The 72,089-nt window shown below is 39.8% G+C and overlaps 1 protein-coding gene and 1 pseudogene across 1 annotated transcript; one reads left to right on the top strand and one right to left on the bottom strand.

The window, feature by feature from the left end:
• Positions 1–16,601: 16,601 nt before the first annotated feature.
• Positions 16,602–37,488, top strand: LOC125362454 (mas-related G-protein coupled receptor member A-like). The gene is made up of 2 exons (XM_048361299.1): positions 16,602–16,849; positions 36,465–37,488. Exons 1-2 carry the CDS (start codon positions 16,602–16,604, stop codon positions 37,486–37,488), a joined length of 1,272 nt encoding a protein of 423 aa, XP_048217256.1.
• Positions 37,489–43,121: 5,633 nt separating this feature from the next.
• On the bottom strand, positions 43,122–44,428 carry LOC125362238 (annotated as a pseudogene).
• Between the last annotated feature and the right edge of the window lie 27,661 nt (positions 44,429–72,089).

Genomic DNA, 72,089 nt, shown 5'->3' with positions numbered 1-72,089 from the left:
AGTACATGTGCATCATGTTTCTGCACCATGAGACATGCCTCTCCACTCTGTTACATCTTGCCCACAATTAGTAAATCCATGAGACCAAATAAATCTTTTCTCTCAAGTGGTTTTCTTCAGATATCTTGTTCACATGCACACACACACTCACACACACACACATTCACACACACACACAGTCACAAAGTTAACATACTATGTTGTTTTTGTTTGGTTTCCACCTGAGTGGAATATTAGCTCTCCCTTCTCCATTTTAAGTCCACGTGTTTCCATAAGAATGAAATGAGTTTTCTTATATGCAGTGTTTACTTGGGCCTTGTGATTTTGGGTTTTTGTTTGTTTCTTTTTTTTCTGAGATTGGTACTAGGGCTTGAGCTCAGGATCTTGTGCTTTTGATCAGCTAATTGCTGGTATTCTGCTACTTGGGACATGTATCCATTCCTACTCTTTGTATATTTATTGAAGAATTTACTTATTTAACTCATTTCTATTAATGACAGTTAATGGTATGCAAATACATGCATAGATTACTTTATTGAGCTTTGTATCTCCTTGGATTTTCATGCATGAAAAAAACTAATATTATGTCATTTGCAGGGAATGGATAGTAGAATATGTCCTGTTAACTTTGGTCATCCAAGTTCAGAAGAACAAACAGCATATATTTTCAATCACATGGAGAAAGTACACTTAAAATACACCAGGACATGATAAAATTCACAGGGCTCTCAGCATTCACACAAACTAAAACCAAAGGATACTCTTAGAAGAGGGACCCAAAGGCAAAATGCCCATGTGCCTCTCATCACATAAAAAAACATTTATCAAAATGAATTCCAGAAAATGGAATCAAGGGAGTTTTTTCATTGTTGCTGTTTTTGTTTTCTTTGATTTTTCTCTCATTGTTAATTTATCTTTCTCTGGAAGATTAAAAGTTCACAGTGAAGGAGGGAAAATGGTTTAACAAATGTATCTGTAGTACTCACTAGACACTATGTTGAAAATGAACTATATAACTTTGGGTGGGGACTAGAGGAAAAAATTGGGAGAGATCACGAGAAGAAGTGACATTGTCTTAAAAGAAATGTACTGTTTTCCTCACTTTTGTAACTATAATCTCTCAATATATCACCTTTATAACAACAAAATATTTGTTAAAAACAAAATACTGAGAAGTAGAAATAGTCCCATTTGTCCAACCTTTCTTTGATTTGTAGCCTTTCTGGGTCTTTGTTCAGGAAGTTCCGTCCTTCGCCAAGGAGCCCAAGTGTTTCTCCTACTTCTTCCTTTAGTGTTTTCAGAGTGTCTGTTTTGATTTCAAGGTCTTTAATCCATTTGGAATTTATTTTGGTGCAGGGTGATATATAAGGATCTAGTTTTACTTTGTTGCATGTGTTGAGCCAGTTTTTCCAGCACCATTTGTTAAAGAGGCTATCTTTCTTCCAAACTATTGTTTTAGCCCCTTTATCAAAGATTAAGTAGGCATAGTTCTGTGGGTTCCTTCCTGGGTCTTCAATTCTGTTCCATTGGTCTTCAGGCCTGTTCCGGTGCCAATACCAAGCTGTTTTTATTACTATAGCTTTATAATACAGCTTGAAGTTGGGTATTGTAATTCCTCCAGCACTGTTCTTTCTGCTTAGGATTGTTTTTGCTATTCTAGGTCTTTTATTATTCCATATGAATTTCTGGATTGCTTCCTCTATTTCATAAAAAAATGGTGTTGATATATTAATGGGTATTGCATTGAATTTGTAGATAGCCTTTGGCAATATTGCCATTTTGATTATATTAATCCTCCCAATCCAGGAGCATGGGAGGTTTTTCCATTTCCTTAGTTCTGACTTAATTTCATTTTTCAAGGTTTTAAAGTTCTCCTCAAAGAGGTCTTTCACTTCTTTGGTTAAGGTTATTCCTAGGTATTTTATGTTTTGGGGGGCTATTGCAAAGGGCATTGCTTTCCTGATATCAGCCTCGGTCTTTGGGTCGTATAATCTGTTTTGTTTCTTGGAGTTAGTGGTTTTATTTTTCAGTGCAGCATGTCTGATTTTTTTTTCTGTCCTTTCTTTTTTTCCTTCTTTATTGTCAAAGTGAAGTACAGAAGGGTTACAGTTTCATATGTAAGGCAATGAATACATTACTTATCCAACTTTTTATCTCCTCCCTATTTTGCTCCCACCTTGGCCCTCCGGAATTCCCTCTCCACCCAAGAGTTGTACAGTTGGTTTACACTGTATGGTTTTATAAGTATGGCTGTTGCATTGGTTTGTCTTTTTATCTTTTTCTCTCCATTTTGGTATTCCCTTTTGCTTCCCTAGTTTCAATACACGTATATACAATACCCAGGGTATTAAAAACAGTTACAGTGATATCAGGGGTAAAACCACAAGAAAGGAATATGAGGGGGGAAAAGGTACGGTTTCATGTGATGTATTGCTCCTCCATGACTCCTCCCTCAACATTGGTTGATGCCTCAGTTTTGACTCACAAGGATTCTCATGTATTCCTTCACCATGATTGGTCTGTTAATAGCTGTGCCGTTCTCATCACTTCTTCCCTTATTGGCTCCTTTAGGAAGTAGCTGCAGCAGACCTTCATGCTACTTCTTTTTCAGAGGACTCTACAAGACACTGAACATGTGGGAGAGAGTGGATACAGCATTGCTCAGGAAGAAATGGCAGTGATGGAAAGCAGAACGGAACAGTGATAAAGATCACCCTTCCTGTGGAGAAACAGATCTTTAGAGCCAAGGCTGCCCTGTCCACTTGACATCCATCTGCTCTTCTCTCAACCTTATATCTCTGAAATATGTCAGGGGTACTCATATCGTCGTCTAATCAATTTTTGGAACTTTATTCTCAGTACTAGGAATCAAACCTATGGCTTCACATCTAAGAGGCCAGTTCTCAACCACTGACGTGCTATCACCAGCCAGTCTTACTAAATTTTTGGTTTATTTCAAGTTAATTCCCAGTACCAACCCTTTATTTATATATCATTTTTAGGCTGCTTTTCAAGATATTTTAAGGACTCGTATAGTCTGAAAGAGTGCCTCTATGCTTCTTGACATTGACAACAAATTGCTCAGGTTTCTCTTCCTCTGAATCGCTCTTCATGAATTATTTTTCTTAATTTTCTGAAGAAAATTTCAGACGGAGAAAATAATCTCTGTCCAGCAAGACTGATGTTGAAGTAGGAAGTCTGTCATGACTATACCTCCTGGAGGAGATGCTTGGATTTCTTCAATTTTATATGCACTTGATTTTATGAAGTGTAACTTTGTTTATAACCACTGACATTTTAGTTCATGCATTAATTCATATAACCACTATCCCAATCAAATATGGAACTTTGCCTTCATTCAAGAAATGCCTTGAGGCTATTCTTTGGAATTACCCACATCATCTTCATGCCCACATCCCTGTTACCACCGACCTACTCATCTCCATTATTTTGTCACAACACAAATGCCATTTTAAAAGAATCATAAAGTACCTAATCTCTAGAGTTCAAAATCCATCCAACTTCTTAGAATTTATCAATGGATTTCTTTTTCTTTATTTCTCAAGTACTCATTATTATTCCATTTGTCAACAAAATGTTTTGATTTAATATTCAGAAGTAGAAAACATTTGTGTGTAGAAAACATTTGTCCTATCCAAAGAAAGCTACACATTTATATATGAGTTTAAAATTTATTATGATTGAAGGGCATGATAATTATAGACAATTTTCTGATTCATTGTCATGTTTTGACATGAATTCAATTGACAATTATTAAATCAAGCAGTTCATATATGTTCCACCTCCCTTATGTGTTATATATGTGGTGAGACATGTGAGATTTCCTATTACTTGGTGTGAGATGTATTATTGTTGATTGCACTAACACTTTTACCTGAGATTCTAGAACAATACACCATCCTGCCTTTCCTGCTCCCTTAAGAGCTGCTCATTTTCAAGGTTGTTGTACTATAGTAACACGTAGCTAGAGTTTATTACATACTAATTTCTCATGTGCATGTCTGTACAGTGAATGTATCTGTTTATGCCTTCACATTGTCTTTCTGTTTCTATTTACTTGAGTTGGAATTTCAGCCAGTCCATTGAGAATTAGCTCAAAGGAGCCATAGTCTTCTTCTTCACATTGAAACTTCTATACCTATTATACAGTAAGTAAATGCTAGGTTAACAGGAATACAAAACTGAAATACCAAAGACTGGTTCGTTCAAACACAGAAGGTGATTTACTCACTTCTCCGAAGCTATCAATCTCAGATGAAGATGTTGGCAGTCATCGTTCTTTTGATGTCTGTCTCCTTGGATTTATGATGGCATCTTTCCCTGTTTCTAACCCTTATATTTTCTCCCTAAACTGTGCTTTTTATACAAATACAAGACATACTACATTAGGGCCTATGTTAATAATCTCTAACTAAGATAATCACTTCTTACTCAAGTATGTTTCCAAATATCACTATTTCCTGAGGTTCTGAAGGTTTTAGTCCACAATTTTGAAGAGAATACAGGTTAGTCTGTCACAAGGTCATTACAAAGTATCTACAAAAAAAGCATTGAATAAATTTTCTGGATACTTAAAATACATTATCATTCAAATGATTTCTTTTTATTTATTAATTACACAAATTTTTTGACATGGTGTTGTGCAAAACAGGTGCAGTTACATAAGAGGGCAGTGTGTCCATTTTTTGTGATATCTTACACCCTGTTTTTCTTTCCCTTCCCTAGATCAGGTAGACATATATTCATTTTACACAGTGTACCAAAAACATATACAGTAGGCACGTGGCCTACGGCAAAGGAAATTCACCTAGGACTTTAAATGTAACGTCAAAAATAGAGTTTGCTTATCCTTGTCTTATATGAACATACATTCATTACTTTTGAGCTATTGTAATCCACTGAGAGGTCTATTTTTGGCCTTTATATGTTGAGCAGTTGTTTGGTTTTAGTTACATAATGTAGGGTCGCTGACCCAAACCTGTGGGAAATACCATTTGACAAAAAGTTTTTGCTTTCGCAGACGTGGTCTCTACTGTCTCCTCCTCCCCCCACCTTAAGAGTCGTATATCAAGGAGATCATGCCCCTTTGTTTTTTGTGTTCTAGGCTTGTCTTGTTCAACATTATTTGTTCAAGTTCTGACCATTTCCCTGTGAATACCAATATTTCACCATTTCTAATTGCTACGTAATATTCCATTGTGTATAAGTAGCACATTTTTTGTATCCATTCATCTGTGGAGGGGCATCTGGGTTGTTTCCATATTTTGACTATTGTGAATTGTGCATCGATAAACATGGAAGTGCAGATGTCTTTTTGATATCCTGAGACCTGTTGTTCAGGATAGATGCCTAGGAGTGGTATGGCTGGGTCATAGGGTAGGTCTATGTTGAGCTTTTTGAGGAACCTCCATACTGTTCTCCAAAGTAGTTGTACTAATTTGCACTCCCACCAACAATAGAGAAGGGTTCCTCTTTCCCTGCACCCCCTCCAGCATTTGTTGTTGCCTGAGTTCAGAGTATAGGCCGTTATAACTGGAGTGAGATGGTATCTCAGGGTTGTTTTTATTTGCATTTCCTTTACTGCCAGGGATGTTGAACATTTCCTCATATGTTTCTTTGCCATTTTTATATCTTCTCCTGTGATGTCTCTCTTTAGCTCCTTTTTCCATTTCCTAATTGGTTTACTGGGCTTGGAGGGGCTTAGTTTTTTGAGTTCTCTGTAGATGACAGATATTAGGCCTTTGTGTGTTGCTGTGCTGGTGAAGATCCTTTCCCATATGGTTGTCTGTCTTTCTAGTTTAGTGTCTATGTCCTTAGCTGTGCAGAAACTTTTTGTTTTGTAGTAGTCCCATTTGTTGGGTCTCTCCCCTATCTGTTTTGCCCCTGGGACTCTATTCAGGAAGTTCCTTCCTGTGCCTATAAGTTCTAGTGTCTTTCCTACTCTGTCCTTCAGTAGGTTCAAGGATTCAGGTCTGACCTGGAGGTCCTTGATCCATTTTGAGTTGATCTTGGTGCATTGTGATAGGATAGGGTCTAGTTTGAGTTTTCTACATATGGATGCCCAGTTTTCCCAGCACCAGTAGTTGAAGACGCTCTGTTTTTTCCATTGTATGTCTTTTGCTCCTTTGTCAAATGTCAGCTGACTGTAAGAGTGCGGTTTTATTTCTGGGTCTTCAATTCTATTCCACTGGTCTTCAGGTCTGTTTTTATACCAACACCAGGCTGCTTTTGTTATGATGGCTCTATAATAGAGCTTGAAGACTGGTATTGTGATACCTCCTGCACTGTTCTTTTTCCCTAGAATTGCTTTGGCTATTCTAGGTCTTTTGCTGTTCCATATGAATTCATGGGTTGCTTTCTCTATTTCAGTGAAGAATGTAGCTGGGATCTTGGTGGGGATTGCATTGAATTTGTATAACAATTTGGGCAATATGACCATTTTCACTATATTGATTCTGCCTACCCATGAGCATGGGAGGTCTTTCCATCTCCTTATGTCTTCTTTGATTTCCCTTTTTAGATTTTTATAGTTCTCATTAAATAGGTCCTTCACATCTTTGGTTAGGTTGACACTTAGGTAATTTATTCTTTTTTTAGCTATTGTAAATGGTATTATTTCCATAATTTCCTTTTCTGCTTGTATATTGCTGGTGTACAGAAAAGCTGCCGACTTTCGTAGATTGATTTTGTATCCTGGACTTTGCCAATTGGTTTATTACGTGTAGGAGTTTGGGGACTGAGTTTTTTGGGTCCTTCAGGTATAAGATCATGTCATCTGCGAATAGGGATAGCTTGATTTCTTCTTCACCAATGTGGATCCCTTTGATGTCCTCCTCTTGCTTTATTGCTATGGCTAGGGATTCCAGCACTATGTTGAAAAGAAGTGGGGAGAGTGGCCATCCTTGTCTTGTTCCTGAGTTCAGAGGGAATGATTTTAGTTTCTCCCCATTTAATACCATATTAGCAGTTGGTCTGTTGTATATGGCTTTAATTGTTTTAAGGAATGTTCCATCTATTCCTGTTCTCTCCAGAGCTTTTAATAAGTATCTATGTTGTATTTTGTCAAAGGCTTTTTGGGCATCGACGAAGATAACAATGTGATTCTTGATTTTGGTTCTGTTGATGTGGTGAACAACATTAATTGATTTATGAGTATTGAACCATCCTTGTGTCTGTGGGATGAAGCCTACTTCATCAAACTTGATCAGTTTCTGGATCCTGTTAGCTAATATTTTATTGAGGAGCTTTGCGTCTGTGTTTTTTAGTGATATTGGGCTGTAGTTCTCTTTTTTGTTGGGTCTTTGCCTGGTTTGGGGATGAGTATAATATTAGCTTCATTGAATGAGTCTGGCATTTCTCCCTCTGTTTCTATTTCATGGAAGAGTTTGAGGAGTATTGGTATTAGCTCCTCACTAAAGGTTTTATAGAATTCATTGGTGAATCCATCTGGGCCTGGACTTTTCTTTGTTGGGAGGTTCTTGATTACACCCTCTATCTCGCTGTAAGTTATTGGTTTATTTATTTGATTTATTTCTTCTTGATTCAGTTTGGGAAGTTTATACTTCTCTAAGAATTGATCCATTTCTGTAAAATTATTGTTTTTTTTAATTGAGTAGAGGTTCTGGAAATCGTTCCTATGATTGTTTGAATATCGTGTGTATTTGTTGTAATTTTTCTGGTGGAGTCCCTGATTTTACATATATGAGTCTCTTCTCTTCTTTTTTTTGTAAGTCTTGCGAGGAGTCTGTCAATTTTATTTATTTTCTCAAAGAACCAGCTTTTAGTCTTACTTATTTGTTGAATGGTCTTTCTATTTTCAATCAGATTCATCTCTTCTTTAATCTTTGTGATCTCTCTCCTCCTAGTCATTTTAGATTCAATCATTTCTTGTTTCGCCAGATATTTTACTTTCATCGTGAGGTTATTCACCTGCTCTATTTCCATTCTTTTAATGTGAGTGCTGAGGGCAATGATCATGCCCCTCAGTACTGCCTTAGTTGTATCCCATAGGTTTCTTTGCGATGTATTTTCATTGTCGTTGTGGCTTATGAATTTGTTAATTTCATCCTTAATTTGGTCTGTGGCCCAAGTGTTAGATAACAGTGAGGGGTTTAGCCTCCAAGTATTTGTATTGCCTCTGTGGTATTCTTTTTTATTGAGGATTACCTTGATTCCACTCTGTTCAGATATAATACATGGGATGACATCAATACTTTTATATTTGCTGAGGTGCTTTGTGTAGGCTATGACATGATTGATTTTGGAGTATGTTCCATGGGCTGCTGAGAAGTATGTGTATTGGGTCTCTATAGGGTGAAAGACTCTGTACACATCTATCAGATCCATTTGGGATATGGTGTTACTTAGGTCCTCAGCTCCCTTGCTAATCCTCTGGGTTTTGGATCTGTCGCTTGGAGAGAGTGGAGCATTAAAGTCTCCACTATGATTGTATTTGGGTCTATCCTGTTCTGTATTTCTGGATGAATTTATTTGACATATTTAGGGCCTCTTTTGTTCGGTGAGTATAAATTCATCACCATGATATCTTGATTCGGGATTTTTTTCCCTTGTATTAAAAATATAGTGCCCTTCTTTATCTTTTTGAACTGATTTTACTGAGAAGTCCAGCTTGTCTGAGATCAGGATGGCTACTCCTGCCATTTTGGTAGATGCGTTTGCTTGGAAGATCTTGCTCCATCCTTTCATTGGGAGCCTGTTTTTGTCCCTTGCTGTAAGATGGGTCTCTTGTAGACAAGAGATGGCAACTTTTTGTTTGCAGATCCACTCTGTCAGTCTGCTCCTCTTTAACAGAGAGTTTATATCACTTATCTTCAAAGAGCTCATGTATAAGAGTGTTTTTTCCCCTTCCATTTTCCTGTTAGGCAGTTTTCCTCTCCTTTTTTTTTTCTTTTCTTTATTGAGCTGCTCTTTCTGTTGGTCTCTGGCTATTGTAGTTTCTTTCTGTTTCTGTCTGGGGGTCCTGTAGGTTTTCTGTTGGGTGGGGTTCCCCTCTTAGAATTCTCTGTAAGGTTGGCTTTTTATTCACATACTCCTCTTGATCCTCTTTGCTATGGAAAAATCTGGTTTTTCCCTCAAAGGTGAATTCTATTTTTGCTGGATATCTAATCCTGGGTTGGCAATTGTTGGCCTGGAGGACTTGGATTGTGTTCTTCTAGGCTCTACATGTGTTGTAGGTTTGTATGGAGCGGTCAGCTGTGATCCTGATCCTTTTTCCATTGTAATATAGCTCTTTCTTCATTTTGGCTGCATTCAAAATTTGCTCTTTATTCTTGAGATCTGAAGTCTTGATTATTATGTTCCTGGGTGAGGATTTTCTAGGTTCTGGTGTGCCAGGCATCCTATAGGCTCGGTTACTTGGGTGAGGTCCCTTGTGAGATTGGGGAAGTTTCTGCAATAACTCTTGAAAACATTTTGTAGCCCTCTGCTCTGGTATTTGGCTCCTTCATCTATTCCAATTATGCGTAGATTATATCTCTTGTCTTTGTTCACTATGTCCTGGATTAGTCTGCCCTGGAGTTTAACCGTTTCTTTGAGTCTGGTAATTTTCTGGTCCTTTTCGGCTGCATTGTCATCCAAAAGAGAGATTTGGGTTTCAATATGATCAATTCTTTGTGATGTGGTTTCAAGTGTGGAGTTTATGGATGTCAGGGAGCTATTTATGGTTGCCAGATCAGCTCTGATCATGGAAATTTCTTCCTTTAAAGAGTTGTATTTTAATTCTATTTTTTCATGCATTTTGCTTCTCAGGATGTTAATGTCTTCTTTAATGGAGGAGTGCACTGTATCCATTTTTGCTTCCATTTCTTTCTTGACTTCCTGAAGGTCCTTCTAGACTTCCATTCTAAACTCCTGGAATAGTTTTCTGAATCCGTTCCTGAGGCTTTCCATCATTTCTGCTATCTTAACCTCAGTTGTTTTTTTATTCTCCATCTCCTCTTCAGTCGTACTACTTTTTGGAGCTGGCGAGTTGGCTTGACCTTTCATGAAATTTGTAAATTTTTTTTGTGATTTGCACATCTCGGTATCTGCACCTGTAGGTGGCAACCTTGGCTTGGCTTTGTACTGGGTCCTGCTGGTCTGTCAGTGGAGACTTGTTTGTGTCCTGGCTCTGGGTTTGAGTTTGGCTGTTGAACCTTACTGCCCAATGGGTGAGCATGACCATCTCGGTTGTTGCTGGGGTGTTCACCCTCACTGCACTTGGGGGTGGGTAGGTTCTGTGTCTTTCTCTGCAGGACTGTGCCCTGGCTCTGTGTTGTGCTGACCCTAGTGTGCCCCTGATGGGGGTTTGCGGGGCGCTGATTCAGCGTGGCTTGGAGAGTTTTCTCTTCTTTGATTCTTTTTCCACTCGGCATTATGGTCAGAGGAGCTCACTTCTCAGATTGAGAATTGCCACTGAGAGGTTGCTCACCCACCTGTTGTTCCTGTTGGAGCAGGTGTTGCTGTTGAGGGGTGGTCCACCCACCTGTGCGGCGTGCACCTATCTGAGCAGGTGTTGTAGTTTGCCTACTTGTGCACTCCCGTGGGGGGTTGAGCAGGAGATCCTCCTGCTGGAGGGCTAGCACACTGGCCCACGCTGGCCCTCGGGGGGGCACGTGCATGTGCACTCTAGTGCTTCCTTTGGGGACGAGCTGCCCCGAGTTGTTGGAGGGTGCTTGTGCCCTCTCGTGAGTTTGCTGTGGGGGGCGGTATGTGTAGACCAAAGCAGGTTCAAGTGTCCAGGTGCAGTTTGGTGCCCACAGACTCTCTGGGACTCCACTGTGAGGGTGGCATGTGTTTGGGCCCAGGTGTCTCTGCTGGGCTGGTATTGCACAACAGCAAGCCTGTGACTGTTGTTCAAAAAGTCCACGTGGACCAGGGCACCTTAGGTGGTATTCCAAGGCCTACCAGTCCCCAGGCCCCTGCTTGGGGGTGGGCGGGGCTGGTGCATCCAGGTTCAGGCTCCCCAGCTGGGGCTTTGGGGGTCACCTGTCTAAGGTGTTTCCTGGTCACTTTGTGGGGCGCTGCTCCACCTCTTCTAGCTCCTGTGCCCTCCCAGAGGCTGTAGGGTCCTAGAGCTGCCAAATATGGGGCTCATTTGTTCCCTAGGGGTAGGGAGGGGGAGGGAGGGAGTTCTAGTTTCTTTGTAGGGTTTGGGTCTCTGCTAGAGCTGGTCTTCCATTGAGGGGGAGGGCAATGGGGAACTTACTGGTCCTGGATTGTGTGTGTGTCTGGCGCTACTGTGTGGCGATCGGTCATTTGGTGGTGGCGGTCCCGGCTCTCCCCATCTGGCTCTCCCCATCTGTGATGCCTGGTTCCCCTGCTCTTGTTGTCTGTTCCCAGCTGTTCGGTCCCTTGCTGCCATCTGTCTCTGTCGGTCTGCACTCCGTCTGGGGTCCATGGATCTCCTGCTGACTGGACTCTGCTCTTCTGGTGTGATTTTTTTGGCTGTTGCTTCTCTGGTCACTGATGGTCTGTTGTCCCGTTTATGGGCACCGGGTCCCCTTCCCCAGCCTGGACCTGTTCGGGCCGTGGTCGGTGGTGGGGGAGGGGTACCCCGGAGATTTTCCGGCTCTGTGCAGGTTATAGGCTCTTCTTCTTTTGTTCTTTTTCTTTTTTCTTTTTTCTTTTTTTTCAGGCAGGAGAGAAAGTTTATTACTGAACTGCTGGCCTGTGGCCAAGATGATCCATGGCCGGAGAGAAGGGAGAGAGAAGGGCGACCCGCACCCAGCCCTGCCTTATATCTAGGGCAGGGGTAAGGGGTGTGGCCAGGTGGATTAGGATGTGACCTCAGGGAAAGGGGAGGTAACTGCCTCCAGGTCTGAAGGTTACCCAGGTAACTGGGTGGAGGCTTAATGAGGTGGGGGCATCAACATGGAGCCCTCAGGGAGAGGACCTAACATTCCAGCCTTTTAATAGTTACGAAAAAGGGTGAAGACTCTCTCTGGCTGCTTCCTGCTGGCAAGGGGCATCGGCATTAGAGGTAAAAGGAAGAAATGTGGCCTCTCCTGGAGAAGGTGAGCAGCAGGGTCCCTTGGTGGTAGATGCCAGTCCTTGAATGAAGCCTGGAAGAAGTCTCATGAGGCAGGGGCTGGACAAAAAAAATATTAAGGCAAAAGGAAGGGCTTAGGGCACAAAATTAAAAATTGGGTGACGTGGCTAGTTTTTATACTCAGGTATGGACATTAGATGGACAAGCTACTATCTCTTGATCCCCCGGCTCTGATTAATTTTGAAAGGGTGAGACAAAGTGACTCCATTTTGGATGCGATCATTTTCCTCTTACTCCAGTCCATGATACGTGTTCCCAGAACTGGCTGAGTCCCAGTGGTCTAGGTGCTTGTTGCTGGGATGGCTTGCCCTCGTTGGCATTCACAGGATTTGAACTCAGGGCCTGGGCACTGTCCCTGAGCACTTCTGCTCGAGGCTAGTACTCTACCACTTGAGCTCCACTTCCAGCATTTGTCTGGTAAGAGATAAGTCTCTTCAGCCATGCTTCCAGCCTGGCTCTTTGCTGGTTAGTTGGGTGATGGAGTTTGAGAGATTTTCTGCCCGGCCTGGCTTCGAACTGCAATCCAAGGCGTCTTTGCCACAAAAGCCCTTTTTTATTTCCAATTAAAACAACAAGGAGACCAAGGGGACTAGAGCTTACCTGTACCTTGTCAAGAACTGACCAAATACTTGCCAGAATTCTGCAATGACAAAACTCAGTAGATGTGATGAGTTTTAGCACAGATATATAGCTAGATAGACATACTAACAAATGATGTTTACACATACATACACACATGGAACACACATACAATCTGTGCACATAGATTTTACAGCATGCAAAAATGAATTTCAGCAGTAGACTCTTTGAGAATTCCAAGAGTAAATGACATTTTTTGTCCAATATTTTAGAACCACGTGGTCGGTTAGAACAACAATTTTGCTAGCAAACAACAATTTTCAGATTATAAAATGGAGAAACCATATTTTGATAAACTCTAGTGGGATGCCATGTTGAGGGGGGTGGCAGGAGGACACAAACACACTAATAGAGAACACATGGCATGGCATAATGGTGCCTGAGCTGATGCCTGTTAAACCCAATATCCACCACGTGGTCAATGCTAGAGAAAAGAACTTTTAGATATCTTTGCTGACAAAGCACATTGGTGGTCAAGCCTCAGTTTTGGAGGTCTGTGAAAAGAGGCAGCTTTGTGAGCAAGGCACACAAGGATGGCACAACTTGGGAATTTTATACAGTAAGCAAGTAAGCAGGAAGATGAGAGAGAGAGGGAGAAAAAGGAAGAGAAAGAGAGGAAAAGAGAGAGACAGCCTGAATATAAGTGACTTCTGACCATTTACCATTGCAGTGGCAAAAACTGTATCTGTGTGAGTATTTCGAGCAGGCCTCATTGCACTGTCAAGAGGCGTGCTAGCAGTTTCCTGGCTTGGGTGTGACTGTGATGCAAAACCCAAAAGGCACGTGAGGGAGGCGCCTGGTGAGTGGATGAGAGCTTACTTGGCAGAAGCGGCAGAAGCAGCGGACAGAGCCGGCAGAGAACCCAAGCAGCAGCAGTTTCACTCACCAGGGTAGACAAGTGGTGTGGAGGTGGAGGTGGATGTGGAGGCCAGCAATGGTATTAGTGAAAAGTGCCACGTGGCGACTCGCAGCAGTTTGGTTCGCGGATAAAGGGCTGTCAGGACTGGGATACTCCCAGAAAAAGAAGAAAAATAGATGGGAATTCTGCCTGTCCTGACTCTTAAGCCCCGTCCGAATCATGGCACCATATATGTTAGGTTTTTAAAGGAGGTAGCCGGTAAAGGAGAACGCCATGCGGTGTTCAGGCAAGAGAGAAAGTTTCTTACTGAACTGCTGGCCTGTGGCCAAGATGATCCATGGCAGGAGAGAAGGGAGAGAGCCCTTTTGTTCTTTTTCATTTCCTGTGTTTCTCTGTTGCTTCTGGATGTTGGGTTTGCTGGACTCTTGATGGGGTGTTGGGTGCTGGAGTTTCCAGGTCACTATTCGGTTGTAGCAAGTTGGGGTGCATCTCTATTGTGACGGTGCCATCTTCCTCTCTCCTCAAACAATATATTTTAAATGACCAACATACTGTGTGCTGGTGGCTCACACCTGTCATCCTAGCCATTCGAGAAGCTGGCGCTGAAGATCTCAGCTCCAAGTCAGACCAGGCAGACAAATTTAAGAAATTGTTACCTCAAATTAATCAATAAAAAAATCTGGAGGAGGAGGTGTATGGCTCAAGCAGTAGTACATGAGACTTGAGTAAAAAGTTAAATGAGAGCTTGAGGCCCTGGGGTCAAGCCCCCTAACTGGCACAAAAAGAGGCTATTTTGTCTAAGCCATAATTTTTTTAGAAAATGAAATCATAAGAACTAACACTTGGAAATGTAATATTTATAGCAGACAAAAATGGGCTGGGAATATGGCCTAGTGGCAAAAGTGCTTGTCTTGTATACATGAAGCCCTGGGTTATATTCCCTAGCACCACATACAAAGAAAATGGTCAGAAGTGGTACTGTGGCTCAAGTGGCAGAGTGCTAGCCTTGAGGAAAAAGAAGCCAGGGACAGAGCTCAGGCCCTAAGTCTGAGCCCAGGAATGGCAAAAAACAAACAAACAAACAAACAAAAAACTGAAAACTTAAGTAGAAGAATAAAGAAATATATGCTTTGGGAACAAAACAATGCTCCAATGAACCATTGTTAATATGAATAAAGAGCAGAACTATAATAATGCAGTAGTATAACAGATACTACTCTAAGCTCATATACATAAATAAGAAATCAGAAAGAAAATTTGGGGGTGCGGCTCAGATCACAGAGAGACAGCCAATGAACAACAGCATGAGATAACAAGTTTGAGTGTTGGTCTCAGATGAAAGAAAAAGAAAACACAATAAAATAAAAAGAATTCCAAGTAGAAGCATCTTAACAGTAGGAGTCAAAGAATATGTATGAAGAAATACTGACAAATAGACAATAGGAAAGAAAAAGGGAAGCCAGGCCATTGTGAATCTTGAGTAGCAATATGATACTCTTTATTTTTCAATTATAAATCTTCAAAGCAAACTTTACTGCTTCCCAGGCTCACAGATGGAAACCTAACGGTCCAGAAAAGCAATAGCTTACAGGAAGGTAGAAGACAAAAGGGAGAGGCTCTGATTGAGCTTTTGTCCAGAAATACCTTAGCTTCTTTTCAGAAAGCTACATCCTGCTTTCCAGAGGAGCTGAACATGTTTATATTCCCATACAGGTTTCCTTCCTTGAGTTTATATGAGCTATAAGAAGAAGCACTCATTGTTTCTCATTGCAGGTCAGGTGGCAGATGAAACTCGCAAACCAAAAACACTTACAGAGAAGGGGATCAATTGAGGTGGGGATAGACACACATTGAGAGATAGCAGGAAAATATCACTTCTGTTCAGAGTATCTCTTGAGAAAAGTGGCTCACTGGATTATGCTACCACGTTTGTCAGTTTAGTCTCATAACAAGAAATTACAAGGCTGTGCTTCATGTAGAAAGAAATACTTAAGCATCAAGGTTCAACAGGAGTGAGACCTCAATTGGGCAGAGTGGTGTCCTTGGGAGATTTTCAACCCAGGAAGTTCTTCACTTCAATCACTCTCTTTTAAATCTACTTAATCAAACCAACTTTGAAAATTAACTCCAGTGTGGGTACTGGTGCCACATACCTGTGGCCATATCACACTTGAACACAAACCCACACAGGAAAGGACAATTAACCATCATAAACACTGGAAATTTGCTCTGAATTAAGTGGTTAAACACTACCTTTTAGATTAAAGCCCAAGGAAACTGCTCAGACCATGAGCCCAAGACCCAGAACTTAGACAAAAAAAATTCAACTCTAAAAACATACTTATAGGCTTGATATTTATACCAGGCATAAGGCTTTTACTTCTATTGTGCATAATCTGTGGATATATAAAGCCAGTCTACTGTTATGTCCCTGATCTACATTTCAAACTTATAACATCATGACAAACCACTTGAATTCCTTAATAGCTTGGTGCTTGTGAGACAGAAACATATACAATATGAGATTAAATGCAAGTTTCTGGGCAGTTGTATGTAAACAAGGTATTGGGAAGGAAGGGAAAAAAAGAAGGAAAGGAGAAAGGGAGGGAGAGAGAGAGGGAGGGAGGGAGGGAGGGAGGGAGGGAGGGAGGGAGGGAGGAAGGGAAAATAATCAAAGTTAAATGAGAATAAGTAAGAATAAGAAGTAGCAACACATGGAGAATGGAATATTGGGAGCCTATCAACCTATGAACATTACTCTATCATTTGGAAGAAAACTATACTAATGAATGCCTTTCTACTGTGATGACCACTGAAACAGAAAGTGCAAGCAGGCCAGGGTGTACTTTGGATGGCAAAGGCCCAATGACACACTTTAATATTTAGTTATAAGGACCTAAATGCAAGATAAAATGGCTTGGTATTTCTACCTAAGGTTGGAGTTGGCAATTAAAGGACAGAACAGAAATCACTTAAAAGTGGGTTGAATGAAATGGGAGAACGGAAGCAGATATGGATGTGGGAATAGAGTAGATGCCAAGAATCATCTTAGTGAAGGATCGTGACTCAGATGCTCCGGACTCTGATTTGGTCGCAGTTCAGGTACACTGGTTGGCTGCAATCTTCATAAACCTCACTTCATCACAAGCTTCCCACCTGCTCTGGTCATCTCTTCAATTTCAGAACAAAGAAGTGGACTCTGTTATTGCGCAGCCTGAGATAGGCTCTACCTCTCCACTACAAGTCACATCCGCAGCTCTGAACAGGAAAATGGAAGAAAGGTAAGAACTTATTTCAGTTCCATACTTCATCCAAGATGAAATGCTTTATTCAGAGGGTTATTGGGAACGCGAGAAACAGAAGGTTCCTTCTGAGAAGGGAATGTTGGTGGCCCCAACTCTGGAAATGTAAAATGATGTTAACCAGATTTCTCTGTTTGATTAATCAAAGACAATTATTTGCCCTTTTATTTCACAGTCAGATCTGTTACACTGAAAAAATAGTGATTCTTACTGTTCAATAAAAGGAAATATGTATGTAAATATTGTTTCTCAGATCTGACACCATATAACACATGTTTCCTTAGTTCTCAAAATACATTACATTGAAATTTTCATGCATCAAATGACAAAGGAAATTGATGGTTCAATTTGTAATGGTTGAGGAGGCCTTCAGAAGGAGGGTAGGATTAAGGGCAATGGCATGGGAAATCCACTAAGAGAAGAAAAAGGAAGAAAAGGGTAATGCAGCATTGCTGCAGTAGGTCTTGGGTATGAGGGAAGGACGTGTTGGCAGAGAGATAGTGCAGGACCATTACATAAGGACCTTAACTACAATTTTGTAAGGTATCGTCTGGATGCACTGTGGCATATTAAACAAGGACTTTGTTGTTCCCATTCCCCAATCACAAAAGATTCCATTAACATCATATGGTGTATATGACTTCAGACAGCTCAACACAGCCTAGGGAAGAGAAAGTTTGGAACAAAGAGCATACTCTTTACGTTTATTGCATGAACTCAAAGTGGTTGTGTCACTCTACATCAAAATTAAGAGACAAAGGATAAAAAGACGACTCCAAAACCATTTAGTGTAAACCAACTGAACAACTCATGGGGGGCAGAGGGAGAGGGGGAGGGGGAGGAGGGAAATGAGGAGGAGGTAACAAATTGTATAAGAAAAGTACCCACTGCCCTACATATGAAACTGTAACCCCTCTGTACATCACTTTGACAATAAATAATTATTCAGAAAAAAAGAAAAAAAATCACAAAAATAAATAAATAAAATGAAGGTACAATGGAAAATGAGATCAATCTTTTATCTAAATATCTAAAAATTTTGACATGCACAAGATAGGAATGGCTATTGGGGGACTCCAGCAGACTTGAGAATCCCTGAGATGCTCTCAGGTTGTATATTCATATGAAAACGTTTTGGGAACTTTTGAGCAAGAAGAAATGGGGCAGACAAGAGGCACATGAAGATGTGCTCGACATCAGTGGCCATAAAAGATATGCAAATCAAAGCAACATTGGCCTATGGAAAAAATGTTCAATGTGAAACATTGGGATATACATGATTTCTTCCTTATAGAACTTCATGTTTGATGAGGAAAATAAATAAACTTAATATTAAATAGAGATTCCAATGGTGAGTTGCCTTGTGTAGGATCAGTAAAACTTCTCTTTTCCCAGTTCAATTTATTAAAAACCACAAAAGCTGCCAGAGATGATGAAGATTCATTTCCTGAATGCCTATAGTTCCACTTGAATGCTTCCAGCTTGGATACTTTTTCAAGACAGGAAAGGCCACTTGGACTCAGCTAATGATTCCTAATTTTATTTAAGCCACTATTTTGACCACCACGTTGGTTACAGCTTGGGAATTTTCTCCTTTATTTTTTTATCACCCACTTGCTATAGGTATGATCAAAGACCTGGTAAAAGGGCAGACCTGAGGCAGCTTGACTGGTTTCACATCCATTCTTTGAGAGAAGCAGGACTCATTACAAATACTCATTCAATTCCAGTTCTATCTATGGTAAAGTGAAGAAACCCATTTTTATTTATTTTTATTTTTTAATATATTTTTATTGTCAAAGTGAAGTACAGAGGAGTTACAGTTCCATACGAAAAGGAGTGAGTACATTTCTTATCCAACTTGTTACCTCTTCCCTCAGTTTTCCTCACTTCGTGCCACCCCATTTTCCAGCCCCCCACCTCTGTGAGAAGTACCTTTTGTTTACACCATATAGTTTGTAAGTATTGCTGTTGCATTGGTTTGTCGTTTTATCCTTTGTCTCTCAATTTGGGCAAAGGAAACAAATTTTAACCCTTAGACTCTTGAATAGAATGAGAGTCAATGCCTGCTGAGATCCAATATCTTTCAATCTACTGGAATTTTCCACCCCAGTTTCAACGGATTCTTTTCCTTCACTTGAATTCTGAATAAGCATATCTCTTGACTTTTGACAACCTGCATGTTTCCTACATCCCTTCACTGAGTCCTCTCCTCTCAGAGAACACTCCATTAAAGACCTGGGAGAGGGTGTGAGGTAGGTTTGTTTATAATGCACATTCAGAGCACTCCACTTACTGCTCTTCTAATAGATATTCCCATACTTCATATAATTCTTCTAGACACTTAACAAATCTATGTGGTGTCCCTCAAAGATCTCTCAGGAATCAACACACATAAATACTTCTGAATATACCCTGAATTAGTACAAAATTATTTAGGATGAACAAAATTTTTCCATCATATTTTATGGGTCTGTTCCAGTGGTTTTTATTCTATTTATATTTTGTGTTTTTTTAAATTCATAAACGGTGATGGAAAACCAATGCATCACTCATTCACTCAGTGAATAAATTGTAAGTGTAGGGACCTCACACGAAGCTGGCATGGTGATCATTGTGTCTCTCTAAATCCCTACATATGGAATAAAATTACTGACGTGGAGAAGTGAGAGATGTGGAGCACTAAATCTTTGAGTTGGGTGTTTGGATGTTACTATATTTCTGTGATGGTTGAACTTTTATGTATAGGAAAGAAATCTCAGATTGTATTGATGAAAAGTACTAGATTTGCTTCTGTAGTCCAGAAATCTGAAACACTTGACTTATTACTCAGTCTCTGAGAAACTCTATTGTCTTCCACTTTAAAATGAAAATAATGATTACCACTCTATAGGGTAAAGCTGAGTAATCGAGGTTAGGTAATTGTTTCTGAAGCTTCGTTTTTGCTTTCAGAGACTCCACTTGGGAAGGTCTGAGTATGGAGCCAACCACACCAACCTTGATTCCAGAAATTATAGAAACATGTAATGATAACCACAAGGAAATTTGTAGCATGGAAATGACAATGCTCCAATGGGTGGAAATCATCATTGATGTGGTTGGACTGTTTTGTTTTCTTAGAGGTTCAAATTTTATCTCTTTTATTTAGGTCTTAACATTATTTAAGCTAATTTTTATGTGGTGTGAAGGTTAAACTTTCTTGCTTTGAATTACATTGTGATTGTATCCTTTCCTCATATAATTTGTTGGAAATACTGAGGGAACTGTGTACAAGATGAGGAAACTTGGGATCCTCGTTGATGATTATTTGAATATATATGTATATATTTAATTGCATATACTATATGTACATATAGCTTTGGAAAGAATGGTTCCGAGTGTCCAGATCTAGGATCCTTTAAGGCTCCTGAAATCATTTGTTTCAGACCTGCCAAGACATCCACAGGCATTTAATAAATCTGTGTTTTCATAGTAACAAAATTCTCCATTTCCAGAATCATCATAGCAATGTAACTTTTCATAACAAGCAAAGAACATTCATATCATGACAGCTAAACACACAGAAATAATTGACAAGACAGACAAGGATGCATCTCCTTGAGTGCCTATGGCTCATCTGCCTGTCATATCACTTCACAACTAAACACACCCACATGCATCTTTGAGGAATAAGGGTCATAAAACTGTGTCTATAAAGAAGTCTTCTGGATGTATTATTAATTTTTATATTCATTTTAGCTAAACCATAAATTAGACAGAATTTTGAAGTACTATGTGATGTTTGGATATAAAAATACATTGTGTAATATTTAAATTATGATCAAGATATCATGCTCAGGGTTATTACTTCTATAGAATGAAAAGATTTAAAATACTTTAACTTTGTGAAATGTAAAGTGAATTATTATCTCGTGACACACTAATAGGAAATCATGCACTAGTACTAGTACTAGGCATAAACAAGAGAGGAAGAAGTCAAATCACCTCTATTTGTAGATGATGTGTGATCTTATAATTTACAAAAACCTAAAATATCCACACTAAAAGAAAAAAACACCCTTAGGTCTGATCAGCAATCTCAGTTAAATAGCAAGATACAAAATAAGCATATGAGTATTAGTTGTTTTTCTGCATGCCAATGTTGAGCAGAACAAGAAAGAAACCAGGAAACGATTTCTATCATTGAATTCATAAAGCAGGCACTCTTACCACTCAGCCATAGCTCAAGCCCTGCTTTGTGTTCAGGTTACATTTTGAGATAGAGCCTTACCGCCTACTCAGGTAAGCTTCTGCAAAAGATTCACCTATAATAAATAGACATACATCATCACTAATACCATCAGTTTCTTCAGATGTTTTCCCTCTTCCTCTTTTCCTCTTACACACACACACACACACACACACACACACACACACACACATTACCTTTCTCATCTCTCTGCCTCCTTTTCAGTTGCCTTCATATATATCAACATAAAATAATTCTGTTTTTCTTTCTTTATGGTTTAGTCCACTTACATACTAGCACACCAACACTGTGCAACACAGAGATACCATACTAAGTATTTCATGTTTGGATCAGATGCCACCCCTGAATATCCCTTTGACTGAAAGATACAACGTCTACTGTCCTCTCCAATACATGCATCTTATCCTGATCATAACAGGTCACATATCTGTCAGTGGAAACTTGGTTTATCTCCACACTATGCTATTATGCACTTCCTAAAAGTCTCATCAACAGTATATAAGTGTTATAATTTTTCTACATCCTTTCCAACATTTAATTTTTGTTTGGTTGTGTTTACATCGTATTCACCCTAACTACTGGGCCACCATAGTCCAGTATAGTTTTGATGTACAATTTTCTGATGATTCATGGTGGTAAAAAGTTTTTTTCATGAGCATTTCCAGTATTTAACTGAATTCCATGATTGTTAGTATATTTTATTTTTAAGATTAAGGAATTTTTACTTTTTTTATTTTTGTTTTGGGGGTTTGTTTGGTTTTCAGTTTTTGGGAGGTGTTTTGCCAGTAGGGATTGAACTCAGTGCCTGGGCACTGTCCATGATGCTCTTTTGGTCAATTCTAGCACTGTAGGACTTGAGACAAAGCACATTTCCAGCTTTCCTTGTTTATGTGATACTGAGGAATTGAACCCACGGCTTCATGCATGCTAGGCACTCTACCACTAAGCCACATTCCCAGACTGATATGTTTATATATATATATATATATATATATATATATATTTATTTTTATTTTTTTTTTTTGGCCAGTCCTGGGCCTTGAACTGAGGGCCTGAGCACTGTCCCTGGCTTCTTCCCGCTCAAGGCTAGCACTCTGCCACTTGAGCCACAGCGCCGTTTCTGGCCGTTTTCTGTATATGTGGTGCTGGGGAATCGAACCTAGGGCCTCGTGTATCCGAGGCAGGCACTCTTGCCACTAGGCTATATCCCCAGCCCTTTATATTTTTAATCACATATGTAAATGTAATTTATTTTCCTACTTCATGTATTGACTTCTTACTTTTACTACCTGTACCCTTTGATGCAACAATCCTTGACAGTTTCAACTAGATTGTGTTTCCTGTAGTTTTGTTACAGAACCCATAGCCATTGCCGATGTAATAAAGCTTTACTCTCCTTTTTGTTGTTTTGTTTCCTCAGAGATTCAAATTGTACATCTCTTATTTAAATCTTTACAATATTTTAACTTTAATGTGATTTAATTGTTGAAAATTACTTTGTGATATTATCATTTCCTCAATAAAATGTATTAGAGAAATTGTATTTTAAATTGAGGAATTTAGACCTCTTGTTGAAATCACTGAGATAGATAGACAGATAGACAGATGGATAGATAGATAGTTTAATTTCTATTCTGAGTATAAAGTTGTTAGTGATACTAAAGCTTTCTATTATATATATATATAGGAATCAGAAGTGTGAGTTTTCCATTTTGTTGTTATCCAAAATAATTTTTGTACGTTGGCATCTCTATAGTTTTCACATGCCTTTAAAGAAATACTTTCTACACATTTAAACAAAAGTCACTGTCATGATGAGAGGTGTGCCACTACATCTGTAGATTGCCATGCATAGTAAGAAAGTCTTGATATTAATTCTTCCTATCTATTTAGTAGGTGTCTTTTTTCTTTGAAACGTGTCTGGTAGTTTGCACTATAGTCAGATTTACTCTCAGTCATTTCATGATTGTAGGCAATATGGTTAATGGGATTATTTACTAAATTTACCTGGGTTTGAACAAAGGAAATTTTGCTTATCAGGTTGATTGCTAGACTGGCATTCTTCCACATGTGACAGGTTACCTGCCTGGATTTTATGCTTTTGCGGGGGTTTTTTGTATATATGTTTGTTTGTTTGTTTGTTTGTTGAGCTGTTGTCTCCAACCACTTTCTGCCTTGACAGGCTTTGAACTATGATCATCTACATCTCAGCCTCCTTGGCAGCTAGAATACAGATGTGAGACACTGGGACATGCCAGAAATATTTTCTTATCTACATTCAGAGAGCTTGTTGTAAATGTTTACAAATGGAACTAATGCCCTTGTGTTGACTTTGTATTCTGAAGCACTGCCAAATTTAAAATCACTTCCAATAGCTCTGTGTATATCTCTGTGCTCAATATTAAGGGTTTCCTGTGTAAGTCCTTTTTTTTAACCTAAAAACAATGATAATTTTATTTTCTTCCCTTATATTTGGATTTGTCAATTCTCTGTAACCAGAAGCAAAAGATATATTCATAGAAAATAGGTTTTGCTAGTGAAAAGTGACGACACTGGCCAGGATAGACTGCAGAAGATGAAGCAAAGACTAAGTGCTGGCGTGAAGGATATGGCTAACTCAGCAGACAAGTACTGGCCATTGTTGCTGATGTCCAGCAGGCTGCTCAGGGTAAGAGGAGAGGAGAGCAAGGCAGCATGGATGACATTATGAAGTACTAAGAGATAAGTCTCCATCCAAGAGTTTATGGTTAAGTGGAGGAACTCATTACATAACACAGATGGAGAAGTTCCATGGGTATGTTTTCTGAAAGGATAGTTGGTATGCTTCCAGGTTCTGAATTGATGATGTTACGCTTTCTAACTCATAATGTGGTAGCTCTTGGTGAATTTCCTGTGTGAATCAGAAATAGGAATCATTATTACTAGTGAATTAAAATGTTGGATTGTTTCACAAGCAGTATATTGATGGCATTGTTCAATGATATAATTACTGATCTTAGGATGATTGCATCTGTCAATTACTGAAAGAACAATGCAATTCTAATAGTAGATTCACCTATTATTTCTTACCTATCAGTATTTCTTTGCTATCAGATACTTGGAAAAGCAACTGTAAGTCACATTTACATGCAGGATTGTTATGTCTTCTCAAAGGACTGCACCCCATATCATGAGGTAATAACATTAGACCTTATGCTTGTTACAACAAGCTCTATTGCTTCACTACACCTCAACAATTTCTTATTTTATTTTGTGAGGTTCTCCTGGTTTTTCCCAGGCAGCATAGGATGTGAGTCTCCTACACAGGTTCTCTGAATAATGGGATGAAAGGGCATGCCTTCATGCACAGGCGTTTTCATGACAAAAAAAAAGGTGTTTTTTTGTTTGTTTGTTGTCATTGTAAAGGTGATGTATAGAGGGATTACAGTTACATAAGTCAGGTAAAGAGTGCATTTTTTAACAGTGTCACTGTTCACTTGCTTCCTCCCAGCTTTCCTCTCTTTCTTGTATAGCTTATTTTCAACATAGTGTCTATTGAATATCACTGCTAGCTTTGTTCACCCTTTCTCCTGCCATTACTGTGTGCCCTCCTTAGCCTCCTCCAAACAGATAAACTTACATACAAGACATACAGAATACAAGAATAGAAACAAGGTAGAGCAAAACAAAACTCTTGTTTCCATTTCTAGGTGTACACTTCAATAAATATCATTTTACATGATCATATGTACATAGCTACTGAACTTTTGGGATCATCTCCTAAGGATATGCTCTTGTGATCTCAGTGTGTGAATGTCTAGAATCCTGTATAATTTATCATGTCCAAGGGTATTTTTTGTCTTGTACCATCCAATGTGTTTACTTGTAGATTTATAGGCACATTCATGTTTTTAAAAAATGAGGAAATCCATGCAACCTATGTTTCTTTATGTTTAGCTTACTTGTAACGCTTAATTGTTCCAAGTCTTTCCATTTCCTTGTGGATGGTACAATATCATTCTGTCTGGTGGAAGAGTAGAATTCCATTGTGTGTATATGCCATATTTTCTTCCTCTATTCTTTCTTCCATTGAGGGGCATCAGGGTTTATTCTTTATCTTGGCAATGGTAAATAGTGATGCAGTGAAAATGGTTACACTGGTAGCCTTAGTGTGGCCTTGCTTGTGGTCTGTTGGATGAATGCCCAGCAGTGGGAATGCTGGGACATAGGGAAGCTCTCTGTTTAGTCTTGTTTTGTTTTGTTTCCATTTTTTTTTTTTTTTGCCAGTCCTGAGGCTTAAATTCGGGGCCTGAGTACTGTCCCTGGCTTCTTTTTGCTCAAGACTAGCACTCTACCACTTGAGCCAAACTGCTACTTCCAGCTTTTTCTGTTTATGTGGTGCTGAGGAATAAAACAGGGCTTCATGCCTGCAAGGCAAGCACTCTACTGCTAAGCCCCATTCCCAGCCCTCTGTTTAGTCTTTTAAGGAACCTTCATACTGCTTTCCAGAGTGGTTGAACACGTTACTTTCCCATAAAGGTGTTCTTTCTTCTTGCTTATATAGTGCATCACAAGAAGCACACACTGTCTTGCATTGCTGGTCAGGTTGCAAGATGAACCTGGAAAACCAAAATCAATTGCAGGGAGGGAGATTAATTGAGGTGGGGATAGACACCTGTTAAGGGACCAAAGGAGCATAACACTACATAGTCTGTTCAGAATATCTCATAAGAATCATGGCTCACTGGCTTCTGCTGTCTTATTTGTCAGCTCGGTCTCAGAACAGGAAATCACAAGGCTGTGCTTTACCTAGAAGGGAGATACTTAAGCCTCAAAGTTCAATTGGAGTGAGACCGCTATGGGGCAGAGTAGTATCCTATGGAGATTATCAACCCAGGAAGTTTTCACTTCAACTTCCTTTGTATATTGTAAAAGTGATATACAGAGGGGTTACATTTACATAAGTAAGGAAATTAGTACATTTTTTACTGAACACTGTTACCCCTTCCTCAATTTCTCCTGCTGTGCCTACCTCCAAACTCTTCTCTCCTAAATTGTAAAGTTCCTTTCCAACATAGTGTCTTATAACTAACACTCTTGCATTGGTTCACCCTTTGCCCTTTATCTCACCATTTCTGTGATTCCTCTTTCCTTCCCCAAATCAGATAAACTATATGCAAGACTAAGGGTACTAAATAAAAAACAGTGACAACAGTATAAACCATAGAAACAGGAAAAGAGAAAAAGGAAATAACTGTAAACAGTACACTATTTAAAAAACCCTTGTAATATACTCATTACCTTATTATGTATCTGTAACTCATCTGTACATCACCTTTACAATAGAATTAAATAAAAAAACTTCTTTTTTCTTTATCTTAGAATTCATTTCTAATAGCATCATTTTCTAGGGTCACATGTCCATAGCTCTTGAGCTATTGTGATCCTCAGCTAGAACTATCCTAGACATATTCTAGGGAAACCTAGGAACCTCTGTTTCTTTTGGTCTGGCTTACTTAATATGATTTTTTACCAAGTCTTTCTGTTTCCCTATGAATGAGGCTATGTTATTCCTTCTAAAGGAAGTGAAGAATTCCATTGTGCATATATGCAACATTTTCTTGACCCACTCATGTACCTAGGGGCATCTGGACTGATATGATATCTTAGCTATGGTAAATAATGCTGCAATGAACTTAGCTTTGCTTTAGTGTGGCCTAGTTTGTGGTCATTTGTGTAAATACCCAGGAGAGGATTGTTGGGTTTTAGGGGAGCTGTATGTGTCAACCCCTCTTAAATATACTTAATAATAATAATAAAAATAACACTAATGTGGGTACATACCTATAGTCTTATTTATTCAGAGAATAACATCTAGAACCAGAGTTCAATATTAACCCAATAAGGAAAAGCAAGGTGATTCTTATCCCCAATTAACTACCAAAAAATCTTGGAGTAGAGTTCTGGATAGTGGTAGAAGCCTTGATGTCAAAAGCTAAGGAACAGTGCTCAGGCCATGAGTTCAACTCCAAAAACTACACAAAAGAAAAAAATAAACTCAGTACTCACTACTTTACATATGTATCTGTAACCTGTCTGTACATAACCTTTACAATAACAGTAATTTTTAAAAAAACATATCTATAGGCTTGATATTTGTACTATGCGTCTAACTTTTACATCTATTGTGCATAATCCATGGATAAACAAAAACCAGTCTAGTACAGTATCCTTGATCTACATTCTAACCATATACTGTCATGATACATAGGTTAAATTTCTAATAGCTTGGTGCATGTGGGACAGAAACATAAGATATCCTGAAATATGGAATGGGAGAAAAAATGCAGTCTCTGGGTAGTTGTATGTAAATGGAAGGAAGTGGAAAGAAAAGAAGAAAGAAAGGGAGTGAGGGAGGGAGGCAAGGAGGGAAAGAAGGAGGGAAGGAGAAGAATTTATTAGAATTTTTAATTTTCTCTTTATATTCAAGAGGGAATCATAACCCATACTGTACGTAAAGCATTATTGCACATACTTAAGTTATTTGTGAGAGAATGAGTCCATATTTCAATCGATCATTGAGCTTTTTGGAATATGATGTCGTTGAAGGCATATTCCCTCTGACAATAAAAAGTCCTATTTGTTTATGTAAAGATTCCTGGAGATATTTGTCATTGACATGTTTACAAGTTGGTTTTTGATTCAGGTGATAAAATGCATGTCCTTTAGTTTTGTAAACTACTGTTAATATAAGTTCTTGCTTGGAACAATTTGAAGTGTAGAAATGGGACCAGTCTCAGTTGGACATTCATTGTAACCCTAGTATTTATTTCAAGGTAAAGGGGTGTTGGAAACCATGAATGAATAAGGCATACAACTACTTGATTTTAAAAGACATTACAAATTTCAGAACTTTGCACCAATTTTTAGTTATGTCTCCATCTCAATTTAATTGCCAGCATGTTGGGGAACAGAATTAAAACAATTAATTGGATGGATTTACCCCATCAACAGTATTACCTAGCATACTTAAGAGTATAAGTCAAGGGCTGGGAATATGGCCTAGTGGCAAGAGAGCTTGCCTCCTATACATGAAGCCCTGGGTTCAATTCCCCAGTACCACATATATGGAAAACGGCCAGATTGGCGCAGTGGCTCAAGTGGCAGAGTGCTAGCCTTGAGCAAAAAGAAGCCAGGGATAGTACTCAGGCCCTGAGTCCAAGGCCCAGGACTGGCAAAAAAAAAAAGAGTGTAAGTCAAATACATAGCAATGCTTCAATAAACCAACTAAAAAAGTAATAAATAAATCATAAATGAAGCCACTGAGTCTTCTCCACCCATGTCAACCCTGGTAAGTTCAGTTTGTCTTTGTCAGTACAGAATTTAGTGCTTCCTTAAATCCTCTCCCTCTCTGACATATTCAGGGAAGCCTTGGGTACTTGAAGAAGCTAGAAGCTCAAAGTGGGGGAAAAGAAGGCTTGTAAAGAGAGGAATGGAAAGAATTTAATGAAGAAAAATTCTAGAAAAAATCAAATTGAAATTCTGCATATGGAAAGCTCAGTAACACAAATAAAAACATACCTGAAAGGCTGTACTAACAGATTGGGCATAGTTAAAATGGAGAATCTGGACAAAAAAACAAGGTATGAATATTACAATATTCAGTTATAGAGAGACAAAAAAGCAAACAGAAAGGAAATATGCAAGATCACTAGCATACCTTTATAAGGTTAATCCAATGAACTATGGAATTAGATGAAGGAGATAGGCTGGAAGATGAAAATATTTTAAAAAGCACATTTAATAAAGAACAGACTATTCACAAAATCTTGACAAAGAGAGGATTATCCAGGTATAGCTAGCTAATAGGCAACCAAGAAAACAAGAGCAGTAAAGGAGCTCTCTACTGAATAACAATTTAAAAACTACAGGCAAGAGCTTATTTAAAACAATGAGACAAGTAAAAAGTCCTGTTTTTAAAAAACCAGTAGAGAATTGCATATTTCTACAAGAACCCTAAAAGTGAAAAGTGCATGGGATAATGAGTTGCAAGACAGGAAAGAAAGTAAATGATGGACTGAGGAGAGAAGAATACAAACTATACACAAACACCATATTTCTGTGTCCTGGGACACAACATTAAAAGTCAAGTAAGTGTGAGTAAGTTGATACATAAAAAGGGTGTACCAGTTAAATATAGGACAGGTAGTGACCAGAGAATATAAAAACATATATATTGAACCTTGAATCTATATAAGAAATGAAGAAATAACAAAGCTACATTGTAACTGTACCAAGTCTGGAAGAGTGAAATATCTGCCCTTTTCCTGTGTCTCCTAAATAACAAAGATCACCAAAACCCAAGTGGATACAAGTAAACACCATAGTTCCCCACAAGGGAGTCCTGGAAGGGCAAGCTGACTAAAGGACAGGCAAGCATACCTGTGGCATTCCCATATGGGACTCTAGCAGAGGAAGCTGACCAAAATACCACATGCATATAAAATATTTGAATTATACTTACAGGTACCCTCTACTTTTTCCTTTCCCAAACAGTCCCAATTTTTATTCATGTCATTTATTTCTGGTGGGTCTATATCCCTTATAGGAGACCAAATGTGTTATATTGTTTAATTTTTCAGGATAGTAAATTTCACTTAATATGAAAAATTCCATTTTACTCCAATTCCTTACACAAAATAATTTTATTATCTTTTATGACTTTATGGGTAAAAATTTCTTTGTCTGTTTCTTGCTTGATGGGTACATGGGCTGATTCCATGCTTTTGCTGTCATGAATAGTGTTACTATAAACATAGATGTGTAGGCATTTTGATTGCAAATTCACATATTCCTTCAGAAAAATGCCAGGAAGCTCCAAGAGAGAGAGAGAGAGAGAGAGAGAGAGAGAGAGAGAGAGAGAGAGAGAGAGAGAGAGAGAGAGAGAGAGAAAGAGAGAGAGAGAGAGAGAGACAGAGACAGAGTCAGAGACAGAGTCAGAGACAGAGACAGAGACAGAGAGGACTCGTATAGTATTGTATTTGAGGGGTTTGTTAGCAGCACCCATACTGGTTTTCATAGTGGCTAAACTAAACTACACTCCTACTGATAGTGTGCATTAGTTCCTCTTTCATCTCTTGCTCCCCAGAATTTTAACTGGGTTGAGATGGAATCTCGATTCCATTTTGGTCTTCATTTTCCACTTCTTAGCTAGATCAGTAATGCAATAGAAAGAAATAAAAAGGACATAAATAAGAGAGAAGGAGGTCAAATGGACTCTACATGATGTAAGATCATACAATTTACAAAATCCTGAAGTCTCCAACCAAAAAAAGTTAGATCAGATAAGCAATCTCAGTTACATCGAAGGATATAAAGTCAACATACAAGTTACTCATTTTTCTGCATGCTAATAATGAGAAATAAAAGAAAGAAATGAGGAAAAGATTTCAATCACTGAATTTATGAAGCAGGCACTCTTACCACTGAGACATGGCACAAGTCTGCTTTGTTTTTCTGGATGCTTTTTGACATAGAGCCTTACTTCCTGCTCTAAGCATCTGGGCAAGATCCACTTATGATAATAGACTTACATCATAGCTAAGATAACAAGTACCATCAGCTTTTTCAGATATTTTACCCTCTTCCTCTTTTTCTCTTAAACACACACACACACACACACACACACACACACACACACACCACTTTATCTCACCTCTCTCCCTCCTTTTCAGTTACCTTCATATATATCAACATAAAATTACTCTGATTTTTTGTTGGGCTACTCCACCTATACACTAGCATATCTGCACTGTGCAACACGGAGATGCCATAATAAGAACTACACATTTAGATTAGATCAGACCCTATCCCTGAATACCCACCTCATCTCTGCCAGATGTGTTTGGCTTCAGTCTTTAAGAGAGACCAACCATCTCTATAACAATACGTGCTCATGAGCATGTACCACCAGAAAAGTCCTATTTTGAGTGAGCATATGTTTATATTTTACCTTTTGTGGGATACAGGTCTTTAGCCTCCTGGGTTGAAGTCCCCAAGAGCAAGACTTTAGTCTCTATTAATCAACTGACCCCTTTTGAGAGCTACATATCTAATCCACTCTTGATCATTGTCTATAAAGTGGCTGCCATTGATGATTAAATTCCTGTCTCATTTTGAAATACATTGGTCAGGTAAGGCCAACTATTTGAATTACTTCAGTTGATATCAAACCTATCTCAGCCTTTGACTTCCGAGGAGATTGGAGACCGAAAGCATTCTCAGGCTATACCTGTAGATGGAGATGTTGCTTTCCAAATGAAATGGGGATTTGTGCATTCAATTTACATAGTAAAGCTCATCCTAGGGGCATAGTCAAACATACATAAAAGGCTGGGATGGTTTCTGCTCACCTAGTTTGCCTTTCAGAAGCTGAAACACAGGCTGTCATTAAATTTGTACCATTTCCCCCACTGTGAAAACGATGTAGCTACTCTGTCATAATAATTTCTAACCTTATAATTGAAGAATTGGTCATGGTATGCAATAAGAAAATGAATAGTTGTGTCCCCATTGTTATATTTAACTGGTCCCTCTGAGTTCTATTTTGATTTCAGCCCCCAGAATGGCTCTTTTCCATATGTAAATAAACATATTTCCCAAGACCATGTTTTTCTGATTTCTACTTTTTCTTTCTTTTTAAAATATATTTTCATTATCTTCACGTGATTCAGGACTATTTGTTGACAGGCTATCTTTTCTCTAGGATATATTTTCCATGTCTTGATCATCATGAGTGACATAAGCCAATCTCAAAAGGTAAGCAGTGAGGCAAGCTTATTTGTGGAATCCAGAACAAAAATGATGTTACCTTGCTCCTAATTATAAGAAATGAATAAAGATTGTAAAGGGGGCTGTCTGGAGACATCCCTGGGAGGAAGTGAGAATAAAAAAAATGGATAATGAGGGGAAACAAATATTGACAAATGGTATACATATATGAAGATAGCATCATGAAGCTACACAATAATGTTTCAAAGAGTGGGAAGAAGAAGAGGCCACAAAAATACTACAATGTAATAAAGGGGGGGAGATTGTTCAACCTACACTGTCACGTCTGTGGAGTTACCACAGTGTAATCCCTTTCCTGGTATTTCAAATGTAAAATAAAAAAGGAAAAAATGGGCACTTAAATACTATACACAGACACACACATATGCACACACACACAGGCACATGCACACACACAACTTTACTGCATATGTCAGAACAAAAGACCCCAAAATAACCAAAAAATCCTGAGCAACAAGTACAATGCTTATGGGTATTAGATAACCACATGTAGAAGACTGAAGCTAGGCCCCCCTGGCTCTCACCTTGACTAATTAAAACTTGATGAAAGATATCAATGTAAGGCATGAAACTTTGAAACTACTTGTGGAAAACATGCCTGTCTGAGCATGAGTCCATTTGCTCAACAAATATGAGCAAGAACTGATCAATAAGACTGTATCAAGGCAAAAAGCTTCTCAAAAGCACAGGAAACAACTATCAAAATCAAGAAACACCTACAGGATGGGAGAAAAACTTTGCCAGCTCTTCATTATATATGGGATTAATATCCAAAATATATAAGGAAATCCTCATGTTAAACAGGAAAATAAACAATCAAATCAGTCAGTACTTAAATGAACAGGCACTTCTCCAAAGAAGCACAAATAACAAACATATGAAGAAATGTTCTTATCATAAATTACATTCTAACCTAATCTGCATTTAACAATTACCTCAACCCAGGCATCAAGAAAGCAATCAAGGGGCTGGGGATATAGCCTAGTGGCAAGAGTGCCTGCCTTGGATACACGAGGCCCTAGGTTCGATTCCCCAGCACCACATATACAGAAAACGGCCAGAAGCGGCGCTGTGGCTCAAGTGGCAGAGTGCTAGCCTTGAGCGGGAAGTAGCCAGGGACAGTGCTCAGGCCCTGAGTCCAAGGCCCAGGACTGGCCAAAAAAAAAAAAAAAAAAAAAAAAAAGGAAGCAATCAACCACAAATGCTGGAAATGTGGGGAAAGCTATCTTTATACACTCTCCATAGGAATGTAAGTCAATGCACCTAGTTAGATGTAATTATAACCTGCTTGTTGTATTTTATTTGTAGACTGTGATTTAATGAAATATGTTCACTGACAAGGTTTGAGCTTTGGGTGGGTAATCTTGATTGGTGACTTGACTGAATCGAGAGAAGCCTGGGAAATAAGTAAAGCACACTTCCAGGTGTATCTGTGATGAACAGATGACTAGGTGAAAGAAGTAAGAACAACGTTGAATGTGGACAGCTGTATCTAGCAGACAGTAGAAAGGAAAGAGGAAGAAGAAAGAAGTAGCATGGCTCTCCCCCCTACTTCTTATTCTGCACTGAGTTACATACAAAATAATGCATGGGCACTTCAGAAGTTCTGAAGAATCATAAAGCAAGACTATATTTGGAAGACCCAAAGTGAGGAAGAGGACTGAGAGTGGAAAAAGAGTAGGAAAGAGAGAAGTATATTGAAACAGAAAGGCAACAGACCAAAATTAAGGAATACTTAGCAGCTTCAGCCACATCTTCCCTGGAGGGGAGAGGAAGCTCAATCCTCTACCACAAGATCAGCCAGGAATCTGCTGAGGCAGACCAGGAGACCTGGCTATGGGGCAAATCCATACCTCTGAGAGCCTCAAACCCATGTGGGAGAATTTGCTGGGTCAGTGACTCTCTCAGATAAGAAACAGAGATAGTGTAAGTACAACCACAGGAAGGTGATACAAGAAGATCATCAATAATAGAGGCTAGTTGCATATGGCACGTTGAAAGTCGTTACAACAGTGATATTACAATCATTTCCATAACATGGTGTTCATTTCACTTAGCATCATCTTATGTGTTCCTAAGGGTATAGCTACTGGGCTCTTGTGATCCTCTGCTGTGACTTGCCTAAACCTGTGCTAACTATTCCCTATAAGGGAGACCATAGAGTCCATGTTTCTTTGGGTCTGGCTCACCTCACTTAGTATAACTTTTTCCAAGTCCTTCCATTTCCTTAAAAATGGGGCAAATCAAAAGAGAAAGTTTTACACTACCACCTTGCCTCATCTCTAAAAATTTGCCTAATTTTCTGAGAAGTACTCTTCTCGGAAAATATATATGCAACTGATCTTCAACAAGGTTGCCAAGCATACAGAACAGGGAAAGGATAATCTGGTCAATAAGTAATGTTGGGGAAGCTATGCTAATTTGTTGATATGCGTCATGCCTTTGAGCCTCATCATTGGAAATTCGAAATCCCTAAATTAATGAATGGCTAGGGTGTCTTTAATGCTGACATTCAGTGTTTCTAACATGAGTGGCTGTTGTCAGAATGGTTCCTCAGAAACATCAAAATGTGGATGAATTTATACAGCAATGAGGAAGAGAGGGTGAGAAGCTTTCCAGTATCTTCATAAGCTTCTCTTGGCTGCCAGATTTCACTGCAGTCCCTTTAAGCATCAGCCCTACACAATGGATGAAAAAGGTCCATTCAGTCCACTTCTCGGCACAAAATGTATGTACAGGAAAAAGATATATGAAGAGTGTTTGGATTCCTAAAGTCAGTTGCCATTTTTGCTATAAGTTAACAACTCCCGTGTTTCTACATTGGGATCCTACATGCAGTGAGTCAGGGGACACTGAACTGAACTGAAAGAAATCCTCACACAGGGCAACAATAAACAGGGGATGATATGAGACCTGTTCTTGATGATGTGATCCCAGAAAAATTGTTTTCTGTGCTTTAGATGGAGTTTCTCCCAATGTCGAGTCAAATATGAAAATGCATGGTCTGTGGGGAAAATGCTCCAGGGGGAGCAGTGGCAGTTAATGCTATGTACATGACTTCTTCCTTATAGAACTAGACATTTGATGAGAAAGATATATACATTAAATATTTAACAGAGATTCCAATAGTGAATTGCCTTGTGTAGAATCAGTAAAACTTCTCTTTTTCCAGTACAAATAACTGAAAACTATTTTAAAAACTCATCTACCTACCAGAGTTCATTGTCAACACATCCCACCCCCTACTTCTAGTTCCTCATGAAAATCTCTGGCTTTTGATATATTTTTAGGGCAGGAAAGGGCCCCTGGATTCAGGTAACTATTCCTAATTTTATGTCACAATTTTGAATAGCACATTGGCTACAACTTGAGAATTTCTCCTGTGTTTTTTCATTATCCACCTGCAGTCCACTAGGAATCACTGGCAGTTATGTTCAAAGAACTGCTAAAATGGGAGTCCTGAGGGAGTTCTGCTGGTTTCACATCCATGCTTTGAGATGAACAGGATTCCTGACTCAGACTCCTTCTATTCCAGTTCTATCTATGGTAAAGTGAAAAAAAAATAACACTCAGACTCTTGAATAGAATGAAATAGTCAATGCCTAGTGAGATTCAATGTCTGTCAATCTACTGGAATTTTCCACCCCAGTGTCAATTGATCCTTTTTCCCAAGGTGACATCTGCATAAGCATTGACATTTCACAACCTGCACTTGTCCTACTTCCCTTCACTGATTCCTCTCATCTCAGAGAACACTCCATTAAAGACCTTCAAGAAGGTGTGAGTAGGTTCGTAATACACCTCAGAGCACACCAATTCCTGCCCCTCTGGTGCTTATACCCAGACTTCATACAATTCTAGACACTTAACAAAACTATATAGGATCTCTAAAACACATGTCAGTGATCAATGTCACATGATGGACACTCAAAAATACTTCAGAATATACCCTCAATTTGTGAAATATGAATATACTCTCAATTTGTGACATATGATTAGTATGTATGACTATTTTTCCATCACAGTATATAGGTCTCTTCTAGTGGTTTCTACACTATTCTCAATTTATTTTTTATTTAGTTCATGTAATGTGGCATGGAAAAGCAATGTATCATGCATGTACTCAGTGAATAAATTGTGAGTGTAGGGACCTCACACAAAGCTGGCATGGTGATATTTGTGTTTCTCTAAATTCCTACAAAGGAAAGAAAATTATTTGCCTGGAGTAGTATTGGATCTATGGCACTAACCCTTGGAGTGGGGTGTTTGATTATAGTCTATTTTTTGATAGTTAAAAGAGTATAATTTAAACAGCAGAGACCTCAAGCTCTATTGATGGCAAGTACTGGATTTGCTTCTGTTCTCCAGAAATCCTCAAATCTCTATTATTACTTAACCACTGAGATGTTCTATTTTCTCCTTCTTTACAATGAAAATAATAGTTACCACACTTTAGGATAAAGATAAGGAATAGAAATTACATATGAATTTCTGAAGCTGATTTTTTGCTTTCAGGAATACCAATGGAGTGATTATGAATGTGGAAGCAACCACACGATACTTGATGACAGACATGACAAGAACCATGACATCTAACTTTAAGCACATCTCTCCAGGGAATTGTGTCATGGAGAAGACAATTCTCCAATGCTTTGGTGCCATCATTGCTGTGATTGGACTGGCAGGAAATGCAGCTGTGATCTGGTTCCTCGGCTTCCAGATTCCAAGAAATGCCATCTCAGTTTACATTCTAAATCTGGCTGTGGCTGACTTCCTCTACCTATGCTTTCAATTTATATATTACCTGCATGAATTCACCAGTTATTTCCTTCATAGCATGGGAGACTATTTCTTTCATGCCTTTCGCTTCCTGTTTTTCCATTTGTATATAGCAGGCCTGGGATTCCTCAGTGTTATTAGCCTGGAGCGCTGCCTGTCTGTCCTGTGTCCCATCTGGTACAGGTGCCGCCGCCCAAGACACGCATCATCCTTCATGTGTGTGCTGCTCTGGGTCTTACCAGTGCCATTTTCTTCTTTGCTAATTCATTACTGTCCTAATACTTCTGCTGTTTATTATTATGGGCATCAGTGTAAGTTAAGTATACTTTCTGCTGATGGATACTTGCTGCTTCTGTTTGTGATTGTCTCAGGGTCCAGCCTGGCTATAACTATAAGAATGTTCTGTGGTTCTCGACGGATGTCACTGACCAGGTTGTATGTGTCCGTCCTACTCTCAGTGCTGGTTTACATCTTCTGTGGACTGTGCTTTCTACTTTTTTCCTTACTAAAAGTTATGTTTTCTATTGATAGCTACCACTTCTACTGTTATCTTAATGAGCTTTTAGATTTACTAGCCGCTGTTAACAGCTGTGCCAACCCCATCATTTACTTCTTTGTTGGCTCCTTCAGGCAGTGGCAGAGGCAGAACCTTCAGCGGGTTCTGCAGAGGGCTCTGCAGGACACTCCTGAAGACAATGAATGTGGAGGCAGCCTTTCTCAGGGGACCCTGGAGATGTCAGCAAGCAGAGTGGAGCCTTAAAAACACCATTGCCCTGGTCTCTGTCCATGTCTCAGAAGTTCCTCCGTAATTCTTTACTATATTCAAATAAATGCACTTATCTTGGTTTTTCCATCTTTGCATAAGATTTAGCATTACTATGAAAGCACAATGTCTGTATCACTCTGTATGAACAATGCACTATATAATATTTGCTTAATAATAATTGCTGAGCACATATTCACTTTAGTTTTGCATCAGTAGAGATTCTCCTATAAAGCACAAAACCCTGTTTATCATCTTCTCATACATGGTAGTTTATCACATTTTTATTTTATCCTTATACTCAAGTGTGAATCACAATGTGTACCTTGTTTAAAGCATTGTTGTATGTACTTAAGTTATTCCTGAGAACATAAGTCCATATTTCAGTAGCTCATCAAGCTTTTTGGAATATCATGTCCTTGAAAGCATATTTCCTCTCACAATAACATTTCCTATTTGTTTATATGAAGATGCTGGAGATATTTGTCATTGACACGTTTACAAGTTGGTCTTTGATTCAGGTAATAAAATGCATGTCCTTTAGTTTTGCTAACTACCGCTAATAATCGTTCTTCCTTGGAACAATCTAAAGATTAGAATCATGTGGGATAAGTCTCAGTTGGATACACATTGCTACCCCAGTGTTGATTTCAAGGTAAAAGGCTGTTGGAAAGCATATATGAATAGGACATGCAACTATTTGATTTTAGAAGACATTATAAATTTCAGAATTTTGCACCAATTTTTGGCTATGTTTCTATCTTGGTTTATTTGTCAGCACTTTGGTAAATAGAATTAAAACAATTAATTGGATAGATTTACCTCATTCATTCAAGAGTATAAGTCAAGTACATACAATAAGCTAACTAAATAATTAATAAATAAATCATAAATGAAGCAACTGACCCTTCCCCACCCATGTCAACACTGGTAAAGTTTATTTTGTCCTTTTCAGTGCAGAATTCAGGGCTTCCTTAAACCTTCTCCCTTTCTGACATATTGAGGGAAGCCTTGGGTACTTCAGGAAGCTAGAAGATCAAGGTGGGGGGTAAAGAAGGATAGGAAAAAGAGGAATGGAAAGAATTTAATGAAGATAAAATTCTAGAAAAATCAAGAACAAGAAATGTGCTTACTGTCTTACATATGAAACTGTAACCCCTCTGTACTTCACTTCGACAATAAAGGGAAAAAATAAATAATAAAAATGGAAAAAAATATTTATCTGATTTTTGTTGCATTTTGGTCTTGAATTTGTTTTTATTTTCATATTCCTCTGTGCTGTTTGGAGAGGAATTTTAAACATATTCACGTTCATGCTTTGACAACAAAAAGGTGAGGCTGGGTCATGGGTGGGGTTTGAGTAATCACTAAAGACAGGATGCTTTGTCCTTACCAGGAAACTTCTGTGACAGCTTACATTGCTTGGCATCACTGGTCCAGTAGTAGAAACACTAAAGTAACAATCACTAACAGGAAAAGTGGCATGGGTTGGGTATGGGCAGAAGTCAAGAGAGATAGAAGACAAAATGTTGAGAAACCTCTCGTTTGTCCAAAGGTCTTACACAGGAAACTACAAGACTGACCACTATGATGATAAAACATATGTAGAAAATAAACTTTCTTCTGTGTATAAAGCACTTTTCCAGGGCAGAGCAGTATCCTAGAGCATCTATCTATCCCAAGGAGCTGTTCCTTTCCTCACCTGCCAGCTTTCTGTATTCAACAACAACGGAGGAAAGGTAGGCATTTATCCAAAATTTATTTCCAAACACATTACCATGACTTTCCTCAGAGTTCATAAGTGGCTATATATACAGAGAGCTGGATAGAGGGAACATAGAAGAAAAGGATAGGAACCAAGAGATTAAGTCATTTGTTGGAATTTTAATAACCCAAAGTCTTTCAGTTGAAGTATCTTCAGTGTTCAGTGTTGACTGTGTAGTAGCAGGGTCCAGGTATCATCTCTCAGACTGGACTGAGCAGGTAGTGCAACAGCAAACCTTTGCCCAGACAAACTCTGGCCTCTTGCCAGCACCTCTTAGAGGAAAAGTAACTGGATTCTTTCATGGGGTCTAGTGCATGATTTGGTGCTATATGTGCAATTAGAGCTGGAGCTGTAGACTGTTTCCTAATTCACTGGTCTTTCAGCTTCATGGTGCTTTTTATCTGTCATGCCCTTTTTTCATGCTTTCCAGTACTCTTCCTCTGTTCTGAATACTATATTTCTTTTTCTTTTCTTTTTTTGCCAGTTCTGGGCCTTGAACTCAGTGCCTGAGCACTGTCCATGGCTTCTTTTTGCTCAAGGCTAGCACTCTACCGCTGAGCCACTTCAGGATTTTTCTATTTATGTGGTGGTGAGGAATCAAACCCAGGGTTTCATATATGTGAGGCAGGTACTCTAACACTAGGCCATATTCCAAGCCCCTGAACATTGTATTTCTTTTGCTACTCTGAAACTTTTATTGACTGAATCAAATAGAGAAAATTTTACTCTACCATCTTCCCTCATCTCTAAAAATGTGCCTAATTTTCTGAGAAGTACTCCTTTCTGAAAATATATATGCAACTGATCTTCAACAAGGTTGTCAAGCATACAGAACAGGGAAAGGATGATCTGGTCAATAAGGGATGTTGGGAAAGCTATGCTAATTTGATGATATCCTTCATTCCTTTTAGCCTCATCACTGGAAATTCTACATCTCTAGATTAATAAATGCCTAAGGTACCTTTAATGGTGACATTCAGTGTTTTTAACATGAATAGCTGTTGTCAGAATGGTTCCTCAGAAACATCAAGATGTGGATGATTTTATACAGCAATGAGTTCAGTAAAGGACTCAGAGAAAGGAACTCAGAACAGAGCATTGCTCACCTCAGTTCTTTGTCAATTTCAAACTTAAGGTACACTCTCTTCAGAGGCAAAGGCTTTGTCACATTGAAAAAAATAAGTTAGTCATGGGGAAAAAGACAAATGAAAAGTTTCACCAAGAAATAACATTGTTAAAAGCCAAACATTGCTTGATATGGTATCCCATGCTTGGAGACCTACCACTTAGAAAGTTTCGGCAGGGAGATGGTGAGTTTCAGGTCAGCCTGGGATACATTGAATGGGTTGAGGCCAGTTCGGGCTACATACTAACACCCATCTCAAAAAAAAAAAAATACTACTAAACTTAGTAGAAATCCTAGAGAGGACAATACAGTGAATGCAACAACAAAATACAATATAATGTATATATAGGAAGTTTTGACAGTTGACTTAAATTGAAAAGTCGGTGATATTGAAGGTAGAATATTTGCTATTGCAAAACAGAGAAAGAACTGGGAAAGTCCTGAAAAAGAACAAACAAAGCCTATACAAATTACATGATGCCATCAAGAGTCCTAATCAATATTCAGTGAATGAAATGTTTTCTAAAATAGCCAGAAAACATTTTAAAGAAAGACTAGGTGAAATTTCCCTAGTCTGAAGAAAGAAAACACCAAGATGCCAACATAACTAAATTCAACATAAAGAGGAGTTCACCAAGATATAGTGATCAAACAATCATCAAAGATGTATAAGAGAAAATGCAAAGAGCAACAAGAGAAAATAATTCATTACATACAAAGGAATTTCTAGTTTTCACTCCAGTAGACGTCTCATAAGATATCCTGTAGGTCAGGAGAGTGAGATGTTAAATTAAAAGTTCTGAAGTGGAAAAAGTAAAACTGCTAACCGAGAACACTGTGCTCAATATAGCTGATGTAGAAATAACAACTTTCCATACAAACGAAGCTACTTTAGTTCATAACACGACTTATTTTATGGAGAATCCTAAATGGAAATTCCTTAAACTAAAATATTATTACTGTGGGCTGGGAATATGGCCTAGTGGTAAAAGTGCTTGCCTCATGTACATGAAGCCCTGGGTTCGATTCCCCAGCACCACATATATAAAAATGGCTAGAAGTGGCGCTGTGATTCAGGTGGCAGAGTGCTAGCCTTGAGCCAAAAAGAAGCCAGGGACAGTGCTCAAGCCCTGAATCCAAGGCCCAGGACTGGCAAATAAATAAATAAATAAATAAATAAATAAATAAATAAATAAATAAATAAATAAAATATTATTACTAATAAGAAAAAAATCTCAAAGTGATAATACAGATTAACTCTGGAAATAGTCTACGAATGAATTTGATATGTTAACTAACAGCATGCTTCCTATAAGAGTTAAAGGACAAAATTAATACTACTTAGAGCTAAATTAAGTTATCAAGTGACAGAGATTACAAAATAATACAAATTCAATAATCAAAGACATGCAATGCTAGGGAAAAAATACAGAGTTAAACGTGGAAATAATAGGTTGTGATCACCTGGAAATTTGACTATTACCAGCCTAAGGTATATGTACATAAGCTTCAGGGAAAGTAAAATGCACTAAACAAAAAAGGTAAAGATCAGAATCTACCACTAAAGAAAATCATCAAACCTCAAGGGAAGACAGGAAGAGATGAAGAAATATATTATTTATCTTTTTGTTTTTGCCAATCCTGGGGCTTGAACTCAGAGCCTGAGCACTGTCCTTGATTTCTTTTTGCTGAAGGCTAGCCACAGCGTCACTTTCAGCTTTTTCTGTTTAGGTGGAATTGAACCCAGGGAATCGTGCATGCTAGGCAAGCACTCTATGCTGAGCCAGATTCCCAGCCCCATATTATCTATCTTTAAAAGCAGAAAATAATCAACCAAATGACAGTAGATCATAAAGCAATACAATAAAGCATAAAAATATTGCAGGTTTTAGTAACTGAATACTATAATAAAGCAAAACACTAATTTTTTGTCCCTTAGTGCATGTAACAGTTTTGTTTGCACAACTATAGGCCACTAAGTATAATAAAATAATGTTCTTTAAGTGCATACTTGAAAATACTTCATCGCTAGAAAATGTACATGGTAGAGACTTTAGTGCATGATAATCTCTCTACTACTGAAGGGTCTCGCCTCCCTTGGTGATGACTGAAGACCGATCAGCATAGTAGTTTCTGAAGGTTGTACAGGGTGTAGCAGTTTCTTAAAATGAGACAATGACTATTTCACAAAAGATTTTTCTGCTTTGTGTAGTGGCAGTAGGGTAGATCATGAGGCTTGAACTCAGGGCCTGGGTACTGTCCCTGAGCTCTTTTGCTCAAGGGTAGCACTTTACCACTTGAGCCACAGTGCCTCTTCCAGTTTTTGAGTGATTAATTGGAGATAAGAGTCTCACAGAGACCTTTCTGCCCAGGCTAGATTTTTTCTTTTTTTGACACAGGAACAGTTCTTTATTGTACATCAGAGAAATAGCCCTGTGTGCTGTTTCAAGGTGCAACATACAGAATATTGAATTAAGAAAAGAGGAAACAGGGAAGGGAAACCTCTGGAGGTTCAAAGTTGCAAACAAAAGAAAAAAGGGTGAGTGAAAGATTCCTCATGCAAGAGGCATTTTTGCAAATGCCATGCAAATCAGGCAGCTGGTGTGCCTTCAGAGAAACCCTACAAATAACAAAAGACTCCAAGCATTCCTGTACAGGGACTCAGAGCACAGGGGAAAAAAGAATCCAAAATGCCTTTGGGCATTTCAAGATATTTGCCACTCTTGTGATTACATTTTCTTTTACAGTCCATTAAAGAGAATAAACTGACATAATATTAGAGGGGAAGGGGAGATCCAGGCAGCTCATACAACAGAATCGAGGGGGAGGTTAGAAAAAAGCTCAAGCATTTTTTGTTTACTTTTTGTGTGTTTTGTTGTTGTTATTCCTGACACAGAAAATGTGTCCATTTGAATTAACTTGGGCAAATAGCTTGCAGCAACAAAGAAAATAAAAAGCTTTACAATTCATTTAAAAACAAAACAAAGGTCCTCTCCAGGTGTCATTCCTTAAAAAAAAAAAAAAGGTATCTTGTTTATAACACATTCCTGATAACTTGAAAAGATGATCAGAATAAAACGTATCTACAGAGCTCATTTTCCAATTTTTTTGTACATCCAAAGGTAACATAATAAATAAATAAAACTGGACGGCACTTCACATCCAAGTGCACAGAATCATTTTTGCAAGATTAAATAATGTAAACATTAGGAACAGCTGAATCAGGAAAGAAACCACAAACACCTCCAGACTTGGTGTTGGGGCTTCAGAGTGGTTCAAAAATCCAGATCTAGAGTTGATCAATATTTACCATATATATAAAAAGAAATAGATACCAATTTTGACAAAAGCTGCAACTGACTTTTTAAAATTTCTTTATATGTGTGTATATACTGATTTTTAAAATTTTTATTTTTTTTTTCATTTTTAATTGTTGCAGAGGAGCCCAGAAGCTTCCCTTCCACCTCCTCTTCCTCCTCCTCCCCCTCCCCCTCCTCCTCCTCAGGCCTCATGTGTCTCTGGCCTCACATGAGATACAGGTTGTTAATTTCATGGTGGCTACCAAGCTAATAAATTTCAAAGTGCTTTCTCTTTTTCATGCTTTTTTTTCCCTCTTTCTCTCAGTAACCATTATTGCCCGCTTTATTGCCTTGCCACTGTTCGGAATTCTTTCCCTTAGCTCAATGTCTCTGGCGGAGTTACACTCCAGGAGGTGCCTTGTCGGTCATATTTTTCAGCGCGTCATCAATCCTATCATCTTCAATAACAACCCGCTTGCTCCGGCCGATCTGGCCCAGCTTGGGCGGCCGCTTGTTCTGCTCGGCGCCGAAGAAGTTGTTGGTGTCCTGCAGGCGGCACGAGAAGATCTGGCCCACGTCGCCGCCGTCGCCTTAGGGGTAGGGCAGCACCTCCGACATGGTCGCGCCCAGGGGCTTGGCGGCGGCACCTCCTCCGCCCGCGTCCCCGCCCGCGGCGGACAGGGTCAGCGGCGCTGGGGCCGAGGGCTGCCGGCCGGGGACGGCCCGCGCGCGGGCTGCGGCGCCGGGGACGCCGGCGAGAGGCCGGGGGGCACCGCTAGGGCAGTAGCGCGTCGCCCGCGCTGGCGACCCCACGAGCACCCGAGCCGGCTGTGCTGCGCCGCGCCCGGGCTGCGCGAGTGGCTGCGGCAGCTCCGGCAGCGGCGGGCAGGACTCACATCCTCGGCGCGCTGGGGCGCGGGGCGGGGGCCGGGCCGGGCCGGGCCGCGAGCCGCGGGGGAGGCGGGCGTCCCCCGAGCCCGGGGGACGCGGGGCCCGGGCGGGCGCATCCCGGGGAGGGACGGGAGGGCCGGTGGGTCAGGCTGCGGGGTGCGGGCGGCGGCGCCTGGTCGGGGAGGAGGACTGGGGAGCTGAGATCCTCCGGGTTGGGAGGGGAGCTAGTGAGGAGGGAGGGCGGGCATGCAGGGGTGGGAGGACCCGGAGGGAGGGAGGGAGGGGGGGGGGTGGAGAAACACCGAAAGAAAGACGGGAGGGCGCCGGGGGTGGGGGAGATGTGGAAGCAGGAGAGGGAGAGGAGGGAGAGAAAGAAAGAAGTGGGGTGACCAGGATCAGAGGGGCAGAGGGGAGAGGACAAGGGCAAGGGCCAGGAGGGAGACCAAGAGGGTAGGTAGGGAGGAAGGAGAACGGGAGGCCAGGCCCAGGGGCAGCAGCCAGAGAGGCTAGCAGCCACGGCACGGGGGGGGGGGGGGGGGGGGCGGGCTGAGGGGCCGCAGCCACAGGGACAAATTCCTGGAAGTCCTCTTGGCTAGATTTGAACTGAGATCCTCAGTCTCTGCCTCCTGAGTCGCTAGGATTATAAAGTGTGCAACACCTTCGCCGGAAATGAGGACAGTGCTTTAGCCAGTAAAACTTCTTTCTGCATTTGCGTTGATCCTCTGGAACTGTGCTATGACTTCATCAGCTAAGTTTAAGTGATATTCTTGCTGTAATATCAACAATATCATATCTTTACCAGGTGTCTGTTCCATGTCCAGAAAGTACTTTCTTTCCTGATTCATAAAAAAAATGAATTTTTCATCATACTAAATATTCATCATGAGATTTCAGCACTTCAGTCACCTCTACAGATGCTACCTATAATTTGTCTTGCCATTCATATCATATCTGAAGTTACTCCTCCACGCCTATATTTCAAGCTACTTGGGAGACTAAGGCAGGTAGACTAAATCAGGTCAATGACAGAGAGTTTGACTATAATGCACAAAGCCTTGTAACCAATTCCACTATTGACTATCAGGTTACATAAAATAATACTTACCAACATTACCTCCAAGAAATAGAAACAAGAAGTTTTTTCGCTAGTTTCTGGGTTTTTTTTTCCTTTCGTTTTTTCTCCTTTGTTTTCTTACCTGACTTTGGGAGGGTAAGAGGCAGCATAGAAATAGTGGAACAAAGGGTGAACAAATGCACCTGTGATACACACTAGACACTATGTTGAAAATGAATAATTCAAGTTGTGGGAGAGGATGGCAGAGAATACCTAGGAAAGAGTGAGAGAAGGAGTGATATTGTTCAAAAAATGTACTCTTTTTCTGACTTATATAACTGTAACCCCTCTGTACATCACCTTTGTAATAACAATTTTTTTAATGCATAAAGAAGGGTTGAGAATATGGCCTAGTGGTAGAGTGTTGTCTCCTATACTTGAAGTTCTGGGTTGGATTCCTCAGCACCACATTACCTTGAATACAAATGGATTAAACTCTCCAATGAAAAAAAAAAATGTATGACTTGACTAGATTTTCATGAACAAAACCAAAGGATATTCTGTCTGTCTGTAAGAGACTTGCTTTGCTCTTAAAGACACAAGTACAATTAACCTGAAAAGATGAGAATACTATTCCATGCTAATGGAAATCAACCAACAGCTAGGTAATGATATGTATCAGACAAAACAGGCTTTAATGGGCATTCAAAGTGTGAACCAAGGGCTGGGAATGTGGCCTACTGGTAGAGTGCTTGCCTAGCATGCATGAAGCCCTGGGTACAATTCCTCAGCACCACATAACCAGAAAATGGTGCTGTGTCTCAAGTGGTAGAGTGCTAGATTTGTGCAAAAAGAAGCCAAGGACAGTGCTCAGGCCCTGAGTCCAAGACTCAGTTCTGGAAAAAAAAAAAAAGTGTGAACCAGATTCTGGTGCTTATGTCTGTGACTCTGCCTGCTAAGGAAGCTGTGACCTGGAGGACTGTGGTTTGAAGAAAGCCTGGGCAGAAAAATCTCCCAGATTCTATCTCCAATTAACCAGCAAAAAGTTGGACTAGAAGTGTGGCTCAAGTATTAGAGCACCATCGGTAAGAAAGGATACCAAGCTAGACATTAGCCCTTAGTGCAAGCCCTGGGAGAGAGAGAGAGGAGGAGGAAAGAAAAGAGGAGGGAGGTAGGGAGGGAGAGGGAGAGAGAACAAGACTGAGTGGAAGAGGGAAAGGGAGAGAAGATAGAGATGGAGAGGGAGGGAAGAAAGGAAAGAAGGAAGGACAGGAGGAAGAAAGGGAAGGAGGGAAGAAGGGTGAGACGCTTTCCAGGATCTTCATAAGCTTCTCTTGGCTGCCAGATTTCATTGCAGTCCCTTTAGGCATCTGCCCTACACAATGGATGAAAGTCCACTTCTCAGCACAAAATGTACATAAAGGAAAAAAATATATGAAGAGTATTTGGATTCCTAAAGTCAGTTGCCATTTTTGCTATAAGTAAACAACTCCCGTGTTTCCACATTGGGATCCCACATATAGGGAGTCAGGTGCAGAAAATTGAAAGAAATCTTCACACAGGGCGACAGTAAACAGGGGATGATATGAGGCCTGTTCTTGATGATGTGATCCCAGAAAAATTGTTTTCTGTGCTTTAGATGGAGTTTCTCCCAATGTTGATGAAATACATGAAATATGAAAATGCATGGTCTATGGGGAAAATGCTCCAGGGGGCGGAGACATTAGATGAGAATGATAAATACATTAAATATTGAACTGAGATTCCAACAGTGAATTGCCTTGTGTAGGATCAGTAAAACTTCTCTTTTTCCAGTACAAATAACTGAAAACTATTTTTTAAAAAACTCATCTACCGGGTTGGGATATGGCCTAGTGGCAAGAGAGCTTGCCTCCTATACATGAGGCCCTGGGTTCGATTCCCCAGCACCACATATACAGAAAACGGCCAGAAGTGGCGCTGTGGCTCAAGTGGCAGAGTGCTAGCCTTGAGCAAAAGGAAGCCAGGGACAGTGCTTAGGCCCTGAGTCCAAGGCCCAGGACTGGAAAAAAAAAAAAAAAAACTCATCTACCTACCAGAGTTCATTGTTAACACATGCCACCCCCTACTTCTAGTTCCTCATGAAAGTCTCTGGCTTTGGATACATTTTTAGGGCAGGAAAGGGCCCCTGGATTCAGGTAACTATTCCTAATTTTATGTCACAATTTTGAATAGCACATTGGCTACAACTTGAGAATTTCTCATGTGTTTTTTCATTATCCACCTGCAGTCCACTAGGATTTAGTGGTAGTTATGTTCAAAGAACTGCTAAAATGGGAGTCCTGAGGGAGTTCTGCTGGTTTCACATCCATGCTCTGAGATGAACAGGATTCCTGACTCATACTCCTTCTATTCCAGTTCTATCTATGGTAAAGTGAAAAAAAAAGTAACACTCAGACTCTTGAATAGAATGAAATAGTCAATGCCTAGTAAGATTCAATGTCTGTCAATCTACTGGAATTTTCCACCCCACTGTCAATTGATCCTTTTTCCCAAGGTGACATCTGCATAAGCATTGACATTTCACAACCTGCACTTGTCCTACTTCCCTTCACTGATTCCTCTCATCTCAGAGAACACTCCATTAAAGACCTGGGAGAGGGTACGAGTAGGTTTGTAATACACCCTCAGAGCACTCCAGTTCCAGCCCCTCTAGTACTTATATCCATACTTCATATAATTCTTCTAGACACTTAACAAAACTATATACGATCTCTAAAACACATGTCAGTGATCAATGTCACATGATGGACACTCAAAAATACTTCTAAATATACACTCAATTTGTGAAATATGATTCAGTATATATGACTATTTTTCCATCACAGTATATGGGTCTCTTCTAGTGGGTTCTACATTATTCTTATTTTATTTTTCGTTTTGTTCATGTGACATGAAAAAGCCATGTATCATGCACGCACTCAGTGAATAAATTGTGAGTGTAGGGACCTCACAAAAAGCTGGCATGGTGATCTCTGTATCTCTCTAAATTCCAACATAGGAAAGAAAATTATGTGCCTGGAATAGTATTGGATCTATGGTACTAGCCCTTGGAGTGGGGTGTTGGGATTATAGTCTATTTCTATGATAGTTAAAAGAGTATGATTTAAACAGCAGAGCCCTCAAGCTCTATTGATGGCAAGTACTGGATTTGCTTCTGTTCTCCAGAAATCCTCAACCCTTGATATATTAATCCCTGAGATATTCTATTTTCTCCTTTTTTTTTTTTTTTTTTTTTTTTTGGCCAGTCCTGGAGCTTGGACTCAGGGCCCGAGCACTGTCCCTGGTTTCTTTTAGCTCAAGGCTAGCACTCTGCCACTTGAGCCATAGCGCCACTTCTGGCCATTTTCCATATGTGTGGTGCTGGTGAATCAAACCCAGGGCTTCATGTATATGAGGCAAGCACTCTTGCCACTAGGCCATATCCCCAGCCCCTACTTTCTCCTTCTTTACAATGAAAATAATGGTTACCACACTTTAGGATAAAGCTAAGGAATAGAAATTACATGCAAATTTCTGAAGCTGACTTTTTTGCTTTCAGAAAAACCAATGGAGTGATTATGAATGTGGAAGCAACCACACTATCCTTGATAACAGACATGACAAGAACCATGACAACTAAATATAAGTACATCTCTCCAGGAAATTGTGTCATGGAGAAGACAATTCTCCAATGCTTTGGTGCCATCATTGCTGTGATTGGACTGGCAGGAAATGCAGCTGTGATCTGGTTCCTCGGCTTCCAGATTCCAAGAAATGCCATCTCAGTTTACATTCTAAATCTGGCTGTGGCTGACTTCCTCTACCTATGCTTTCAATTTATATATTACCTGCATGAATTCACCAGTTATTTCCTTCATAGCATGGGAGACTATTTCTTTCATGCCTTTCGCTTCCTGTTTTTCCATTTGTATATAGCAGGCCTGGGATTCCTCAGTGTTATTAGCCTGGAGCGCTGCCTGTCTGTCCTGTGTCCCATCTGGTACAGGTGCCGCCGCCCAAGACACGCATCATCTTTCATGTGTGCTGCTCTGGGTCTTACCAGTGCCATTTTCTTCTTTGCTAACTCATTACTGTCCAGGTGTTTCTGTCGTTTATTATGGGAATCAGTGTGAGTTAAGTAGACTTTCTGCTGATGGATACTTGCTGCTTCTGTTTGTGATTGTCTCAGGGTTCAGCCTGGCTATGACTGTAAGAATGTTCTGTGGTTCTCGACGGATGTCACTGACCAGGTTGTATGTGACCATCCTGCTCTCAGTGCTGGTCTAAGATCTTCTGTGGACTGTGCTTTCTAATTTTTTCCTTAATAAAAGTTATGTTTTCTAGTGATATCCACCACTTCTACTGTTACCTTAATGAGCTTTTAGATTTACTAGCCTCTGTTAACAGCTGTGCCAACCCCATCATTTACTTCTTTGTTGGCTCCTTCAGGCAGTGGCAGAGGCAGAACCTTCAGCGGGTTCTGCAGAGGGCTCTGCAGGACACTCCTGAAGACAATGAATGTGGAGGCAGCCTTTCTCAGGGGACCCTGGAGATGTCAGCAAGCAGAGTGGAGCCTTAAAAACACCGTTGCCCTGGTCTCTGTCCATGTCTCAGAGGTTCCTCACTAATTCTTTACTATATTCAAATAAATGCACTTATCTTGGTTTTTTTAATCTTTGCACAAGATTTAGCATTACTATGAAAGCACAATGTCTGTATCACTCTGTATGAACAATGCACTATATAATATTTGCTTAATAATAATTGCTGAGCACATATTCACTTTAGTTTTGCATCTGCAGAGATTCTCCTATAAAGCACAAAACCCTGTTTATCATCCCCTCATACACAGTAGTTTATCACATTTTTATTTTATCCGTATACTCAAGTGTGAATCACAATGGGTACCTTGTTTAAAGCATTGTTGTATGTACTTAAGTTATTCCTGAGAACATAAGTCCATATTTCAGTAGCTCATCAAGCTTTTTGGAATATCATGTCCTTGAAAGCATATTTCCTCTCACAATAACATTTCCTATTTGTTTATATGAAGATGCTGGAGATATTTGTCATTGACATGTTTACAAGTTGGTCTTTGATTCAGGTAATAAAATGCATGTCCTTTAGTTTTGCTAACTACTGCTAATAATCGTTCTTCCTTGGAACAATCTAAAGACTAGAATCATGTGGGACAAGTCTCAGTTGGATACACATTGCTACCCCAGTGTTGATTTCAAGGTAAAAGGCTGTTGGAAAGCATATATGAATAGGACATGCAACTATTTGATTTTAGAAGACATTATAAATTTCAGAATTTTGCACCAATTTTTGGCTATGTCTCCATCTTGGTTTACTTGTCAGCACTTTGGAAAACAAACTAAAACAATTAATTGGATGGATTTACTTCATCCATTCAAGAGTATAAGTGAAATACATACAATAAACTAACTAAATAAGTAATAAATAAATCATAAAGGAAGCAACTGAGCCTTCCCCACACGTGTCAACACTGGTAAGTTCAGTTTGTCCTTGTCAGTGCAGAATTCAGGGCTTCCTTAAATCTTCTCCCTTTCTGACACATTGAGGGAAGCCTTGCGTACTTCAGGAAGCTAAAACGTCAAATGGAGGAGTGAGAGGCTTATAAAAAGAGGAATGGAAAGAATTTAATAAGGATAAAATTCTAGAAAAAAATCAAATTGAAATTCTACACATGGAAAGTTCAATACTACAAATAAAACCCTAGCTGAAAAGCTTTGCCAACATATTGGACATAGTTAAAAACAGAGAATCTGGACAAAAAAACCCCAAAATATTAGAATATTCAGTTATTCAGAGACAACAAAAGCAGAAAGGAAATATGCAAGTTCACTAGCATAGCTTTATAAGGATAACACAATGAACCATGGACTTAAATGAAGGAGATAGGCTGGAAGCTGATGATATTAAAAAAGAACACAATTTCACGAAATAAGAACAGAATATTCTCCAAATCTTCACAAAGAGATGCTTATCCAGGTATAGCAACCTAATAGGCATCCAAGAAAACAAGAGCAATAAAGGAGCTCTCCACAACATATCATAGTTTAAAAACTAGAGGCAACAGCTTATTTAAAACTATCAGACAAGCAACAATTCCTATATTTTTTAAAAAAGTAAAACAATTGCATATTTCTACAAGAACACTAAAACGGAAAAGGGTATGGGATGATGAGCAGCAAGACAGGAAAGAATGTAAATGATAGACTGAAGAGATAAGAATGCATATTACAAACACACACCATATTTCCAAGTCTAGGACACAACACTAAAAATCAAATATGTGTGAGCAAGTTGATACATAAAAAGAGTGTACCAGTACAATATAGGACACAGAGTAACCAGAGAATATAAAAAAAAATTGAACCTTGGATCTATACAAGAAATGAAGAAATAAAAAAGCTACATTATAACTGTACCAAGTGTGGAAGAGGGGAAAATATCTGTCTTTCCCCGTGTCTGCTAGATAACAAAGATCACTAAACACCCAAGTGGATACAACTAAACACCAGAGCTGCCCAGGAGGGACTCCTGGAAGAGCAAGATGACTAAAGGCCACACAACATACCTGGAGCTGGCCCACAGCTAATGAAACCTACTCCAGGCGGTCACTCTGATGGAGTGAGGGAAAAAGGAAGCTGAGCACACATCCCTCTCACTGCACAACACAACAACCACCACCCTGCCCAGGAGATACAGATAAACACCATCACTGCCCATGTGGGATTCAGGCAGAGGAAGCTGACTAAATACCACATGCCTATAAAATATTTATATTACATTTACACACACTCTCCTTTTGTCCTTTCCCAGACAGTCTCCATTTGTATTCATGTCACTTATATTTGTTGGTCTATATTCCTCATAGGACACAGGTCATGTGGCATTTTTTTATTTGGGGGGAGGATATATTTTACTTAATATGAAGAGCTTCAATTCTACTCACTTTTCTGCAAAAAAATAATTTTGTTCTCTTTATTGACTGTATGATTGTGTGTGTGTCACAATTTATTTGTCTATTTCTTGCTTGATGGGTCTGTGAGCTGATTCCATACTTTTGCCATCATGAATAGTGTTACAATAAACATGGATGTATAGGTGTTTTGATTGTATATTCACATATTCCTTCAGATATATACCCAGCTCATATACATATATACATACATATGTGTGTGTGTCTGTATCTGTATGTGTATATGTGTGTATACCTACATATCAGGATCATATGGTGTTGTATTTTGGAGGTTGTTTAGTAATGTCCAATGTGATTTTCATAGTGGCTACACTAAATTAAACTCCTATCAACAGTATGTAGGAGTTCCTTTTTCATCTCTTCTTCTTAGCATTTTAATTGCATTCAGATGGAATCTCAATTCCATTTTGATCTTCATTTTCCGATTCTTTGCTAGATCCACAAGGCAATAGAAAGAAGAGAAAGGGGTATAAACAAGAGCGTAGGCGCTCAAATGGACTCTATTTGTAAATGATGTGAAATCATACAATTTCCAAAATCCTGAAGTCTCCACACCAAAAATCAATCTTACATCTGATAAGAAATCTCAGTTATATAGCAGGATACAAAACAAATGTACAAAAATTACTCGTTTCCTGCATACCAATAATGAGCAGTACAAGAAAGAAATGAGGGAAAGATTTCAATCATTGAATTTGTGAAGCAGGCACTCTTACCACTGAGACATGGCTCAAACTCTATTTTGTTTTTTTGTTAGGGTTCCTTTTTGACATAGAGCCTTACTTCCTGCACAGAAAAGCATGTGGGCAAGATCCACCTTTGATGATACACTTACACCATAGCTAAAATAACAAGGGCCATCAGCTTTTTCAGGTATTCAGATATTTTCCCTCTTCCTCTCTCTCTCTCTCTGTCTCTCTGTCTCTCACTCTCCCTGTCTGTCACACACACACACACACACACACACACACACACACACACATCACTTTATCACATCTCTTGCCCTCCTTTTCAGTTACCATCATATATATTAACAAAATTATTCTGCTTTTCTTTTTGGTCTACTCCCCTTACATACTAGCATATCCACAGTGTGCAACTCAGAAATGCCATGACTAGGACTTCACATTTGTCAGGAGCCAAGCTAGCAGCTAAGCTCATCCTGACCTCTGGCTGTGCCAATATCACCAAGATGTCGGGAGCCAAACTTGCAGCTAAATTCATTCTAACCTCTGGCTGGGCTGTCACCGCGAGGATATGCTACATGCAAGGACATTTGTTCACAGCCACTATCCAGAATTGCTTTGCTATGCCCGCACCTTGCTATGTCCGCTGGAGTAGATTCCTATGTTAATCAACCTTGTCCTGTGTTTACTGTAATCAAATGTAAACTTCAAAGCCTCTTTATGTTCTGGAATTTTAACAATCCTATGCTATTCCCTGGTTCCAAAACTGCATATAAGCTGGGAGTTGAGAATAAACTGTTGCTGCAGTCTTGAGGTTCAACCTTGCGGCTGCAGACCTCCCGTACCCCATCTTTGTCTCTTGTCTTTTTTCTCTTGCCTTATTTTTCCTTTTCCTAAATCCTCGCCACCCCTCAGTCAGGATTCCCGTTTCACTGCCAGCTGGCCCAACAGGCACATTTAGATGGGGTCATATCCACCTCATCTGTTCCAGATGTGTTTGGCTTCAGTCTGTAATACTGAGGGAATTGTGAAGTCCTTTTTTCCTACCTTTACGAGAGATTGAACTATCTCTAAAAATATGTGCTGATGAGCATGTACCACCAGAAAAGTCCTATTTTGAGTGAGCATATGTTTATCTTTTACCTTTTGAGGGGTGTAGGGCTCTAGCCTCCTAGGTTACAGTTCTTGAGGGCAAGATTTTGTCTCTATTAATCAAATGTCCCCCATGAGAGCTACATATCTAATCTACTCTTGGACATTATCTATACAGTGGCTGCCACTGATGAATAAATTACTGTCTCATTTTGAAATACATTGGTCAGGTAAGTCCAACTATTTCAACTACTACAGTTGATATCAAACCCATCACAGACCCTTGATTTCCAAGATTAGAGACTGGAAGCATTCTCAGGCTATACCTGTAGATGGACATGTTGCTTTCAAATGAAATGGTTATCTGTGCATTCAATTTACATAGCAAAGCTCATCCTCAGGGCACAATAGGATAGTCAAGCATACATAAAAGGATAAAATTACATTCTACTCAACTGGTTTGCATTCCAGAAGCTGGAACATGGGCTCTCATTAGACCTGTCCCATTTCCCCCACTGTGGCAATGATGTAGCCAATAGTCAATAGTTTCTACCCTTGTAATTGAAGAACTGGCTGTAGTATGCAGTAAGAAAACTAATAATTGTTCAACATTCTTAGCCATAAATGAAATCCAAACCTAAGCTACATTTAACTAGTATCTCATCCCAGTCATCAAGAAAGCAATCAACCACAAATGCTGGCAATGTTGGGGAGAAAGCTATCTTTATACACTGTGGGTAGGAATGTAAGTCAATGCAGCCATGATGGAAATTAATATGGAGGTCTGAAAAAAACTAAAATATGACTACAAAATGTTCTTTCTGTACTATTCCTGATCATACATTCTAATAATGGAAGTCTCACAACAAAGACTCTTGGACAATAGCATAGAAGTATACATTGTAGTATTCAAAATGCAAGATAGAGAGAGCGAGAGAGAGAGGCTTACAGCTAGAATATTGCCCTGTTTCTTCATAAAGTCCCTTAACTATAGAACAACACTAAAACTATTTAGACTTAAGGGAAGGAATTAGCATATTTTCATCGGTATACAGGATAGTTAGACCTAGTTAGATATAATTATGACCTTGTTGGTGTATTTTATTTGTAGACTAATTATGATTTAATGAGATATGTTTAGTGACAAGGTTTGGGGCAATTCCATACCTCTGAGAGCCTCAAACCCATGTGGGAGAATTTGCTGGGTCACCCAAGTTGGGCGCCACAATGTTGGGGTTTTTTCTCCCCTCCCGGCTCGGACTCTTTTTTCTCTCTTCCTGCCCTCCATAACGTCCTCTCCCCCAACTCCCGACCAGCAGGTAAATTAGAGTGAGACGTGGGGGTTCGGTCCGGCCTGGCGTGCGCGTGACCTACGTGGTAATATGGCCGCTATCCTCCCCTGGGAGCTAGTGTACATAGACCACGGAGTTGGCTTCTGAGAGCGAACTAACTTTATTGAGAGAAGGACAAGGGGAGATGATTCTGAAGGAAGGGGGTTGGCCAGGATTCCGATAGGCCAAGAGCTGTCACCTGACCCCCAAGGACTAGCGTCACTTGAGCACACCGAACCCGGGCGGGGTTGGTGGGCGCCAGGCTGGCTGGCAGGTTGGACGGCTGTTGGCCCAACCGGTTCCTCTGGATTCCAATCCAGAAGGGGTAGCAGGGCCGCATTCCCTATGGCTGGGGGAGGTGCATCAAGCCCCTTCCATCAATGCGAGAAAGATGGACCCCAACAGACCTATTAGATATAATTATGACCTTGATGATGTATTTTATTTGTAAACTAATTAAGATTTAATGAGATATGTTTAGTGACAAGGTTTGGGGCAATTCCATACCTCTGAGAGCCTCAAACCCATGTGGGAGAATTTGCTGGGTCAGTGACTCTCTCAGCATGAAAGGCCAGCATCAGACAAGACATAAAAGAAGAGAAATTTTGACTTGGGGGCAAACGGAGACCTCACAGTGAGAATTCAGGAATAAACCACCTAGTTTCCACTTGTGGAGAAGGCAGACTACAGCTGCCAGGATCGCTAGGTGGATTTCTATGTCTGTAAAACTTCTAGCCAGTCAGACAGTAGGACTGGCCTGCACCTGAGGACTTAATAGAATCAAAATCCAGGAAATTCTGAATCACCACTCACAACATTCAGGCAGTCCTGAAGACAATGGTCTTACCCTCCCTGACTTGAGCAAGCCCTTGGGCTAAAAATAGTTGATGGGTTCTTAGCTTCCAGGAGCTACTTGGAGGGTACTTTGGAGTTGCTTTCTGTAGTAGTCAAGATCTCCAAAAGACCATAGGACCTGGAGCAAAGACAATGACCCCCAGTCTCATCCTTTCCACATAATGACAAAAAATTATTTATGGACTATGAAAGAACTGAGGCTCTCAATTCTCTTCCAGCAGTACAAAACTCACTGCACCATTTACCATTTGGGTCCATTTAGAGGTATCTTTCCACAATCAGGCACAAAATATTCAAAGGAACTCACCATTAAGAAGAGTTACCCCGGGCTGGGGATATGGCCTAGTGGCAAGAGTGCCTGCCTCATATACATAAGGCCCTGGGTTTGATTACCCAGCACCACATATACAGAAAATGGCCAAAAGTGGCGCTGTGGCTCAAGTGGCAGAGTGCTAGCCTTGAGCAAAAAGAAGCCAGGGACAGTGCTCAGGCCCTGAGTCCAAGCCCCAGGACTGGATCCCCCCCCCCCCAAAAAAAAGAAGAGTTACCCCTATGTGCCAAATTTGGGGTAGCAAATTTCATTGAGTAAACACTACTGGACATAAAAGCACAGATAAACTCCTCAACACAAAGTTAGTGGGAGATTTTAATACCCTACCAGCAAACACACCATTTTCTTTTCATTTTTTTATCATACATCCAAAAGAGGGTTTACAAGAGCTAAAGAAAAAATGTTAATCACAGCCTACTTAATAATAGCAGATATGCCAGGAAACTGCTGGTTCCCATTACTACTTTTAATTCAGATCTAGGATTTTTTGACTTTTTCTCAAGTGAAAGAAGTTCCTTTCTAATTTTTCAACACTAAGCAGAATATGTCTAAAAGAAAAGTATTTTGATTTTGCCAGTCCTGCAAGCTTAGGTCTCAGGGCCTGAGCACTGTCTCTGGCTTCTTTTTGTTCAAGGCTAGCAATCTACCTCTTGAGCCACAGCACCACTTCCTGGTTCTTCTGTTTATGTGGCACTGAGGAATCAAACCCAGGTCCTCATGCATCTTAGAAGATCACTCTCCACCTAAGCCACATTCCCAGCCCCCAGGAAAAGTCACATTTAAAGATGGAACTTAGGCTTCCAATCCTCACTTTTTAAAATCATACATAGTCTCTGAAATGTTTAATTCTGGGACATTTTTCTTTGTCTCAGAACATGTTTGCCTTGCCTTGGTCAATGGCCAATGTTATATTTGCATAGTACAAATGAAATTCTAACTAGCCTCATAAATCCAGAAAGAAATTTCTCATGTTCCAGGACATGTAGATAGCTGTTTGAGGTAGAATTGTCTGTTGTTAGTAGTGAGAACTGTACAGAATTTATATAATTCCAGTACTGCTGTCACCAACATGGTCACTCCACTAGCCAGGTCTTAATATACTGTTGTTAACTATAAGAAATCCCAGGGAATGGGATTTGTTCCAGTGATACAACATGTTGATGTACTGCCTCTGTGCTCTAGGTTTCTCTGATACTGAGGGTCATGCCATTAAGATCACTCTTAGGAAAATCTCTTCTCTCTGTCTCTGTCTATCTCTGTCTCTCTATCTCTCTGTGTCTTAACAAGATTTCTCTCTGTGTCTTAACAAGATTTCTCTCTGTAGCCCAGTCTGATCTTGACTTTGTTTGTTGTACTGTGTAGTGTCTAGCTACTTCAAAACACTGGACTTAGGCTGACTTAATCTGCTAGAACTAGGAGAATTATCAGCAGTTCATACCCGAAGGATTTTTGAGATAATCTCTATATGGGTTTGTTTGGGGCATTCTTCAGTGCTGGAGTTGGCTCCTGTCTGGGAAGAATTAACTGGACAAGTTATCTTTCAAACAACCAAGGATGGGGCTGGGAATGTGGCTTAGTTCTTGCCTAGCATGCCTGAAGCTTTGGGTTCAACTCCTCAATACCACATACACAGAAAAAGCCAGAAGTGGCACTGTGGCTCAAGTGGTAGAGCACTAGCCTTGAGCAAAAGAAGCTCAGGGACTCTGTCCAGGCCTGAGTTCAAGCCCCTGGACCGGAAAAAAAGGATAATTGCTCATTTAAGCTATATAATTTATACATGATAGTTAAATTCACTTTTTCTGACAGGGACAAAGGAGTTAGACTATTAACTTTTTAAACTATAACAAGGGCCAACTTCCTTCCAGTTATACATTCAGACCTGGCAGAGCCAGATTAAGGTATTGTATATTCATTAATGTGAATTAGGGAGGGAAGGGGAACATCACAATGGTGAGATAAAGAACAAACCAATGCAACAATGATACAAGACAATATATTGGAAATTAACTGTACAACTTGGGGGAAGGAATATGAGGAGGGAAGGTAGTAGAAAAATGAGGAAGAGGTAACAAGTTGGACAAGAAATGTGCTCATTACCTTACCTATGTAACTATCACCCCTCTGCCCACTCCTTAACAAAAAACTAATTTTACAAAATGAAAAGAAAAAACTCTATATCCCTATGTGAGACAAAATATTATTTTTATGTAACTATATATCTATAAAGGGAGATACACTTATGGGTTTATATGTGTGTATAAATATATACATATATGTGTATATATATATATATATATATATATATATATATATATAAACTCTGTCTATATATGTTCTGCCTACACCTAGACAGAGGTATATATACATGTCTACATTTGTGTATGTCTATACATGTCTGTATATTGGTAGTGTATTCTATATATGTAGATGCATGTCTATATGTCAATATGCATGTATGTGTATATACACACATATGTACATGCATATATATTGTGTATATATGTCTATATATGTCTATAAATAGACATTTACATGGAAACATACATGAAGGATCTCCATTTACTTCTGTTTTTATTAGCATATGTTAATTATACAAAGGTTTCATTGTGATTTTTCAGTATATGTATATACTTTGATCTAATTCACCTTCTACAGGCTCCCAACACTCCCAGTTTTACAATCATGTCATATTTTCCATGTCTTGTTTCTGCATATGAGCAGAAGAAGCATGTGATGAGGTCTTTCTGAACTTGGCTTCCCAAATTGAACATGCTGCTCTCCAGCAGCCTAGTGATTTCAATCTCGTAGATAGGCTAATGAGTTTTACATCCTGTGGAGACCTGTTGAGAAACTCCACTATGAGGACTTCCAGGAAGATGGCAGAGGAGCAGCAGAGCCCTAGCTGAGCTCCCTCTGACGTCTGTTTTCCCACTCCAGGGAAACATTTACTCCTAGAAAGACAGCCCAAGTAAGTTATAACAGTACAGGGATTCTGGCCAGAAAGGAAAAATTGATTTTGCTGGCCTGAAAACACATATTTGAGCTCCAGGCGGAGACCCGTCACCATGCCAGTGCCTGCACCGGCACAGCACCCCACACTCCGTGCACCTAAAGCACACAACGGCAACCAGGGAGAAATCCTCCAGACACACGCGGTTCGCAGGTTGAGCATGGATGGGCGGAAATTGCAGAGAAAGCGTGAGTACCCCACAAAAGACATTCTCACTCGCACCCACAGAGCAGCTCCTTGAAGGTATGCCTTCCCCCACCACCAGAGCAAAGTGCCATCTTTGACACTGGCATACGGTCAGACCAGACTGGAACTAAAGTGGGCCTGGGGAAAGCCAGGACAAAGGAGCCGTCTTTGAAAAGGGCAAGAAGGACCTGCCAGTGAGAGCCAGCTCTGCCCAGGAGAACGCCCCTGACCAGGTGGGAGGCTCGTCCTAGGCTGCAGCTCACACACTCATGTGAAATCAGCCAGAGGTGCCCCACTCTGGTTTACAGCCTTAAGCGGTGGTCCTAGCTGGCCCTGCCACTTTTCCCAGCCTTGGAGCTACGTGGCTGGTAGCCAGGCCCGCCCTCTATGGCCCAGAAATGGAAAGGTAGCCAGAACCAGCCCCACCTCCCGCCTCAGCCACGTGACTCCAAGATGGCACTGGGGGAGGAACCACGAGGCGGTCCTGTGGGCCATGGTGACCGCCCCTGGGGGAAGTCCCATGACGTCACCCCTGATGGGTAGCTCAGGCATCAAATCACAGCCCCTACATAGGTGCACGTATCCCTCCCCTTCTGCTGCCCTCTAACCTGTGTAAAAGAACACATCATTTCCTGATTAAATGAGTTTGGCTCAACCTGCTTCCAGAATGCCTGTTTATCTTCTGTAGAGAAGAGGGCTGGGTGGTAGTCTGTCAGTCCCCATATCCTCTTCCTGAACCTGCCCACGTGGGGTACACTTTCCCGTTTCTCCTGCAGGACAGGAGAGTGCGGGAGGCTAAAATTTCCCGGCAGACTGACCAGTGAGAGGCAGCTCTGCCCAGGAGAATGCCCCCTGCCCAGGTGGGAGGCTCATCCTAGGCTGCAGCTCACACACTCGTGTGAAGTCAGTCAGAGGTGCCCCGCCCTGCCCGCTGGAATTTCTAAATTAAAATGGTGAGAACAACCAGATGGGCAAACAAACACTTCCTGAGACAGATAAATGGTGCCAATTCCCAATTCCCAGCAAGAAATGGAGCTGAATTCCATAGCCAGCTCCACCCAGGAGGCCGCCCCGCCCAAGAGGGAGGAACCTCTCCCATGCAAGCAACTCTTAACCAGGTAAACCAGGCCAGAGGCGCCCCGACCTGCTGAGTCCACAGCCTATTCAAAGCCAGGTGTTAAAGGCAGCCGCCCCACAGCAGATGGGAGGAGCCACGGTTCCCAAGACTACTCACCTCCCCATCTACAGTGGATGCCCAAGGCCTACCTGCAAGCTGTGTGAACCACAGAGCCCCAGGATTTCACTCACAGGAAAGGAGGGTCACAGCAGATCCAACCCTGCAAACTGAAAGTAAGTCAAAACAGCCAAGCAGGGCTGGGGATATGGCCTAGTGGCAAGAGTGCCTGCCTCATATACATGAAGGCCTGGGTTCGATTCCCCAGCACCACGTATACAGAAAAATGGCCAGAAGTGGCTCTGTGGCTCAAGTGGCAGAATGCTAGCCTTGAGCAAAAAGAAGCCAGGGACAGTGCTCAGGCCCTGAGTCCAAGCCCCAGGACTGGCCAAAAAAAACAAAAACAAAACAAAAAAAAACAGCCAAGCAGTAAAATAGACTGCAGACCATCACAAGGAAACCAGAGACTGTAGAAAGCCCACCAAACAAGGAAGACTCCATTTTTTTTTCCAAAACATTTTTAAGCAGTTTTTTTTTTCATTTCTGAAATGTCATAAGTTTTTTGTTTTCCATTTTTAAGTGTTTGTTTTGTCAAGTTTTTTTTTGGTTGTTCATTTTTCTGTTTTTTGTTCTTTCTTTAAAAATAACTTTCCTATGTTTTGTGCATTTGTCTTCCACTATTTTTTCTTTATCTCTCTCTTCTCATTCTCTTTCTTTAAACATTTTCTTTCCTATCAATAACACTTCCACTCTTTTCTGCTAACACCCCATTGTCTATTATTTTAACTTTGTTCTTTCTACTGATTCTACTCTTCTCCACATTTCCACGTCACTGAAACTAAACCAAATCATTACCCCCCAATACATTTTATTCTATTCTCCTTCCTACCTCTAACTTACCCTCCTGACTTACTTCCAGGACCTCCAGATTCCATTGACCCCTGGTTATTGGATAGAGGGTATCCCTGCTCAATCAGAGTGAATCAAAGGGGTTCAAAGACAAAACCAGCCAGTCCAAAAGGAACTTAACATAAGAACAAAAAAAATTACTCATAGTATTGTAACCGTAAATAAGTAACTACTGAATACAGGGCTCAGGATTGGTTGTTATATCAAAATTGTATTCTTTAGGACCACCAAATGTAATTTTATACACAGGTATAAAAGGTATTTGTATATAATAGTGAAGTTCTAAGATTTACACAACAGTCGTTGGTAAAGTCTGCTTTGAGTCTTAAACGGTGCTCACAGGTGCTTGTAGATTGGCATTCCCAATCCAAATGGGCAGAAGAAACACAAGAAAGCTGGCAAACAATGGAGTCTTTTCTCCAACTCAAAACAAGCAGGAAGCAGAGCAGTCAATCAAAGACATAGAAGAGAACCCTCAAAATGCTCTACAAAGTCTACTGATAAAAATGATAAAGGAAAAGTTTGAATCTCTTCAGTCAACTATTCTAGAGTGTGAGGAGGGAAAGCAAAAATTAATGGAGAATTTCATGACCTCCGCAAATAGAAAGATAAATGAACTTCAAGAGTCAAATGAAAAGATAGTTACCCATCTAAAAGATTTGGGAGACAACACTCAAAACCAGATTAATGAAATAAATGAAGTAAAGGAGTCTATACAGGACCCAAGAGATGACATGGAAAGCATCAGGAAAGACCAGTCAGAAGGAAAAGAGATTTGAAATCAAGTCGCTAGCCTACAGTCCCGACTAGCTGAAGCAGAGGATCGAATCTCAGGAGCTGAAGATTCCCTAGAATCTATGGAGAAAGATAAAAAATCAATACAAAACCAATCCAATCGACAAAACAGATCACTCCAGAAGCTAACAAACCACTGCTGAACCATCAGTGGGTCATTGAAGAAATTAGAACAGAAGTTCAAATGTTTATGGAATTCAACCGAGATGATTACACAAAGTACCAGCTCCTTTGGGGCACAGCAAAGGCAGTACTCAGAGGGAAATTTATATCTCTGAGTGCCTACACCAACAAATTGGAGAAACAGCAACTCAACAACTAAAGAAAGCATCTTAATCTCCCCGAAAGAAAACAAGCCAAACCCCAAGGCAATGGACAGAAGCAAATAATTAAAATCAAATCAGAATTAAATCAATAAGAGACAAAAAAAAATCGAAAGAATCAACAAACCAGAGTTGGTTCTTTGCAAAAATTAACAAAATAGACAGGCCCCTAGCAAACCTGACCAAAAACAAAAGCAGCAAACCCAAATAAACAAGATCAGAGATGAAACAGGTAACATCACCACAGAAACAACCAAAATTCAGAGCACAATAAGGGACTATTTTGCAAACCTTTATGCCAACAAATTCAAGAACCTGAAAGAAATGGATGATTTCCTAGAATAAATTGATATCCCCAAACCATGAAGATTTAAACCTTCTAAACAGACCCATATCCAGCATTGAAATAGAAAGGGCAATAAATGATCTCCCATCCAAGAAAAGCCCCGGTACAGACGGATTCACTGAAGAATTCTACAAGGCCTTCAAAACAGAACTCACACCAAGATTTCTCAAACTCTTCAATGAAATTGAAAGAGAAAGTTCACTACCAGACACATTCTATGAAGCCAGTATAAACCACATCCCTAATCCAGACAAAGACTCATCACAGAAAGAGAACTATAGACCGATTTCCCTGACAAACATAGATGCAAAAATTCTCAACAAAATTCTGGCCAATCGACTTCAACAGGTCATCAAAAAAATCATACACCACGATCAAACTGGATTCATCCCAGGGATGCAAAGTTGGTTTAATATATGCAAGTCAATTAATGTAATCCACCACATCAACTGGAGCAAGCTAAAGAACCACATGGTTTTATCTCTGGATGCGGAAAAAGCATTCGATAAAATCCAGCACCCATTTATGCTAAAAGCCCTGGAAAAACTGGGATTCCAGGGAACATTCCTGAATATAATCAAGGCAGTTTATGACAAACCAACAGCTAGCATAACTCTAAATGGTGAAAAACTAAAGCCATTCCCTTTAAAATCAGGAACAAGGCAGGGATGTCCACTCTCTACCCTGCTCTTCAACACAGTACTAGAATTCCTAGCCCAAGCAATTAGGCAAGAAAAAATATAAAGGGGATCCAAATAGGAAAAAATGAAGTTAAACTTTCTCTCTTCACAGATGACATGATCCTATACCTAAAGAATCCCATAGACCCTACTCCCAAGCTACTAGAGCTGATCAATACTTTGGCAAAGTTGCAGGATATAAAATAAACCTTCAAAATCAATGGCCTTTTTCTATGCTAACGACCCGAAGACCGAGGCTGAAATCAGGAAAGCAACTCCTTTTGCAATAGCCCCCAAAAACATAAAATACCTGGGAATAACCTTAACCAAAGAAGTGAAAGACCTCTTTGATTAGAACTTTAAAAGCTTGAAAAATGAAATTAAGTCAGAACGACGGAAATGGAAAAAACCTCCCATGCTCCTGGATTGGGAGGATTAATATAATCAAAATGGCAATATTGCCAAAGGCTATCTACAAATTCAATGCAATACCCATTAATATCCCAACACCATTCTTTAATGAAATAGAAGAAGCAATCCAGAAATTCATATGGAACAATAAAAGACCTAGAATAGCAAAAACACTCCTAAGCAGAAAGAACAGTGCTGGAGGAATTACAATACCCAACGTCAAGCTGTATTATAAAACTCTAGTAATAAAAACAGCTTGGTATTGGCACCGGAACAGGCCTGAAGACCAATGGAACAGAATTGAAGACCCAGAAATGAACCCACAGAACTATGCCTACTTAATCTTTGATAAAGGAGCTAAAACAATAGTATGGAAGAAAGATAGCCTCTTTAACAAGTGGTGCTGCCAAAACTGGCTCAACACATGCAACAAACTAAAACTAGATCCTTATATATCACCCTGCACCAAAATCAATTCCAAATGGATTAAAGACCTTGAAATCAAAAGAGACACCCTGAAAACACTAAAGGAAGGAGTGGAGAAACACTTGGGCTCCTTGGCGCAGGACGGAACGTCCTTAACAAAGACCCAGAAGGGCTACAAATCAAAGAAAGATTGGACAAATGGGACTGCATCAAACTGCAGAGCTTCTGCACGGCAAAGGACATAGCTCACAAGATAAACAGAAAGCCCACAGACTGGGAGAAGATCTTTACCAGACATTCAACAGACAAAGGCCTCATCTCTAAAATATATGCAGAACTAAAAAAATTGCCTTTTTCCAAAACAAAACCGCAAAGAACCAATAGCCCGCTCATCAAGTGGGCTAAAGATTTACAAAGAGACTTCTCTGATGAGGAAATGAGAATGGCCAAGAGACATATGAAAAAATGCTCCACATCACTGGCCATAAAAGAAATGCAAATCAAAACAACATAGAGATTCCATTTCACCCCAGTAAGAATGTCATATATCAAGAAAACTAACAATAACAATTGTTGGAGGGGATGTGGCCAAAAGGGAACCCTACTTCATTGTTGGTGGGAATGTAAACTGGTTCAACCACTCTGGCAAGCAGTATGGAGATTCCTCAGAAGGCTAAATATAGAACTGCCCTATGACCCAGCAGCCCCACATTTTTCTGCTTTGTGGGGTGGCAGTAGGGTAGATCATGAGGCTGGAACTCAGGGCCTGGGTACTGTCCCTGAGCTCTTTTGCTCAAGGTAGCACTCGACCACTTGAGCCACAGTGCCTCTGCCAGTTTTTGAGTGATTAGTTGGAGATAAGAGTCTCACAGTGACCTTTCTGCCTAGGCTAGATTTGAACTGAGATCCTCAGCCTCTGCCTCCTGAGTTGCTAGGATTATAGCTGTGCGCCACCTTCACCGGAAATGTGATACTTTGGACAGTGCTTTAGCCAGTAAAACTTCTTTCTGAATTGGCATTGATCCTCTGGAACTGTGCTATGACTTCATCAGCTAAGTTTAAGTGATATTCTTGCTGTAATATCAACAATATCATATCTTTACCAGGTGTATATTCCATGTCCAGAAAGTACTTTCTTTCCTCATTCATAAAAAAAAAAAATCAATTTCTCATCCTTCTAAATTTTTATCATGAGATTTCAGCAATTCAGTCACCTCTACAGATTCTACCTATAATTTGTCTTGCCATTCATATCATATTTGAAGTTACTCCTCCACACCTATAGTCCAAGTTACTTGGGAGACTAAGGCTGGTAGACTAAATCAGGTCAATGACAGAGAGTTTGACTATAATGCATAGAGCCTTGTGACCAACTCCAGTATTGCCTATCAGGTTACATAAAATAATATTTACCAACATTACCTTCAAGAAATAGAAACAAGAAGTTTTTTCACTTGTTTCTGTTTTTTTTCCCTTTCCTTTTTTTTTATTTTCTTATCTGACTTTGGGAGGGTAAGAGGCAGCATAGAAATAGTGGGACAAAGGGTGATACTCACTGTGATGTGCAGCTGTGATACTCACTGGACACTATGTTGTAAATGAATAATTCAACTTGTGGGAGAGGATGCAGGGAAAACCGGGGAAAGAGTGAGAGAAGGAGTGACATTATTCAAAAAAAATGTACTCTTTTTCTGACTTACATAACTGTAACCCCCCTGTACATCACCTTTGTAATAACAATTTTTTTTAATGCATGAAGAAGGGCTTGGAATATGGCCTAGTGGTAGAGTGCTGCCTTCGTATACATGAAGTTCTGGGTTGGATTCCCCAGCACCACATATATAGAAAAACTGGAAGTGGCTCTGTGGTTGGAGTGGTAGAGTGCTAGCCTTGAGCAAAAAGAAGCCAGAGACAGTGCTCAGGCACTGAGTTTAATCCCCAGGACTAGCAAGAAAAAAAAAAGTGAATATCCCAGATTCCTTTCGCTGCCTGTCTGTCCTGTGTCTCATCTGCTACCCATTCTGCGGCCTAAGACATGCATCATCCTTCACGTGTGTGCTGCTCTGGGTCCTAACAGTGCCATTTTCTTCTTTGCTATCTCATTACTGCCCAAGTGTCTCTGTCATTTATTATGGGAATCAGTGTGAGTTAAGTAGACTTTCTGCTGATGGATACTTGCTGCTTCTGTTTGTGATTGTCTCACCGTCCAGCCTGGCTATGACTGTAAGGATGTTCGGTGGTTCTCGACGGATGTCACTGAACAGGTTGTAAGTGACTGTTCTGCTCTAGGTGCTGGTCTAAACCTTCTGTGGACTGTGCTTTCCAATTTTTTCCTTACTAAAAATTGTGCCTTCTATTGATATCTACCACTTCTACTATTATCTTACAGAGGTTTTAGATTTACTAGCCTCTGTTTATAGCAATGCCAACCCTGTGATTTACTTCTTTGTGGGCTCCTTCAGTCAGTGGCACAGGAAGAACCTTAGAAAGTTCTGCAGAGGGCTCTACAGGCCACTCCTGAACACAGTAAATGCAGAGAAAGCCTTTCTCAGGGGACCCTGAAGATGTCAGGAAACAGAGTGCAGCCATGAAAAACAACTTCTGCCCTGGTATTTAGACATGGCTTTGTGGGTGAGTCTGGCCATTACACAACTGACAGTTATTTGTCTTGTCTCAATCTATATCTCTGAAATATCTCAGTAATTCCTTAGTATCTTCAAATGAATGCAGTTTTTCCAGCTTTTCTCAGAGGTAGTATTTCAGTAAAAGTGGAATATCTACATAAATATATGTGACCAAAGCTCTGTTACCTTTTCTAATATTTTCTTACTCAACACTTTTTAGATTTAGTTACACTTCAATAGAGAAAATTCTCTTATACACCACAAAACCCAGTTTATAGGGCTGAGAATACAGCTTAGTTCTAGAGTGCATACCTAGCATGCACAAAGCCCTGGCTTCAATTCCTCAGCACCACATAAACAGAAAAAGCCAGAACTCACCCTGTGGCTCAGATGCTACAGTGCTAGCCTTGAACAAAAAGAAGCCAAGAATAATGTTCAGGCCCTGAGTCCAAGTCCCAGAACTGGCATCAAAAATATCAGCTTATAATTTTCCTATCCACAACAGTTTTTCAGACATTTTACCTCCATATTCCTGTGGGAATCATAATCTGTAATCTGTTTAAAGCACTGCTGCATGTAGTGAACTTATTCCTGAGAGAATGAGTTTATACTTAATTAGAACATCAGGCTCTTTGGAATATGATATCCTTGAAGACATACTCACACTGAAGATAAAAACTCCTATTTATTTATATAAAGATTTCTGAAGGTATTTGTCATTGATCTGCTGAAAAGTTCACCTTTCATTCAGGTAATAAAATTTATGTGCTCTCGTTTTGTGAACTACTGTTAATTTTACTTCTTACTTGGAGGAATCTAAATTCTAGAAGCATGTAGGACAAGTCCTACTTGAACATTTGTTACAACCCCAGTATTTGATTTTAGTTAAAATGTGTTGGAAACCATTTAGGAATAGTTTGTGTAACTATTAGATTCTAGAACACAATGTCAACTTCAGGAATTTGAAACAATTTTTTGGCTTTTCCTTATGTAGTATTCTGATCACCTAAGACAACAAAGTCAGCAGCTCTCAACCAATTGGATTAGGAGTCTTTATTTAGCTATTCTCAGCAACTGCTCTCCACCATCAGGATGGTTAAGAACAGCACTGAGCCTCGGTAGGGTTGGGTTTCTAAAGGAAGAAAGTATGTATTGTACAGCAGATGGTCATGTATGACATGCAGGGGTTCAACTCAGAGGAATCAAAGCAAGTCACAAATGGGTGAAGCAAGCCATTTACAAAAGCAGAAATTCACAGTCAGCCTGAACTAATACGAATTTCATTTTTAATAATTGTTACCACGTTCCCCTCATAACAACTAAGCAAGCATGAGTAGGCAAAAACAATCCAATACTCAATCCTAAGTGGAGCAACCTGACAGTTACCATGGCATTTCTATAAATACTACTGTGATTATTTCTATAATTTATTACTATGATCAATTTCACAATTTTTTACTATAATTGCTATGTCGAAACAAAGTGGAGCAAAGGCTACATCTATCTTTAAATATCAAACTTTCAGGAACTATTCTCATGGGTATGGGTGAAGTCCTCTAACATGGAGTCACAAAAATGGAGTTACAATAACAATAACAAATGCTGGAGGGGATGTGGCCAAAAGAGAACCCTACTACATTATTGGTGAAAATGTAAACTTGTTCAGCTACTCTCCAAAGTGGTATGGAGGTTCCTCAAATTGCTAAACACAGAGATCGCCTACAACCCAGCAGCCAAACTCTTGGGCATCTACCAAAAAGTCCACAAACAAGAACACACTAAAGCCACCAGCACAACAAAGTCCATTGCAACACAATTTGTCATTGCAAAAATATGGAATCAAACCAGACGCCCCTCAGTAGATGAATGGATCAGAAAAATGTGGTACATATACACAATGGAATTTTATGCCTTTATCAGAAAGAGTGACATTGCCCCATTTGTAAGGAAATGGAAGGACTTGGAAAAAATTATCCTAAGTGAAGTGAGCCAGACCCAAAGAAACATGGCCTCTATGGTCTCCCTTATTGGGAATAATTAGTACAGGTTTAGGCAAGTCATAGCAGAGCATCACAAGGTCCCAATAACTATACCCTTTTGATCACATAAGATGATGCTAAGTGAAATGAACTCCGTGTTATGGAAATGATTGCTCAATTATGTTTATAAATATCACTATTTTCTGAGGTTCTGAAGGTTTTAATCCACAATTTTGAAAAGAACACAGGTTAGTCCATCACAACATCATTACAAAGAATGTACAGAAGAAAGCAGTGAACAAATTTTTGGATACTTAAAATACATTATTGTTCAAATGATATCGTTGAAATGACCAACATACTAGGTATTGGTGGCTCGCTCCTGTCTTCCTAGCCACTGGAGAAGCTGAGTGCTGAAGTGTTCAGCTCCAACTCAGACCAGGCACACAAATTTAAGAAACTCTTACCTCAAATTAATTAATAAAAAAACTGGAGGAGTAGGTGTGAGCATCAAGTGGTAGTACATAAGCCTTGTGTGAAAAAGTTAAATGAGAGCTTGAGGCCCTTGGGTCAAGCCCCCTCACTGGCACAAAAACAGGCTATTTTGTCTAAGCCATAATTTTTATTTAGAAAATGGAATCATAAGAGCTAACACTTGAAAATGTAATTTTTATCCCAGACAAAAATAACTGAAAACTTAAGGAGAAGAATGAAGAAGTACTTGCTTTGGGAGCATGACAATGCTCCAATGAACCATTATTAATATGAATAAAATAAGATCATAACACTAATAATGCAATAGCATAACAACTACTGCTCAAAGTTCATATACAGAAATAAGAAATCAGGAAGAAGGTTTGGAGGCGCAGCTCAGATCACAATGAGACAGCCAATGAGCAACAGCATCAGATAACAAGTTAGAGTGTTGGTCTCAGATGAAAGAAAAAGAAAACACAATAAAAAGAATTCCAAGTAGAAGCACCTTAACAGTAGGATTCAAAGAATATGTATGAAGAAATACTGTCACATTGAGAATAAGAAAGAAAAAGGAAAGCCAGGCCATTGTGAATCTTGACTAACAACATGATACTCTTTATTCTTACATTTTAAAACCTCAAAGAAACTTTACTGCTGCCTAGGCTCACAGATGGAAACCTAAGGCTCCAGAAAAGCAATAGCTTACAGGAAGGTAGAAGACAAAAGGGAGAGGCTCAGATTGGGCTTATGTCCAGAAATACCTTAGCTTCTTTTCAGAAACCTCCATCCTGCTTTCCAGAGGAGCTGAACATGTTTACATTCCCATACAGGGTTCCTTCTTTGAGCTATATGAGCTATAAGAAGAAGCACTCATTGTTTTTCATTATAAGTCAGGTGGCAGATGAATCTCGCAAACCAAAACCACTTACAAGGAAGGGGATCAATTGAGGTGGGGATAGACACATGTTGAGAGACAGTAGGAAAATATCACTTCTGTTCAGAGTATCTCTTGAGAAACATGGCTCCCTGGATTCTGCTACTAGATTGGTCAGTTACGTCTCAGAACAAGAAATTACAAGGCAGTGCTTCATCTAGTAAGGAGATCCTTAAGCATCAAGGTTCAACAGGAGTGAGATCTCTGCTGGGCAGAGTGGTTCCTTGGGAGATTTTCAACCCAGGAAGTTCTTCACTTCAACTTCTTTTAAATCTACTTAATCAAATCAACTTTGAAAATTAACTCTAGTGTGGGCACTGGTGCCACATACCTGTAGCCATATCACATTTGAACACCAACGCACACAGGAAAGGCCAATTAACCACCATAAAGACTGAAAATGAAGCTTTGAAAAAAGGGGTTGAACACTACACTTGACATTAAAGCCAAAGCACACTGCTCAGGCCATAAGCTGAAGACCTTGAACCTAGAGAAAAAAAAATTCAACTCTAAAAACATACTTATATGCTTGATACTTATACTATGCATAATGCTTTTACTTCTATTGTGAATAATCTGTGGATATATAAAGCCAGTCTACTGTTATATCCCTGATCTACTTTTCAACCTTATAATGTCATGATAAATGAGTTGAATTCCTTAATAGCTTGGAGCTGGTGGGACAGAAACATATACAATGGGAGATAAAATGCAGGTTTCTGGGCAGGTGTATGTAAACAGAAGGTACTGGAAAGGAAGGAAGAAAGGAAGGAAAGAGGTTGGAAAGGAGGGAAGGAGGGAAGAAAAGAAGGAGGGAAGGAGAGAGGGAAGGGAGGTACACATAAGGAAGTAAAGGAAAATAAT

The sequence above is a fragment of the Perognathus longimembris genome, chromosome 13, assembly GCF_023159225.1.
Source record: "Perognathus longimembris pacificus isolate PPM17 chromosome 13, ASM2315922v1, whole genome shotgun sequence".
NCBI classification, from domain to species: Eukaryota; Metazoa; Chordata; class Mammalia; order Rodentia; family Heteromyidae; genus Perognathus; species Perognathus longimembris.
This window is presented reverse-complemented; position numbering and strand designations above follow the sequence as displayed.

Bases quoted from the DNA above. Each gene is read 5' to 3' on its own strand.
- LOC125362454 (XM_048361299.1), top strand. From the start codon at position 16,602: ATGCCAAGAATCATCTTAGTGAAGGATCGTGACTCAGATGCTCCGGAC. The intron at 16,850-36,464 runs GTAAGAACTTAT...TTTTGCTTTCAG, and splicing joins AACAGGAAAATGGAAGAAAG to GAATACCAATGGAGTGATTA.